This window comes from Schistocerca nitens, chromosome 2 (assembly GCF_023898315.1).
Source record: "Schistocerca nitens isolate TAMUIC-IGC-003100 chromosome 2, iqSchNite1.1, whole genome shotgun sequence".
Classification (NCBI taxonomy): domain Eukaryota; kingdom Metazoa; phylum Arthropoda; class Insecta; order Orthoptera; family Acrididae; genus Schistocerca; species Schistocerca nitens.
This window is the reverse complement of record NC_064615.1, coordinates 1,007,021,570-1,007,093,658: the sequence shown is the minus strand read 5'-3', so window position 1 is coordinate 1,007,093,658 and position 72,089 is coordinate 1,007,021,570.

Here is a 72,089-nt window from a genome sequence, read left to right as displayed (position 1 = left end):
GTCCCCTCTCAACGGTCGCGTGGCAGTACGTGCAAGCACAAAGAACCTGCAGAGTCAACGTTTCGGTAATCCCGACTGGAAGCAGGTTGTACTGGACGCGGTGACCTGCCCAATTTGCAAGATCCACTAGACGGAAAAATCAGTTATGGAACTCAACACAACCACAGTGTCATTCTCTGCCGGCAGTAACTACTTCTTCCCATAATGAGAGTGACAACTTTTTTGGGTTACGGGATTTTCCCTCCTACCACCGCGCCGTCACCCTCAGTCTCCCAGTCTGTGTGTGTGTGTGTGTGTCTCGCTGGTCCTGTCCCCGTGACAAATATCCGCATCGTCGTTTCAGCCGCGATGTACGTTTGTCCAGAGAATGTGGGAGGTGCTGAGTAAAAGCGCGGCCGACGGCTGTGTCAGCTCCCTGTGACAAGCTCTTTGTGCTCGCGCCGTGCCGCCGTGGGCGACGCCTCGCAAGACCGGCTGCCGTTAGGGAGGCGCGCCGCGCACCTTTGTCCCGCCGGCCGGCCACCGCCGGCTGCTCCTTATTGGACAGCTAGCACCGCCGACGCCTCGCGTGGGACTCTCGTTACGTGCCTTGTCAGGCAGCCGGCAGGAGGGACGTATGTGTGTGTGCGTCAGCGCACTGGCCGCGGCTGCGGTAGCGCTGGATCACAGCACCGGCCGCACAACCCTCGCCGCCTACACACACCGTAATTATGGTGGCTACTTCCTCAGTAAAGTGTCACACATAGAGACATCTAGCCAAAGTCGTTAGAGAGAACGCCACCAGCTTCTTACCTTCGATACACTATATCCTTTTTTCCTCACCATCATTCTTAAAAAAATTGTTCATTGCACACTAAAGAAAACAATCATCATCATCATTCTCTTCTTCACTACTTGAGATTTTTCGTTCCTTCTCCCTTTATACTTTCTCTTTTAATTTGTTTTATTTTTGCATTCTCAATATTTTCACTTGATTCCCTAACCAGGCATTTCGTCGACCATTCGTTGCTTGCATTTTCAGCTAATACTTCATGCGTTGAATCTACACTAATGGCCATTAAAATTGCTACACCAAGAAAAAATGCAGACGATAAACGGGTATTCATTGGACAAATATATTATACTAGAACTGACGTGTCATTACATTTTCATGCAATTTGGTTGCATAGATCCTGAGAAATCAGTACCCAGAACAACCACCTCTGGCCGTAATAACGGCCTTGATACGACTGGGCATTGAGTCAAACAGATCTTGGATGGCGTGTACAGGTACAGCTGCCCATGCAGCTTCCACACGATACCACAGTTCATCAAGAGTAGTCACTGGCGTATTGTGACGAGCCAGTTGCTCGGCCACCATTGACCAGACGTTTTCAATTGGTGGTAGATCTGGAAAATGTGCTGGCCAGGGCAGCAGTCGAACATTTTCTTTATCCAGAAAGGCCCGTACAGGACCTGAAACATGCGGTCGTGCATTATCCTGCTGAAGTGTAGTGTTTCGCAGGGATCGAATGGAGGGTAGGGCTACGGGTCGTAACACATCTGAAATGTAACGTCCACTATTCAAAGTGCCGTCAGTGCGAACAAGAAGTGACCGAGACGTGTAACCAATGGCACATCATACCATCACGCCGGGTGATACGCCAGTATTGCGATGACGAATACACGCTTCCAATGTGCGTTCACCGCGATGTCGCCAAACACGGATGCAACCATCATAATGCTGTAAACAGAACCTGGATTCATCCGAAAAAAATGACGTTTTGCCATTCGTGCACCCAGGTTCGTCGTTGAGTACACCATCGCAGGCGCTCCTGTCTGTGATGCAGCGTCAAGGGTAACTGCAGCCATGGTCTCCGAGCTGATAGTCCACGCTGCTGAAAACGTCGTCGAACTGTTAGTGCAGATGGTTGTCTTGCAAACGTCCCCATCTGTTGACTCAGGGGTCGAGACGTGGCTGCACGATCCGTTACAGCCATGCGGATAAGATGCCTGTCATCTCGACTGCTAGTGATATGAGGCCGTTGGGATCCAGCACGGCGTTCCGTATTACCCTCCTGAACCCACCGATTCCATATTCTGCTAACAGTCATTGATCTCGACCAACGCGAGCAGCAATGTCGCGATACGATAAACCGCAATCGCGATAGGCTACAATCCGACCTTTATCAAAGTCGGAAACGTGATGGTACGCATTTCCCCTCGTTACACGAGGCATCACAACAATGTTTCACCAGGCAACGCCGGTCAACTGCTGTTTGTGTATGAGAAATCGGTTGGAAACTTTCCTCATATGAGCACGTTGTAGGTGTCGCCACCGGCGCCAGCCTTGTGTGAATGCTCTGAAAAGCTAATCATTTGCATCTCACAGCATCTTCTTCCTGTCGGTTAAATTTCGCCTCTGTAGCACGTCATCTTCGTGGTGTAGCAATTTTAATGGCCACTAGTGTATTACCATCGCAAGTAAATCTGTTGAATAGTGAGAGCAGATGACATGCCGCATAGTCCTCTCACAGACATGAAAAGGAGAAATAAACGGTTGTGTATGAGAAATCGGTTGGAAACTTTCCTCATATAAGCACGTTGTAGGTGTCGCCACCGGCGCCAGCCTTGTGTGAATGCTCTGAAAAGCTAATCATTTGCATCTCACAGCATCTTCTTCCTGTCGGTTAAATTTCGCCTCTGTAGCACGTCATCTTCGTGGTGTAGCAATTTTAATGGCCACTAGTGTATTACCATCGCAAGTAAATCTGTTGAATAGTGAGAGCAGATGACATGCCGCATAGTCCTCTCACAGACATGAAAAGGAGAAATAAACGGTTGTGTATGAGAAATCGGTTGGAAACTTTCCTCATATGAGCACGTTGTAGGTGTCGCCACCGGCGCCAGCCTTGTGTGAATGCTCTGAAAAGCTAATCATTTGCATCTCACAGCATCTTCTTCCTGTCGGTTAAATTTCGCCTCTGTAGCACGTCATCTTCGTGGTGTAGCAATTTTAATGGCCACTAGTGTATTACCATCGCAAGTAAATCTGTTGAATAGTGAGAGCAGATGACATGCCGCATAGTCCTCTCACAGACATGAAAAGGAGAAATAAACGGTTGTCAACTGTGTTGCAACAAAGGAATTCAAGAGTCACAACTTCCAGAATAGTACGCAAGATTCATAACGTGTGGTAATTGTGTAGAACATATAGTATCTGTGTACACATGGAGGCCCCATCCTTACACCTCGCTGTTACAAACGGATGTTACAACACGCCGGCCGAAGTGGCCGTGCGGTTAAAGGCGCTGCAGTCTGGAACCGCAAGACCGCTACGGTCGCAGGTTCGAATCCTGCCTCGGGCATGGATGTTTGTGATGTCCTTAGGTTAGTTAGGTTTAACTAGTTCTAAGTTCTAGGGGACTAATAACCTCAGCAGTTGAGTCCCATAGTGCTCAGAGCCATTTTTTGTTACAACACGACGCAGCCACCAATTTGTATACAGTAAATAGACAAGTAGCGACAGACGGATAGTTCATAATTTTATGAAAAAAAAATGGGGCACGAAGGAAATTTGAACACCTCTCTCTTCTTTCGCACTCCAACACCGTGACCACAAAACCACGACGCTAGGGCTGTTCATCTTTCCTCGATATTGCGCATCTTGAGCTTGCACAGTTCACTGTTTATATTATATATATATATATATATATATATATATATATATATATATATATATATATATGTCACTGTGGAGAGGGAGGGCGTGCGTAGACGGGCAGCAGAGCAGAAAGTGGAACTTTTCAAATGGTTCAAATGGCTCTCAGCACTATGGGACTTAACTGCTGAGGTCATCAGTTCCCTAGAACTTAGAACTACTTAAACCTAACTAACCTAAGGACATCACACACATCCAGGCCCGAGGCAGGATTCGAACCTGCGACCGTAGCAGTCACGCGGTTCCGGACTGAAGCGCCTAGAACCGCACGGCCACCGCGGCCGGCTGGAACTTTTCATGTGGACGTATGTGACGAGGAACGTGTGTGAAATGCGTTTAGTTTCTTGTATTTCTGTGAACAATGCAACAATACGTATCCATTAACATCATTGTCATCTGTCAACTCTTATTCTTTGTCTGAGCTCGCTCCACAAAACTGAGTCTTAATGAAGCCACGTAGTATTTGCACTGCCAGACTCCAGCTACTTGGTACTAAAACGTACAGGTACGTGCTTGTGGTACCAGTTGGGCATTTATTTATTTTATTCCTTGCTGTACACCTGTTCTGTTTATGTAATAGGCCATATTTCTAATATTTTTGTAGTTGTTAGATGTTTCTGTTGATTACGTTGTTCTGTCCCAGAATATCTATAAAATGATAATAATTAAGTAACGGTAAAAAGAAGTTTACTCTCTCTCTCTCTCTCTCTCAAGCGCCAGAAACATATCTTAACAGTTAACAGCAGAATACGCCGCTGCGGTCAGCAACGCCTATACGGGATTTTCAAAAAGTCTCTCCGCAGTGCCGTATGATTGATCGTTCGCCTGCCTGGGTTGTTCAGCGAAACAATAAACGCACAACGATACTGCAGTTACATTCTGTACTCATTCATAGGAGAACTTGTGTTAAATGAAATACTGAACTGTTATTTTCAACAATATGGTGCAACCGCGCATGCAGCTCGCGCTTCAATGTCACTGCTTGCTGTTGTTTTTGATGATCGCATAATTTCACAGGGACTTTGGCCTCCACGATCGCCTGACCTTATTAACGAAATCAGTAAAAAAATGACCTTATTAACACCACATGACTTTTTGTTCTGGAGTGCAGCGAAGGCAGCTGTCTATAGAAACCGTCCAAAGTCCATCGATGAATTGAAAACTGCAATGTCCACATTCACTGCTTCTGTTACAGAAGAAATGTTACAGCTTGTGTTTACAGCTCGTTACAGCTTGTGTTTGGAAATATGATTAGACGAAATGAATTATGTATTCAACAACAGGGGGGACACTTTCAACATTTAATGTGAAAATTTGTAAGTAAAAATGAATATTCAATACATTCATAACTTGTATTTCACTGACTTTGCCGAGCGGTTATAGGCGCTACAGTCTGGAACCGCGCGACTGCTGCGGTCGCAGGCTCGAATCCTGCCTCGGGCATGGATGTGTGTGATGTCCTTAGGTTAGTTAGGTTTAAGTAGTTCGAAGTTCTAGGGGACTGATGACCTCAGAAGTTAAGTCCCATAGTGCTCAGAGCCATTTGAACCATTTGAACTGACTTTCATTTCGGTATATTCACTACGGCATACGGCACGCGCGGCTAACAATCAAACGGCACTGTGGAGAGACTTTTTGAACACCGCGTATAAGACAACAAGTGTCTCGCGCAGTTGTTAGAGCGGTTACCGCTGGTGCAATGGCAGGTTATCAAGATGTAGGTAAGTTTGAACATGATGTTATAGTCGGCGCACGAGCGATGAGACACAGCATGGCCGAGGTAGCGATGATGTGGGGATTTTCCCGTACGATCATTTCACAATTGAATTGTGAATATCTGAATATCAGGAATCTGATAAAACATTAAATCTCCGACATCGCTACGGCCAGAAAAAGATCGTGCAGGAAAGGGACCACGACTGAACAGAATCGTTCAACGTGATAGTAACTGCAACCCTTCAGCAAATTGCTACAGATTTCAATGCTGAACTGTCAACAAGTGTCAACGAAACATCATCTATGTGGGCTTTCGGAGCTGAAGGCGCACTCTTGCAACCTTGATCACTGCACTACCCAAAGCGTTACGCCTCGCCTGGACTGTGAGCGCCGACATTGGGCTGTTGATGACTCGAAAGATGTTGCCTGGTCGGACGAGACTCGTTTCAAATTATTGGCGACTCCGTAGAGTGCTGTGTGTGCAACGACCATATGATAAGTACAATTAGAAGGAAGGTCAGCGTTGGCCGTAATTTTGATGATTTATTAACAACAAAATCGATTTTCGATCACTTAATGATCATCTTCAGTGCTTTAGGGTACAAATTAAAGCTCGTAGCCACTGGGGTCTAATTATTAACAGTAATACGACTATGCATCGACTATGACAGGTGACATGTACGTAAGCATCCTGTCTGATGACTTGCATCCATTCATGTCCATCGTGTGTTCCGACGGAGTTGGGGAATTCCAGGAGGAGAATGCGACACCCCGCACCTCCAGAATTGCTGCAGAGTGGCTCCAGGAACACTCTTCTGAGTTTAAAGACTTCCGCTGGCCACCAAACTCCCCAGACATGAACGTTATAAAGCACATCTGGGATGCCTTGCAATGTGCTGATCTCGGCCTCCTCGTACTCTTACGGATTTATGGACAGCGCTGCAGCATTCATGGGGTGTCAGTTCTTTCCAGCACTACTTCAGACATTAATAGGGTCCATGCCACGTCGTGTTGCGGCACTTCTGCGTGCTCGCGGGGGCCCTACACGATATCAGGCAGGTGTACCAGTTTCTTTGGCTCTTCTGTGTGTTAGTAACTGTATTATGTATCGGTTGCAATATTTGAGAATTGTGCAGGTTGAGAGCCAATGAGGTTCTGGAAGGTACCGACTGGGATGTTGAGTCGCCCCAACCGCTGTGTCCTGGTCAGCTGCGCCTTGTTTCGCGGCTCAAGTTCCATTGCGCGAACAACCCGACCGAAGTGGTTCCACGGAGTTTCGAGTGGGCTTAAATCCGGGAAGTGTGGTGGCCATGGAATTGCAGTAAACTCAGCCTGATGCGCTTCGAACTACGCATGTACACTGCGAACTGTGTGACACTTTAGATTGTCCTCCTGGTAGATGTCATATTGCCGAGGAAATACATACTGCATATAGAAATAGAAATGATCCCAAGGGTAGATGCAGACACTTTCCAGAATAACGAGACCGTCCAGGGAATGCCACAATGCCGTGTCTCAACGCAGCCTGCCCCACACTGTAACGCTCCCTCCTCTGGCCTGGACCCTGCCGACGACTGGTGCAGGGTGTTTGCTTTCAGACGCCGTGCACGCATGCGGCCATTTGTCATCTGAAAAAGCTACCTGTCGTCTCTCAGTGGAAGTACAGTTGCGGTATTGGCGTGCAAACTCCAGTCTTCCTCGTCGAAGAACATCAGTTAGCAGGGATGCATGAACTAGGCACCAGCTGCGATGCCAATAAACAGCAATATTTGCTGAACGGTCATGGAGGAGTCAACGTCGGCAGCCCCTTCATTCATCTGTGGGGTCAGATGCTCAACAGTTGTACGTCTCTTCGCTCGTACACGTCTCCGCAGCCCTCGTCCACTCTTGCCATCTACGACCTGTGGTGTACCACTATTGCCTCGGCGCCGGTTTTGAATAGCATGAGTTTGGCATGCACGGTATACTTTACCCACGGCGACACCGAATAGTTTGCAAAATAGTTTCAAAAATGCTTCCACTCTTGGCCCGGAAACCAATGATGATGGGTTTTTGGAGTCAGATAAATAACTGCCCCCCCCCCCTCCCCCAGGCTTAAGATACCCACCACTGCTAGTGCTGCCACTTGCCATCTCTGAGTGGTTATTCCACGTCGACGTCGAACATAGGCGGTGGTCAGATTAACGTGACTGGTCCTGTGAGATGTGGGGAGGCGACGAACAGAGAGTTCTATAAATTTGTATATGTTCTGCAACGGCGTTAGAGCACTTTACCGTCCTATGTCTGCTGTAACATTCTTTTACACTACTGGCCATTATAATTGCTACACCAACAAGAAATGCAGATGATAACATTTTCACGCAATTTGGGTACATAGATCCTGAGAAATCAGTACCCAGACCAACCACCTCTGTCCGTAATAACGGCCTCGATACGTCTGGGCGTTGCGTCAAACAGAGCTTGGATGGCGTGTACATGAACAGCTGCCCATGCAGCTTCAACACGATACCACAGTTCATCAAGAGTAGTGACTGGCGTATTGTGACGAGCCAGTTGCTCGGGCACCATTGACCAGACGTTTTCAATTGGTGAGAGATCTCGAGAATGTGCTGCCAGGGCAGCGGTCGAACATTTTCTGTATCCAGAAAGACCCGTACAGGAGCTGCAACGTGCGATGGTGCATTATCCTGCTGAAATGCAGCGATTCGCAGGGATCCAATAGAGGGTAGAGCCACGGGTCGTAACACATCTGAAATGTAACGTCCACTGTTCAAAGTGCCGTCAACGCGAACAAGAGGTGACCGAGACGTGTAACCAATGGATCCCATACCATCATGCCGGGTGATACGCCATTATGGCGATGACGAATACACGCTTCCAATGTGTGTTCGCCGCGATGTCGCCAAACACGAATGCGACCATCATGATGCTGTAAACAGAACCTGGGTTCATGCGAAAAAAAGGCGTTTTACCATTCGTGTACCGAGGTTCGTCTTGAGTACACCGTCGCAGGCGCTCCTGTCTGTGATGCAGCTTCAAGGGTAACTGCAGCCATGGTCTCCGAGCTGATAGTCAATGCTGCCGCAAACGTCGTCGAACTGTTCGTGCAGATGGTTGTTGTCTTGCAAACGTCCCCATCTGTTGACTCAGGGGTCGAGACGTGGCTGCACGATCCGTTACAGCCATGCGGATAAGATGCCTGTCATCTCGACTGCTAGTGATATGAGGCCGTTGGGATCCAAGCCATGCGGATAAGATGCCTGTCATCTCGACTGCTAGTGATAAGAGGCCGTTGGGATCCAGCACGGCGTTCCGTATTACCCTCCTGAGCCCACCGATTCCATATTATGCTAACAGTCATTGGATCTCGAGCAACGCGAGCAGCAATGTCGCGATACGATAAACCGCAATCGTGATAGGCTACAATCCAACCTTTATCAAAGTCTGAAACGTAATGGTACGCATTTCTCCTCCTTACTCGAGGCATCACAACAACGTTTCACCAGGCAACGCCGGTCAACTGCTGTTTGTGTATGAGAAATCGTTGGGAAACTTTCCTCATGTCAGTACGTTGTAGGTGTCGCCACGGGCGTCAACCTTGTGTGAATGCTCTGAAAAGCTAATCATTTGCATACTACAGCATATTCTTCCTGTCGGTTATATTTCGCGTCTGTAGCATGTCATCTTCGTGGTGTAGCAATTTTAATGGCCAATACTGTAGTTTTAATTTTATTCTCATGTGTTTGGTAGCAGCTTCGGAAACGTATCGAGAGTGTTTACGGCACCGTATTACGCTACAATCATGTGTCATCCGTCTGCATCCGAAGCGCATCTCCTGGTCACCGTCGCGGAGGCGTAACTGGACATTGTGCCAACATGGGCTGACGTGGAACTGTGGGTTCTCCCTCGTGTGTGTTGTGATCTTGGTCGCACACGCGCATTCTGCGACTGTAAACTCGCATTCACATCTTGCACAGCAGTAGACCCACTCGGCTACACTGTTTACCTGTGAATTCGCAGCGTACTGTTCTGAAATACAACGAGGTGGGAAAGAGCGGGCACGGTACGGGCTTCCTCGTGCTGGGCCCACCTGCAGGGAGCCTCGCACACACTGTACACTGCTCAGTCTGTGCAAGGGGCGGATCGGATCGTTACGGCCGCCGGCGAGGCGGGCACGATGACACGGCTGCCGGCTGTCTGCCGCTCCGCCCCCGCCTCCTGTCGGGGGTGGGGAGGGCAGGCCGTAAATCACGGCAGCGCGCGCGATACAGCGGCCGCACACAATGGAGATTGTCTGCTGTCTGCTGGGGTGGCACTTTGCGGGCCATACCGCCGCCCCCGCCGCCCCCGCTTCGGCGGCATTCCGACAGCTACTGACGCAGTCTGCGGCAAACGGAGCGGACACCCACCTACCGGCCGTCTGCTCGCGCGCCAGCCGCCGCAGATAAGCCATGGCGCCGCTACCTGCTGGAGACGGCCGCGGGACGCGATTTCCAGGTCACAGGCCTGCTTTAAGCCTTCGGCACACGGACCGTGCATCCGAACGTTGAGGTGCCGTGTTCCTCACGTCATAGCATGGAATAGCACGTTGGGGAGTCGTTCCGAACATGCTGAATAATATCTAGCATGTAAGATATTCTGAACGTGTGTTTGAACGTTGTCCAATGAGATGGCACAACACCATCTAAGTCACATTCACGCCATCTCCCTTCACTGCAAAGTTGTGTGGCCCCATATTAGCATTCAGTTGCAGCCCACATGTCTATACGGCGTTTGTGAGCACTGGCAAACTGAGGATCTCTCGTAAACCTGTCGTTAATGATATAACTCATTGTAATAAAATGAAAAGAAACGTCATATTCGTGGTAAAAGAATTAATGTAACTTGCGTATTATGAGAGTACGTCATTTCAAGGCAGCCGCACGTTGACGACCTATTAAAAATGCATTATTCATGGTACAATTCGTTACATTTCAGTTAGTAACGTAGTTACGATTAAAGCTTTAGTGAGGTGGTAAAAAGATAGGTATGGCCAGAAGCATCGTGATCAATTTAGCGCAATGAGAAGCGTCGCAGTTCCGTTAAATGAAGTGTTACGTGTTGGTGCTTTGCTTCTAACCTCCCCGTTTTTAATAGATTCTGATAGTTTCTTATTAGCTTAACGTAAGTTCAAAAATGGTTCAAATGGCTCTGAGCACTATGGGGCTTAACAGCTATGGTCATGAGTCCCCTCGAACTTAGAACTACTTAAACCTAACTAACCTAAGGACAACACACAACACCCAGTCATCACGAGGCAGAGAAAATCCCTGACCCCGCCGGGAATCGAACCCGGGACCCCGTGCTCGGGAAGCGAGAACGCTATCGCGAGACCAGCTTAACGTAAGTATATACTATAATATTCGATGTTATATAGATATAAATGTGCTCTTTTCGAGGAGTGAGTTTCTTCAATTGCCTTAATCTACAGGACAGCTTGCACCTCTTGCAGTAAAATATTTTACCTTTTTCTTTTCTTTTACGTTAGTAATACATATGTTGTAATGATCCTGCTACTGAATGGGAGCAGTGATCAAATAAGTATGACATTAGAGTTTTACTGTTGTTGTTGTGGACTTCAGTCCTGAGACTGGTTTGACGCAGCTCTCCATGCTACTCTATCCTGTGCAAGCTGCTTCATCCCCCAGTACCTACTGCAACCTACATCCTTCTGAATCTGTTTAGTGTATTCATCTCTTTGTCTCCCTCGACGATTTATACCCTCCACGCTGCCCTCCAATACTAAATTGGTGATCCCTTGATGCCTCAGAATATGTCCTATCAACCGATCCCTTCTTCTACTCAAGTTGTGCCACAATTTTCTCTTCTCTCTATTCTATTCAATACCTCCTCATTAGTTACGTGATCTACCCATCTAATCTTCAGCATTGTTCTGTAGCACCATATTTCGAAAGCTTCTATTCTCTTCTTGTCCAAACTATTTATCATCCACGTTTCACTTCCATACATGGCTACATTCCATACAAATACTTTCAGAAACGACTTCCTGACACTTAAATCTATATTCGATGTTAACAACTTTCTCTTCTTCAGAAACGCTTTCCTTGCCACTGCCAGTCTACATTTTATATCTTCTCTACTTCGACCATCATCAGTTGTTTTGCTCCCCAAGTAGCAAAACTCCTTTACTACTTTAAGTGTCTCATTTCCTAATCTAATTCCCTCAGCATCACCCGACTTAATCCGATTACATTCCATTATCCTCGTTTATCCTCGTTTTGCTTTTGTTGATGTTCATCTTATATCCTCCCTTGAAGACACCATCCATTCCGTTCAACTGCTCTTCCAAGTCCTTTGCTGTCTCTGACAGAATTACAATGTCATCGGCGAACCTCAAAGTTTTTATTTCTTCTCCATGGATTTTAATACCTACTCCGAATTTTTCTTTTGTCTCTTTTACTGCTTGCTCAATATACAGATTGAGTAACATCAGGGATAGGCTACAACCCTGTCTCACTCCTTTCCCAACCACTGCTTCCCTTTCATGCCCCTCGACTCTTATAACTGCCATCTGGTTTCTGTACAAATTGTAAATAGCCTTTCGCTCCCTGTATTTTACCCCTGCCACCTTCAGAATTTGAAAGAGAGTATTCCAGTCAACATGCTCAAAAGCTTTCTGTAAGTCTACAAGTGCTAGAAACGTAGGTTTGCCTTTTCTTAATCTAGCTTCTAAGATAAGTCGTAGGGTCAGTGTTGCCTCACGTGTTCCAGTATTTCTACGGAATCCGAACTGATCTTCCCCAAGGAGAGTTTTACAAAAAACTGAGAATGATGAAATAATTTTGATCTTACGTGGAGAACTACTGTAAATTTGTATCGCCCCATTTGTAAGAACTTTCATAAGTCCATGTTCTTATTGACTGGAAATGGTACTTTTCGTTTTGTATTAAAACATGTCCATGGTAATTGAAATTTTTGTTTACGTATACTACAAACAAAACAACATGAATAGCATATGTACAATGGAGGAAATTTGCGTTTTAATAGAGCTAACATAGGAATTTTACGTGCGCCCATTTGGCAAACGCCACGGGGTATTAACCGAGTGGTCTAGGTGGTTGCAGTCATGGAGTGCGTGGCTGGTCCCGGCGGAGGTTCGAGTCCTCCCTCTGGCATGGGTGTGTGTGTTTGTCCTTAGGATAATTTAGATTAAGTAACCTGTAAACTTAGGGACTGATGACCTTAGCAGTTAAGTCCCGTAAGATTTCACACACACACACACACACAATTTGGCGAACAGGGTGATTTACAAACCAGAAACAGCCGACAACCGCCGCGGGAGGGCGTTGCGATCTCGTATTACCGCGTCGGGGCACACGTACCGTACGAACAAATTGCATCGTTTGTGACAGTTCAGCAGCAAGTTGAATTCGGTACGCTCAACGTTAGCGTTCAAAAGTACGGTCAGTTTGCCGACGACTTTACGCGGCCACTGTTAAAGTCTCATACACTAACGAGCCAAAACTTGATGACCAAATGCGTTATACTGTGTTCGTCAATCTCTGGAAATCGACGGAGCATCGATGCAGCGTAGCATAAATACGATTGGCCTTTGTAGATATACGGAAGTATGTGGCTTGAAATGCCTACGCACAGATCCCGCTATTCCCGTTAAGTAGGGGCCAGTGGCCTGCAGGAGCGGAGGGGGCGCCCGATAACATTCCCGATGCGTTCCTTCGGGTTCAGATCAGGTGAATTCGGTGGTCAACAAATCAGTTTGAGTTCACTGTCATGCTCCTCACTGTCAGTGTAGTATGATTGTGGTACAAACATCTATCCCGCTGGATGATGCCATCGTCATCGGAAAAAGACATCTACATCAACATCTGCACTCCTCTGTAGTACACACTTAAGTGCCTGGCAAATGGTATTTCTCCACCGTTCTACTCTCGTATAACGCGCGGGAAAAGCGAACGCCGGACGGAGTGGCCGAGCGGTTCTAGGCGCTACAGTCTGGAACCGCGCGACCGCTACGCAGTTTCGAACCCTGCCTCGGGCATGGATTTGTGTGATGTCCTTAAGTTAGTTAGGTTTAAGTAGTTCTAAGTTCTAGGGGACTGATGACCTCAGATGTAAAGTCCCATTGAGCTCAGAGCCATTTTGAAAAGCGAACGCTTAACAGTCTTGCCGCAGTGGTAACACCTGTTCCCGTCGGATCACCGAAGTTATGAGCTGTCCGATTGGGCTAGCTCTCGGATGGGTGACCATCCGGTCTGCCGAGCGCTGTTGGCAAGTGGGGAGCACTCGCGCTCTGTGAGGCAAACTGAAGAGCTGCTTGATTGAGAAGTAGATTCTCCGGTCTCGTTAGCTGACGTATGGCCGGGAGAGCGGTATGCTGACCACATACCTCTCCATATCCGCATCCAGTGACGCCTGTGGGCTAAGGATGACACGGCGACCGGTCGGTAGCGTTGGGCCTTCATGGCCTGTTCTGGTGGAGTTATGGAGAGTTAAATTTTTTTCCGTGCAACCTCTGATTTCTCTTATTTTATTTCAATGTTGACTTCTCCTTGTTTAGGTGGGCGTCAGAAATCACCTTCGCGTTAGGAGGAGAAACTGATAATTTATATTTCGTTTAAAGATGTTGCAGCAACGAAAAACGCCCTTGCTACAATGATTGCTACCCAAATTGGTGTACCATGTACGTGACACTCTCACCCGTATTTCGCGATGATACAAAGCGAGTTGCCCTACTTGGACTTCTTCGATGTCCTGCGTCAATCCTATCTGACGCGCATCCCACACTGTACAGCAGTACTTCAGAAGAGGGCGGACAAGCGTATTGTAAGCAGTCTCTTTAAGTAGACCTTTTGAATATTCTGATTTTTCTGCCAATAAAAAACAGTCTTCACTTTGCTTTCCCGACAACATTGTCTTTGTGATGGCTCCATTTTAAGAGATTCGTAATTGTAATTCCTAAGCACTTAGTTGAATTGACAGCCTTCAGATTTGTGTCATTAGTCGTGTAACCGAAATTTAGCTGATTCCATTTACTACTCATGTGGATGACTTCACATTTTTCATTAAATAATCAACTGCCATAAAATTCAGCTGCCAGCTTTCGCACCATACAATTGCATTGTCTGGACTATTTTGCAACTGGTTTTGATAATCTGATGACTTGACGAGACGGTAAATGAGAGCATCACTTGAAAATGAGCTAAGAGAGCTCTTGAGAGTGTGTACTAAATCATTTACCTAGATAAAGAAAATAAGAGGGTCTATAACACTTCCTTGAGGAACGCCAGATACCACTTCTGTTATACTTGATGACCTGTACATTTCTGCTTCGCAAGCCACCCAATGGTGTGTGGCGGAGGGCACTTTACGTGCCACTGTCATTACCTCCCTTTCCTGTTCCAGTCACGTATGGTTCGCGGGAAGAACGACTGCCGGAAAGCCTCCGTGCACGCTCGAATATCTCTTATTTTACATTCGTGATCTCCTTGGCAGGTATAAGTAGGGGGAAGCAATATATTCGATACCTCATCCAGAAACGCACCCTCTCGAAGCCTGGACAGCAAGCTACACCGCGATGCAGAGCGCCTCTCTTTCAGAGTTTGCTAAACATCTCCGTAACGCTATCACGCTTACCAAATAACCCTGTGACGAAACGCGCCGCTCTTCTTTGGATCTTCTCTATCAACTCTGTCAACCCGATCTGGTACGGATTCCACACTGATGAGCAGTACTCAAGTATAGGTCGAACGAGTGTTTTGTAAGCCGCCTCCTTTGTTGATGGACTACATTTTCTAAGGACTCCTCCCTGGGGCATGGGTGTGTGTGTTTGTCCTTAGGATAATTTAGGTTAAGTAGTGTGTAAGTTCAGGGACTGATGACCTTAGCAGTTAAGTCCCATAAGATTTCACACACATTTGAACATTTTTCTAAGGACTCTCCCAATGAATCTCAACCTGGCACCCGCCTTACCAACAATTAATTTTATATGATCATTCCACTTTCATTGCCCCACACAACTGAGACGCTCTTTGATTAGTCGCTAATGAAGAACGGTCTCAAAAGCCTTCTGGATAACTAGAAGCATCGAAGTATGCAGGTGGTCGCAAGTAAAGTTCACTTAGGCCATAGACCACAGCTGTCACGGTGAGTTCAAGCTCTACCACAGGTGCTATGAAAGCCAAGGTGAATGTCTCCCATAGCTTAACACTACCCCATTGGCTGCGACCGTCGTATGGTCCAGGTTTCGAGTACCCGTGCGTCTGGATGACGGCAAATCCAGACACAGCTTATGGAACGGGGAATGTGATTCTTCCGACGAGGCGACACGCTTCCATTGGTCGACGGTGCAGACTCGACCCCATTCCGACTGCAGTCGTATCAGTGCGGAAACAAATAGGGATCGTCGGTTGGAACCCTGTGTTTACCAGTGTGGGCTGAATGGTGAGCTCCGAAACATTTGTGCCTACATCAGCGTTGTAGTCTTGTCACGTTTTTCAGAGGGAACGAGCGTCCGACCTCCAAATTCTGTGAAGGGTCAAGGATGTCCACCACTTTTTCACCTGTCTGAGGTACCACTGGCCTTCAACCACTTCCCATAGATGCTCACAACCGTAACACTCAGTTTCGGAGATGCTCATTCCCAAACTCGGGGCCGTAACAACCTGCCCTTTCAAAGCCACTTATGTCGGTGGATTTGTCCAATTGCGTCCTGCACTGCCGGTAGAATGATTCCCCATTCCTCCCTATTCCGCACACATACTTTCCTTAACCTGTCACGTACCCGCAGAGCCATCAGGCGAAATTTCCCATCAGGTCCTGATACTTAGCGGGAGACGCTATTTTCAAGACATCTTTACTTGCTCGCTGTGCGCTCAGAACAGAAAAGAGCGACGTGGCTGATCGGTGCATACTGGAGACACTGCCCAACACATTTGTGCGTAACTTATCGGATTTTCGCTGTAGATGCCATCTCGCGGACGGTCGGACATTACTTTCCTAACAGTGCGCCCCCGGTAGCTGAGTGGTCAGCGCGACAGAATGTCAATTCTAAGGTCCCGGGTCCGATTCCCGGCTGGATCGGAGATTTTCTCCGCTCAGGGACTGGGAGCTGTGTTGTCCTAATCATCATCATCATCATTTCATCCTCATCGACGCGCAAGTCGCCGAAGTGGCGTCAAACCAAAAGACTTGCACCTGGCGAACGGTCTACCCGATGGGAGACCCTGGTCACAAGAATTTCTGAAGAGTTGTCGTATGTATGGTCCAAGTTCCGTCAAATTATGCTACTTGGTATTGTCGCATGATGCGAAAGTTACTTTCGTCCTTAATTTTTTCACATCAGTGTAGTAGAGTGATTGTTGTGTACATAGTTCCGCGTAGTCAGCGCGTACACAACTTTCCCACTAGAGCGCGCCCTGCTGAGCACAACAGCGCAGGCGCAGCGCTCGTCCGTCTCCGCACCACGAGATGGCGCTGTCTTAGATACGGACCAAATTCTGCTTCCACCGATCCGCGTATTAATATGTAATGCGGCCAATGAGATTGCTGCTAACGTAGAACCTTTTCTCCTCTCGGATCACACTCGCGCAGTGATACCTGAACGCGCGAGGTATTATAAAGAGTTTACAGACCTCCGATTGGTCGGTCTGCATTAGTCTGTACCAGTCTATAGTAAAGTTTCTGTCTGCTCCGAATAAGATTATCATATTGGTGTACATATCCATGAAGAGAAATGTATAGACACTTTGTCAAGTATCAGAGATATGTGAGAATAAGATTAACGTACCACGACCAAAGGAACTTCAGATTGTCAATTGTAAACAGCATCCAGAATGAAGTTACGTAATATCTATGTTTTTTTATTATTGTAATAAATGTGTGTGAAAATTAATCAAGTTCTGTTTAAAGTTGGTCACCGTCAATCTGCTACTCTAAGCGTGCAAGTGGCATTTCTATCGTCTGACCTAACGGCAGAAGATAAACACGCCACGATACGACCACGAGACATATTGCTGACACTCGCCTACTTCGTTAGAGAGACAAGTCAAATAATCTGATGGTGTGTGTACTGAAGGTCTTACACTACTCACACAACAGTGATGAAAGTTTGATGAATATTCATTGCCACACATGCAAGCAGCTTAGCCAACTTTCAGTTGTCATAATGACGAGACCTGACACGCACCACGATTTTATTATAAAAGCTACAGAGTCTGTCAGCAACGAAAAACAATTCTAAACCAGTGACCGCAATAATCGGCAAGTTGAAGCCACTGCGCGGCTACGGACGCAGCACTTGTTTGGCGGTCGCCATCTCCCAGCAACCGCTGGCGTTGTTTTGTGCGGCCGCAGCCACCGGTCCAGTCGCTGACGCTGCTGCCGCCGCGACATCCATTTAAATTACGCCGCCGCTGCGCTGGCGACATTAATTTGAAATGAGAGTATCGGCGCGCAGCAGAACAAAACAAAAAAGGACAGAAACGCGGCCAGTGCAGTGGCTGCGGGCCGGTGTTTTATAGCGCGCCTGTCCACGGCGAGGTCTTTACTACTGGCGCGGACGCGCGCCCCATCGTTTTTTCTCGTTATCGGCAGCGTCCAACGCCACCGCTGCTGCGCTTATCCCTAAATCTCCGACGCTTGCGTGCTCCAAAGTGACACCGGTAAACCTGTGAACTATAGAAGCAGCTGCCAAATAAGTAGGCGGACACACCTCAGGATGCACCAGTCAGTATAATCACAATACTTTATCAGTCAGAAACCTTTATAATCGTCGTGAAACATACACAGGCCAAAATATTACGAGCAATGCTCACTGCGACAGTCTAGGCCGCGTGGTCGCGCTGCAGGCACGTGACTCGGTAATGGGAGTCCATACGGTGTTAGCCTGAAGTGTTTCCGATCTTACAAGGAAATAAGAAGTTTATTCTTCAAAGTAAATTTTATTTTTCCACGAGATCTCCTTGTAACTCTACACACATCTCCCAGCGGTGCTCCCACCTTTTTAGCCCGTCCGAATAGCTGTAACAGTGTCTTTGTCTGCAAAATACTCGTAGTTTCCAGAATGAGATTTTCACTCTGCAGCGGAGTGTGCGCTGATATGAAACTTCCTGGGAGATTAAAACTGTGTGCCAGACCGAGACTCAAACTCGTGACCTTTGCCTTTCGCGGACAAGTGCTCTACCTTGCACTTGCCCGCGAATGGCAAAGGTCCCGAGTTCGAGTCTCGGTCCGGCACACAGTTTTAATCTCCCAGGAAGTTTCATATCAGCGCACACTCCACTGCAGAGTGAAAATCTCGTTCTGGAAACATTCCCCACGCTGTGGCTAAGCCATGTCTCCGCAATATCCTTTCTTTCAGGAGTGCTAGTTCTGCAAGGTTCGCAGGAGAGCTTCTGTAAAGTTTGGAAGGTAGGAGACGAGGTACTGGCAGAAGTGAAGCTGTGAGGACGGGGCGTGAGTCGTGCTTGGGTAGCTCAGATGATAGAGCACTTACCCGCGAAAGGCAAAGGTCCCGAGTTCGAGTCTCGCTCCGGCACACAGTTTTAATCTGCCAGTAAGTTTCATACTCGTAGTTGTTTACGAATATGATGGCCCCTTCATTCGACGTCGCTTTCCGTCATCGGAGCTCAATTTTAAGCCGACGGAACACGGAACAAAAAAAAAAAAAGGTCACCTGGTGCTAGATGAGTAGGGAGGCTGTTCAAGCACTTGAAACCCCAATATATATACTTCTCAAATTTTCCGACCAAAGTGTCTCAAACGCCATGTTTCTCTGAATTCCATTTACCTTAAAACATTTTATTGTTTTCATCATCATCATCGACATCATCCGCCTCTATGGAACGTTGAAAGTGGCGTCACGACAGATACATTTCGATTGGTTGACTTTGTAAAAAACTGAAGCCTGGGTCAGCACCTGAATGGGCCAGTGTGTTCACATCTCAGCTGACCCAGTGCCCCACGTAAGCAAGAGAGTACACACACTTTCGTGTACCTGCAGATATTTACTATAAGGTAGCTTTTCTCCCTCCAGCTTCGAATTCATAAAATTTTGCTTGACGTTAAAGGAATACTGGCACTAGTTCTGTTTTGACTGGTTGTTTTGAAAGGGGAGCTTCTTCTTGAAGAGGTAGTTTTAACTGATTTCCACGTATTTTTCGACGGAATTGAAGAGGTCATTCGATCCAGACTTCGAAAGTAATACTTGCTTTCGGCTAATCAGCGAATGGAAATTATGACGATTAGTTCCGTGGTGCTAAACTGTACGTCCGATAAGCAGAAACATACGTTATTTTCCAGCGTTGGCCATCAGAAAAGAGCTGTGGACGGGGTTGTGTAGCTGACTGCAGACTCTTCCGAGACAGTTCGGAGTAATTTATTAGTTATAGTAATGATACTGTTGTGGTGAGAGTGAATTCATTCATACATATATTCAGTACAGCAGAGCAGAATACTGCACCTAGAGGACACTGTACCTAGGAACACATGACATTTCTTGGCCGAGTTTCAACCTTTAGAACCACAAGAAGGAAAGGGCATTAGAAACCGCCATAAACAGCTCCCATCGTTTTCTACTGTGTTTGATTTCGCGAGACATGAGGTTGCGGTTTGCGCAACGTTTGTAAATATTACGAATTCTGTATATTTAAGGGCTGTATAATACATTAAAACTATTTGGAGACTGTTACTGATTCTTTGCTTACAGATGTTTATGGTGATCAACATACTGTAAATTTTTACATAATAGTTACATAATAGTTACATAACATGTGCACGGTTAAATTCTTACTTCGTCGCACGTGGACCATCTGTTGTTTTGAAAAGCAGAGTCTTCTACCATGGGGCACGTGATATTAGCAAATGAGCTGAGATTATTTAATGTCTTAAAACAATTTGTAATGTCTTGAAAGTGGAGATTTGTGTTACTTCTCAGTAGCATCTATTTCAAAAATTTTCTTATTTCTAACTGGCTTTTGATAATACTTCTTCCTAATTTCATTTTACGTACTGATTATTGTGGTGTAATAGAGTCATAAAGCAACACATGGAGTGGATTTGTGTGATGTCCTTAGGTTAGTTAGGTTTAATTAGTTCTAAGTTCTAGGCGACTGATGACCTCAGAAGTTAAGTCGCATAGTGCTCAGAGCCATTTTGCAACATATGTACTAAATACAGTACTGACAAGATCTTCTCGATTGCAACATTTTTAAATTTGGGTAGAATATTTGTTCCAGTGTACATGACCGTGTATCGTGGGTCACTTTTTAACATTTACAAACATCCTACTTGTCCGGGTCAGTTTTTGTAATTGCAAAAAAGACTGCATCACACGTAAAGTGAATACTGAAATTTGAAAATGGAGTAAGAAAATATATTTTCACTTTTTAACATTTACAAACATCCTACTTGTCCGGGTCAGTTTTTGTAATTGCAAAAAAGACTGCATCACACGTAAAGTGAATACTGAAATTTGAAAATGGAGTAAGAAAATATATTAAACTTCTTTTATAGGGCTGGCGAAAGTCTGGAAAGTTTTGGAAGTACGACACACGCCCCTGTAGATTTTTAGTTTTTTTATATTCTGCTACTTTGTGAGAGAACCCATAGAGTGTAATACAGTGCTGGCTGTTCAGAAGTAAGTGAATACTATAGGAGCTCTGTCGTCGACGGGGACACGAAGTGGAATGTTACAAATTTCCTTCCCTGTGTTCACTGTTTTGATTGGTTTCGCGTACTTTAAGTCCTAAGCCACTTTTTAATTACTAATCTAAACAACGCCATTAAAGACAGAGGGTTAAGTTGCTATACTCGTGGTTGGGTAGAAACTATGGTAAGCATCTAATTTTATGGACATGAAAGCATGTCGTATGAAGTGGCACAATAATTCACAATGTGTTAAATCACGTGCTCTGTGTACGAGTACGCTGCTGAACCGTAGTCAGAATGTCATCTCTGCTCACGATCATTGACCAAAACGTAACTCTAAAGAAAGGATAAGCAGACTGTTAATATAGTCATCCAAGAAACTCTTCCAATCATCGACTCTCTTCTTTTTCTCCTTGTTCTTCAATTAATTATCTAAGGTAATTTATTATCTCTTACCGTCCTCTATTTCCCTCCACGGTAAAATTTCTAACTGTATCTGGCATGACCTTCCTCAGTTCTGGAAAACTTCATCCCTGCTCTTTCAATATTCCCTTCTTTCACAAGCATAATCCGTTACTTACTTCCGTCCAGTAATTTCGCGAAGGTAACTTTTCATAGTTTTTAAATGTTTTTTTCTTTTTAATTTTTTATGTTTGCTGATGCGAGTGCATTTTACGTTCATTCCGTCAACTTTGTTTTGAACATTGTGATCGTAATAAAACGACGAAATGTCACAAAACAAATTAGTTAAAATGTATGACTTGTTGCAGTGTCTCGTGGTTAACAACTGTTTCAATATGAGCAAGGTACTTGTCTCTGAAAACCGTAGTTTTCTTGTGGTCTGATATTTTCACGCGCTAATCGCTACAGATATTGCTCAGCTTGTATATTACCATTAGTGCCTCGTCCTTTTTCCTAGAAGTTGATGTGAAGCCACTAACAGAAAGAAGTGCTTTAAAAGTTGGGAACTCATTCAGTTGCGTCTCTCTGTACTGAATTAAAACTAATTAACATGTGAAATAATATCTAATATAAATTTTCCTTTTATTTTGACTGACATTAATCAATTTACTTATTTACTGGTCAAGATTACGGCCTTCCGTACTTCCCTTACATATAACCAGACGTTTTTGTAGAGAGAACAGGCAACATTCTGCATTTTATGTGTTAGTAGCGGGTATGTCAGTTTTCCTTTCACAACAAGTACAATTCTCACAAATACATTAAATCGATAAAATTTGATCCTGTTTGCTTCATTGTGGATAGTAATAGCAACGAAGATCAAACTACCAATATTAGTACATTCCTTCTACAAAATGACCAACATTTTCATAGCCTTCTACACTAAGAATACTCTTGGACAACAGGTAGTACATAATGAAACAAAGCAAACACAGTTCGACTTACGCTGTTTCATTTGAAAACTGCATCAAAACACTCCCCGTGTTATCTTCCGAGACTGGATGGAGGGCTTGTGGAGAAAGAGGGCCGCATTTTTGTTTAGATACCTTCTCGTATTTAACCTGATGTAAATCTTATGACAGCCGGCCGCGTTGGCCGTGCGGTTCTAGCGCTGCAGTCCGGAACCGCGGGGCTGTTACGGTCGCAGGTTCGAATCCTGCCTCGGGCATGGATGTATGTGATGTCCTTAGGTTAGTTAGGTTTAACAAGGGAACCTCCCCATCGCACCCCCCTCAGATTTAGTTATAAGTTGGCACAGTGGATAGGCATTGAAAAACTGAACACAGATCAATTGAGAAAACAGGAAGAAGTTGTGTGGAACTGTGAAAAAATAAGCAAAATATAGAAACTGAGTAGGTCATGGGAAGATAGGCAACATCAAGGACACTGGGCATGCAGGAGAGACGTGGTCTCGTGGTACCGTGAGCAGCTGCGGAACGAGAGGTCCTTGGTTCAAATCTTCCATCGAGTGACAAGTTTAATTTTTATTTTCAGTTTATGTGACAAACTCTTGTTTTCATCACTTTTTTGGGAGTGATTATCACATCCACAAGAAAACCTAAATCGGGCAAGGTAGAAGAATCTTTTTACCCATTCGCCAAGTGTACAAGTTAGGTGGGTCGACAACATATTCCTGTCATGTGACGCACATGCCGTCACCAGTGTCGTATAGAATATATCAGATGTGTTTTCCTGTGGAGAAATCGGTTGACCTATGACCTTGCGATCAAATGTTTTCGGTTCCCATTGGAGAGGCACGTCCTTTCGTCTACTAATTGCACGGTTTTGCGACGCGGTCGCAAAACACAGACACTAAACTTATTACAGTGAACAGAGACGTCAATGAACGAACGGAGAGATAATAACTATGCAAGAATAAAGAAAGTAAAATTTTCACTCGAGGGAAGACTTGAACCAAGGACCTATCGTTCAACAGCTGTTCACGCCACCACGGGACCACGGCGCTCCTGAGCTCACGTTATCCATGTTGTTGCCTATGTGGCCCGTGGACTACTCAGTTTGTATATTTTGCTTATTTTTTCACAGTTCCACACAAGTTCTTCCTGTTTTATCAATTGATCTGTGTTCAGTTTATCAAGGCCTATCCACTGTGCCAACTTATAACTAAATTTGAGGGGGGTGCGATGGGGAGGTTCCCTTGTAAGTGCCGGCCGCGGTGGTCTAGCGGTTCTAGGCGCTCAGTCCGGAACCGCGCGGCTGCTACGGTCGCAGGTTCGAATCCTGCCTCGGGCATGGATGTGTGTGACGTCCTTAGGTTAGTTATGTTTAAGTAGTTCTAAGTTCTAGGGGACTGATGACCTAAGATGTTAAGTCCCATAGTGCTCAGAGCCAACCCTTGTAAGTAGTTCTAAGTTCTAGGGGACTGATGACCTAAGATGTTAAGTCCCATAGTGCTCAGAGCCATTTGAACCATTTTTTTTAATCTTATGACAACTCCTGTTTTTAAGAGGAAAAGTATAATATGACCTTCAAAAGGTATGGTTCGATATAGTTCACTTAGATTTACTTATTCGTGTACTAACTTCTGCGACACTTCGTTTTTATGAACTACGTGAGACGGTTCTTGTTTCAACTAATTTCCGGAAAAGGATTTTAAGAATTCATTCAGCATAACTGTGACATTATGTTTTTCTGTGTTGGCTATACTGTCTGCTATACTACACTCTATTTCAGTTCTGTTGCTGAAATTTCTGATGGTAATCACCATTTGTAATGATAGACAACCGTATACCCTTTACGTGTATTATCACCGCTTTTCTTTCTTACAGGTAAGACGTCCCAGCTGTAACGCTGCTCCCTATATACTGTGCACAACCGCATTCCCCAAGGCCCGTTGTCGGACTTGGTAAGTATTTGTTAAACGTGTACTCCAATTTTCAGAGGACAACTGGAAGTGAAAACGACAAATCGTTACTGTTGTAGCGTTTATGAGCATCCAAGTAGCGAAAGGGATAACATTGGAGTATCTCTTCTACGTGTGCAGTTGCTGAAGTTACAGATTTGCCATAACCCTTTTAAGCTGGTTGTTGATAAACTGTACCAGAGATTACTAGAGGTATAAACGTGTTCTAAATAGAAATCCAATGTACCAAGCGGTGTTTCGTGACATTCGTTCTCGAGTAAACTTTCGCGATACCAACTGCAGCTACTGCCGGTTTTTACAAGAAAGAGTACATTTGGAGGCTACTGGATTTTTAATTACCCGCGCTTGAGATTGGTGTTGGCAGTATAGGAGAGGTCTGACCTTGAATCACGTAACAGGGGTCATTCGCCTGGCGGTAAGAAGTTGAAGGGAAGCGTGTTTACTGTAGCCGGCCGCGGTGGTCTCGCGGTTCTAGGCGCTCAGTCCGGCACCGCGCGACTGCTACGGTCGCAGGTTCGAATCCTGCCTCGGGCATGGACGTGTGTGATGTCCTTAGGTTAGTTAGTTTTAAGTAGTTCTAAGTGCTCAGAGCCATTTGAACCATTTTTTGTTTACTGTACCCCGCATGGATCTCAAGTTGCAGTAACACGCGTCAACTAGATTTCGCGTTATTCTCGACACAACTCCATCACAAACATTGGAAATGTCCTACAAAAAGCAAGCCATGGGAAAAGCACAAGTTTCTGAGTGGTATAAACGATTTCGGGAGGGTGAAAATGAACTTGCGGATGTTCCACGCCCCAGAAGGCCCTCATCTTCGAAGACTGAAACCAATGTCAACACAATTGATGTCATATTGCGGGAAGACCGTCGTTTGTCGTTAACAAAGATCATAGAGACTATGAATATATCCTGTGGACCAGCTGGAGACATGATAGGAAATGTTCTAGGGTATAGAAAAGTTGCAGCAAAGAGGGCGCCTTGTGTGATCAGTGACATCTACATCTAAGTGATTACTCGGATATTCACAATAAAGTGCCTGGCAGAGGGTTCAATGAACACGTTCATGCTCTCTCTCTACCGTTCCACTCTCGAACGGCACGCGGGAAAAACGAGCACTTAAATTTTTCCGTGCGAGCCCTGATTTCTCTTATTCTGTCGTGATGATCATTTCTCCCTATGTAGGTGGGTGCCAACAGAATGTTTTCACAATCGGAGGAGAAAACTGGTGATTGAAATTTCATGAGAAGATCCCGTCGCAATGAAAAACGCCTTTGTTTTAATGATTGCCACTCCAATTCACGTATCATGTCTGTGACACTAGCTCCTCTATTTCGCGATAATACAAAACGAGCTGCCCTTCTTTGTACTTTCTCGATGTCATCCGTCAGTCTCACCTAATGCGGATGCCACACCGCATAGCAGTACTCCAGAATAGGGCGGACCAGCGCAGTGTATGCAATCTCTTTGGTAGACCTGTTGCACCTTCTAAGTGTTCTACCAATGAATCGCCGTCTTTGGTTTGCTCTACCCACAATATTATCTACGTGATTGTTCAAATTTAGGTTATTTGTATTTGTAATCCCTAAGTATTTAGTTCAATTTACACCCCTCAGATTTGTGTGACTTATCGCGTAATCGAAATTTAGTAGATTTCTTTTAGTACTCATGTGAATTACTTCGCACTTTTCTTTATTCAGGGTCAATTGTCACTTTTATCACTATACAGATATCTTATCTAAATCATTTTGCAAGTCGTTTTGATCATCTGATGACTTTAAAAGACGGTAAATGATAGCATCATCTGCAAACAATCTAAGACGGCTACTCAGATTGTCTCCTATGTCGTTAATATAGATCAGGAACAATAGAGGGCCTACAACACTTCCTTGGGGAACGAACAGAGGGCTACTGCGCGTGGACGTGTCAACAATGGAAGGGAAGGCTTAAGCGAGACCAGATTTTTTTGGACCAAGTTATCATATGCGACGAATCCCGGTTTCATCTTTATGACCCAGAGACAAAACAGAACAGTGCCCAATGGAAACATCCTTAAAGTCCAAGACCCGAAAAGTCCAAAGTTTAGCCATGTGCAGGAAAAATCATGCATCTTGTCTTCTTCGGTAAGCAAGGCACTGTGTACGACCAACGTAGTGGATGAGCAACGTACTGTTACTGCGAATTAACCTACGTAGCGGGCGATACTATTGAGAGATTTTTGTGGTTTTTATGTAACGTTAGCTGACTGGATTTGTGTGTAATTTTTTTCTTTTGGTACGTATTTTAAAATGGTTCAAATGGCTCTGAGCTCTATGGGACTCAACTGCTGTGGTCATCAGTCCCCTAGAACTTAGAACTACTTAAACGTAACTAACCTAAGGACATCACACACATCCATGCCCGAGGCAGGATTCGAACCTGCGACGTAGCAGTCGCGCGGTTCCGGACTGCGCGCCTAGAACCGCGAGACCACCGCGGCCGGCTACGTATTTTAGGGTAGGAGTGTTTCTCCTTGCCCAAAACACTTTCATTTCTGCGGGTATCCGGTATTTGATAATATTTTGTATTGTGGAGTTGTTTTCGTCTGCTTGTATCTTGAATGTGTGACGTCATGGTCGCAGTACTGACTAAGGGAGAAATCGCACTTTCGTCATCTTGATGACATCACGGGTCAACGCTGACGGCTGGTATCGGACGTTTCGGTATTTCCTGCTGTCTCTACGACTTGTATTGAACAGGCTTTCTTATAATAGCAGTGGTCACACAAATTTGTGCTAAACCACAGGAGTGACATCTGAAAGTAACAATGGTACAAGAACTACAAAGAATCTCTCTTGGGCATAAGAAAACTATGCAGATATCCAATGTTCTTTTTGACAGTACTTTTCACAGCGTGGCTAGGAATGATAAAGGTATTTGGTATGTATGTAGCCCATCAACTGACAGCCTAACCGCATGCCGCCGTTCCAAGCACTTCGGACGTCTTCCATGTGAATGTTACATGTGTCGGGGAACTAATGCACGCCCCGTTGCGTCCGTGATTAATGGTTTCCGCAACGACCATGGGAGCTCAGCAGGTATTTCTCACCGGTGAGCCCTAAGGCTGTACAACGCGATGTGTAAATTACTTAGTAATCCGCACAGTCTAGTTACGAACGCTCTTGAAGGGCGCGTAAGTTACTAGGTAAGGCGCACGGTTTAATATCGAACTCTGCAAAAAGGTTCGCAAGCGACTACGAACGACGAAGATTTATAACTGTTCGATGACATTGATGAAACTGTCTCTTGGGCTGCTGTTGGGACTGTTGAATTAATTAACATGGAAATGATAAACAAGCATTAATTGTATATCGATAACAAAGTGACAGATGTGATTTGGCAATAACAAAAAACCCTCAGTTATCTGTTCCTTGCCGACAACTTGGCTCCTGGGACAATTTCACCAGCACACGCCAGTGTGGTGACATTTGCCCGGAATTTGATCGACAAGAGGAGGAAAAGAGTAGCGTGAAGATGTCCGCAGTTGTCCACTGAGGAATCGGTTTCCTGGGACATTGTAATGGAGTTTTTATTAAAGCTGTTTAGCGAGACTTACCCGGTAATAGCATTTGTCGCCTACTCCACCTACTAACAATAGTCCAATCCACAAACGAAGGCGGTTCGCGCATGTCGAGGCAGGGACGGGGATTGCATTGTTGGCGGTTCCAGGCAATAGTTCCTGTACGCGCATGCGCGTGTTTTCCGCTCGAAGAAACCGTATATCCCGCAAACTGTATCTCTCGCTTGCTAATGCAGAACTGATCACTTACCACCATCAGCGATGACAACTTGCAACAAGTGGAATATAAATTCAGTAATCAATCCGCTACGATCACGTTTAATGCTCGCATTAGCTGCGGCATTCACAGCAGAGTGCCCAGAACATTTCTGAATACTCATTGGCTGTCCAAGAATGCGTGACGTAGATGCGCAGAACAAGCCTGTACCCAATGCTATTTTGTCTAAAACTGACATGGTGAAACCGTGGCTGTGAACGATTAATGTAGGTTAATTCTTACAGAGAAGAAAACAGCAACCAGCCACTATTAATACTGCTATTTATTTAGATAAATAGCGCCGTTACCGGTTTCTAACTGGTAAGTTCATCATCAGACGGCTGTTCACATGATTTTCAAGATACACTTTACATTATCGTCCGTTTTCGATTTTTATTGTTCCACTGTGGTGAAGTATTTTTGGTGTGTTGTTGCCCTACGGTAGAAAACCAGTGTTAGAAGCGCCCTATGTGAAAATAAATACAGCGTAAATAAATATGTAAGGTTAAGTGGTTATGGTACTTACGTCGAAAATTCCGCGCGATTTTGTTGCGAAGTTGGAGGATTGTATTTTTCGCATATTCCTAAATATATCCAGCACTTACGTAATTTGTACATCACCATATTGTGCAAAGAACCACACACACACACACACACAACAAAAATTAATATGCCACATGTGAAGTTATCACAGAGACTACAGATTTACAAACTCGACGTTCTCTCTCAGAGACATCGCAATATACAGGTTGCTTTGATTTCAAAGAACGACTGTTTTTAAAGAATGACATAACTTAATGAAAATTAAAACACAAAGATAAACCTTACATTATGAGCGTATAATATTACAAATGAAGTTGACAGATGTAGTAACCAGTTTGTGTGAATGCTACTTATATGGTATTATGTAAATACTGTGCTATATACAAGGAGCAACATACAGGTGAGATAAAATGAATAATATGACAGTAACAATTGTATTAACATCTATCTATGGTGCACTGAAATTTTGAATCAAGTATAATAGCAGTAATTTTTTTTTCAAGAATCAAGGTAGCATTACGAGTACATTACAAGTATTTATATTACAAAGAATACCATATTCAGTGAGCAGTGTCTTGCGGACACTCTCATTCGAGGTGATCGTCAGATTACAACCAAACACCTCACTGCTCAACTGGACCTCTCTGTTGATAGTGCTGACACATTCGTCCATCAGTTGGGATACTCAAAGGTGTATGCCCGCTGAGGTCTTCAGCGTCAGCGAAAGACCATAAAGAGCAATGAAGGACCATTTCTTGTGCATTACGAGTCTGATCGACAATTTTTTGTCGAACACCGACACAGGCCATGGAATATGGGTTCATCACTTCGAAACGGAAATGATACAATCCATGGAGCGGCGCCACATCACCTCTCCTTCGAAGAAAACGTTCAAAGTCAAGGCCGCGGTCTTCTGGTGCTCAGAAGGGGGATATTCTCTTTCATGTGCTTCATCACGGTGCAACGATCAACTCTGAAGTGTATTGCGCTACCCACAAGGAATTAAAGAAACCGGTTTAGCGTGTTCGTCGCAACAAAAATGTAAACGAACTTCTCCATCACAACAGAAGGCTTCACCAGAGTCCCCGTACCCGAGAGGAGCTCACAAAGCTTTATTGAACCGTTCTTCCTCATCCTCCCTACAGACCGGATCTCCACCTTCCGACTTCACTGCGGAAAATCGTAACACGGTCCCTGACTTCAGCCGTCGCACGGACGCCAAAATGGAAAATATTGAAATAAACGATATCGGAATTGAAAAACAACTGCTATCACTTAGTAGCGGAAAAGCATCCGGACCAGACGAGATACCCGTAAGATTCTACAGTGATTATGCTAAAGAACTTGCCCCCTTTCTATCAGCAATTTATCGTAGATCTCTGGAAGAACGTAAAGTACCTAGCGACTGGAAGAAAGCGCAGGTCGTTCCCATTTTCAAGAAGGGTCATAAATCAGATGCGAATAATTATAGGCCTATTTCGCTTACGTCAATCTGTTGTAGAATAATGGAACATGTTTTATGTTCTCGTATTATGACGTTCTTAGATAATACAAATCTCCTTCATCATAACCAACATGGATTCCGCAAACAGAGATCATGCGAAACTCAGCTCGCCCTATTTGTCCAAGAAATTCACAGTGCCGTAGACACTGTCGAGCAGATTGATGCCGTATTCCTGGACTTCAGGAAGGCATTTGATACGGTTCCGCACTTACGTTTAGTGAAAAAAATACGAGCTTACGGAATATCGGACCAGGTTTGTGATTGGATTCAGGATTTCCTAGAAGAAAGAACACAACATGTCATTCTTAACGGTTCAAAATCTGCAGATGTAGAGGTAATTTCGGGAGTACCGCAAGGAAGCGTGATAGGACCTTTATTGTTTACAATATACATAAATGACTTAGTTGACAACATCGGTAGCTCCGTGAGGCTATTTGCAGATGACACGGTTGTCTACAAGAAAGTAGCAACATCAGAAGACTCGTACGTACTCCAGGAAGACCTGCAGAGGATTAATGAATGGTGCGACAGCTGGCAGCTTTCCCTAAACGTAGATAAATGTAATATAATGCGCATACATAGGGGCAGAAATCCATTCCAGTACGATTATGCCATAGGTGGTAAATCATTGGAAGCGGTAACGACCGTAAAATACTTAGGAGTTACTATCCGGAGTGATTTGAAGTGGAATGATCACATAAAACAAATAGTGGGAAAAGCAGGCGCCAGGTTGAGATTCATAGGAAGAATTCTAAGAAAATGTGACTCATCGACGAAAGAAGTAGCTTACAAAACGCTTGTTCGTCCGATTCTTGAGTATTGCTCATCAGTATGGGACCCTTACCAGGTTGGATTAATAGAAGAGATAGACATGATCCAGCGAAAAGCAGCGCGATTCGTCATGGGGACATTTAGTCAGCGCGAGAGCGTTACGGAGATGCTGAACAAGCTCCAGTGGCGGACACTTCAAGAAAGGCGTTACGCAATACGGAGAGGTTTATTATCGAAATTACGAGAGAGCACATTCCGGGAAGAGATGGGCAACATATTACTACCGCCCACATATATCTCGCGTAATGATCACAACGAAAAGATCCGAGAAATTAGAGCAAATACGGAGACTTACAAGCAGTCGTTCTTCCCACGCACAATACGTGAATGGAACAGGGAAGGGGGGATCAGATAGTGGTACAATAAGTACCCTCCGCCACACACCGTAAGGTGGCTCGCGGAGTATAGATGTAGATGTAGATGTAGATGTAGATGCTTGGCCCAATGAAGGATGCGCTCCGCGGGAAGCAAAGTGTGGGTGGTGAAGAGGGTATTGATGCTGCAAGACGCTGACTCGGATGTCGACCAGTGGAGTAATACCACGTGTGGACATACAGGCCCTCTCAGTTAGGTGACGACCGAACGAGGTGGCGCAGTGGTTAGACACTGGACTCGCATTCGGGAGGACGACGGTTCAATCCCGCGTCCGGCCATCCTGATTTAGGTTTTCCGTGATTTCCCTAAATCACTCCAGGCAAATGCCGGGATGGTTCCTCTGAAAGGGCACGGCCGACTTCCTTCCCCATCCTTCCCTAATCCGATGAGACCGATGACCACGCTGTCTGGTCTCGTTCCCCAAAACCAACCAACCAACCAATCAGTAAGGTGACGTAAGGCCGTCGCACTGAACGGAGGTTAAGATGAAAAACAGAGTTTTGTAGCCAAAAGATGGGGGAATAATGTACTTACAAATTTTGACAGGAAGTCACAGTATGAATGAAACAACTTTACAGCGGATGCAATGGTTTATGAACTCAATTCAAGTGTCGGTTAGCGGCGCAAAGTGAAGCACACGTATCTTTTACGAGCGTCTTGTCGCCGACTACATCCATAAAAATGGCAGGTCTTGGCCACTCGTCTCGTATAGGGTGCCTTAAAGGATGCTGCGTTCTCTGAAGGCTATACAACAATTCAATGAAGTACCGTTAGTAGTTTTATTCCTATAAATCAGATTGACAATACTTAAGATGAATGTAGTACATGTTGTCGCAAGCGATGGGCGACAGGCAATATAATTCAGAGTCCTTGGCTACAGGCAATGTTCCTGCAAGTTTGACACACGGTTTGTGGATCACAACTAACTGTTCTCTTATCACTCTCTGCTAGGCCCTACTAATACTCTGCGACTTCTTTCCATTAATGTCCGGCCGAGGCTGGCAGGAGCGGCGCGTATGTTCTCCTCTTGTAGAGACCGCCCCTGTCGTGGCGCGGTCCTAGTCGGCGCACCATTGGCCGACGTCGTTTCACCTCCTTCTCTGGTCTTGCGTTCTTCGTCTTCGTTCCAGCGCTTGTGCTTACGCCAGAACAAAAAATACACAGGAAAAGGGACGGAAGATGCGCGCGAAAGAAACCAGAAAGCTTAGTTACTAGGTATATTTATTTGGATTTCATTAGAGACGTTGATGACGGCCTCTGAGCTGAATGCGTCTACAACATCTTAAGCAGTATGAAATTTTGTTCTGTAGTGGATAAGCTGGTGGATCAGTTGTCCCAAAAAGAAGTCGACTTGTACTTACAAATTAGACTTGTAGGTCAATGTTTGATTTGGCGTCAGCTCGAAGTTGGTGAACTCTCGAGTGGCAGTCTGAGCTAGTAAAAGACTTTAATTTATTTTGGAGCAGTTCGCAACTGTGCTGTTCGACAGTGTGGGAACATCTTCCGATTTACAATTATATCAAATAAGTGGTCAAGTTTACCGAATTTATCAAAAGCTGTGTTTGCGCAAGTGCCGTAATTAAAGCTCTGTTCAGTTGTGTTAGAACTTTAATAGACTTACATAATTAATTGTGCTGTAACATTATTTCGGAAAGTTAAGCGTGTTAGTGTAGTGATCTGTCCAACTTTCGTAAGTTCATCATTAGCTATGAGAATTATTTAGTGCTAAAATAAAAAACAGTTCAGTAAACAGTTCTGCGTCGCCTATCACAAAGGAAAGTTAATGTAATATTTTTATCTGCAGAGCACACTGGGTCAGGTCACTCTTAGTTTGCACAGGGACGAGAAACAGGTGTGCACGATCTTCCCTCAGACGTTTGCATCATCAATTTTCACAGAATCGCGTATCAGTCCCAAACTCCAGAGTCAGCTCACAACTTGAGACCACCAAACAGAAAAAAAACTTTAGTTTAATGAAGAGCTAATCATTAGGTTGTATCTGCACTTATCCAATTTCCCAATAATTGCTTTAACAGTCCTAGGTATAGTTGTTTCAAATTCTAATAATGGTTCGCTTCGCTTCGTGCCCGTTAGAGAATCACGTACGAAATCGAAAATTTGAATTCATTCAGAAATGAACTATCAGTACTTCCAAAGGAATATGTCCGAATGGTTAGCCACGCAAAATGTGTAACGAGCAAACAACGCTCCCTACTGTTGCAGGTGAGGACCCTTGGATCCACTCCGGAAATGATCTGATGTCTCTGAGAGACGGTCGCTCGAGGTACTCGTAGGCAAGCCCACTGTACCAATAGCTCCGGAAATGAAAGAAAGTCTCATTGCTAGACCATCTCTGGCTGTATCTTTATATCCAGTTTCTGCAACACGTAATTTCAGCCAGCACTGCGTCGACGTGTCCTCGCACCATAGCATCCAAAAACTCCCCCCCCCCCCCCCGACATACATACAATTGATGTACTTAAAAATTTGATTTATTAGAAAAGACAGCTTGATATTCTTTTCTTCTTTGTGTAATTAATCATATGGGGCTGCAACTTGGGCCAATTCGAAATAAAGCACACAACGTTTGGCCAAAAGACGTTGTGTACTACCCACCTAAGCTGTAAGGAAACTAAGTGGAATAAATTTAAAGTAAAACAACTGAATACTAAAATATTTCTATCTATTTAGTGATCTAGGTAGAGACGAGTAACAATCTCAATTCGGTGTAATTAATTAGACATACATTAGTTTCGAGCCCAACGAAGACAGCGAGCGTTAGTCGATAGTTCTTCCGAACACACTTTTTTTTCCAAAGGGTGAAAAGGAACAACACAAAGGCTCTGCGGTACCAACAAAAGAGCAAATAGGTATCTAAGAGTGACAGAACCCATCCAGTGAACCTGCTGTACAGAATGGAAGAGGAGTTCAAACACCATCAGCCTTCACGTCGGTCAGGGGGCCTGAAGACAACGTAATATATGGCCGAAACTGGTAGCCCAATTAAATAACAGTTTGAAAATTAGACGGCTGCAAGGTGTCTGATTTGACATTTGTATTGTAGTGTATGTTAACCGGGGACCTAGAAACGACGGAGAGGATCCGTCCCCACCGCAGCCGCAGTGGTCCACAACCCCACGACGCCTAACGCAGTCCACTTCACCCCTCCGCGCCCCGCGCCGAACCCAGGGTTATTGTGCGGTTCGGCCCCCGTTGCACCCCCCCCCCTCCCCCCAGGGAACGTCTCACACCAGACAAGTGTAACCACTATGTTTGCGTGGTAGAGTAATGGTGTACATGGAGAACTTGTTTGTGCAGCAATCGCCGACATAGTGTAACTGAGGCGGAATAAGGGGAACCAGCCCGCATTCGCGCCGAGGCAGATGGAAAACCGCCCAAAAACCGTCCACAGACTGGCGGGTTCACCAGACCTCGACACAAATCCGCCGGGCGGATTCGTGCCGGGGACGAGGCTCTCCTTCCCGTCCGGAAAGCCGTGATCTTCTGGTTACTAACTGGCTTTTAATTATAACAAATTCTACCGAGAGCGATGCGTTTTTGATGAATCTTCAGTATGACTTCGCATTAAAATGGCGTACCTTCCGTTACACGGTAGCTATAACCCGAAAATAACTGAATACGAAAATTCTTTATCCAGTAATATGAAGTTTCCTTCATTTTATTTCAAGTCGTGCCAGTAAAGTCCCGTTTCCGAGAGATTCTCACGAAAAATGCACTATGGCGTCTCGCGAGTGCTGCTTGTGACTTAGAGACCGTACTTACTTCTTATTGGTTCTGTTTTACGCGGCACTTGGGCAAAATATCGCTCAACTTATTTTGTGCGTCACGTGAGAAAACGGCTCCTCAACGTGAAATAGCGAGCTAACTCGCTCCGCGTGACGGACGCACGCTTTGAGCAGCGCCCCCCAGACCCTGGAGCCTGGCAGAGTGGTGGTGGCACCTGCAGGTACGGCGCTACCTATTCGCGGAGCGGAGCAGCCCGCCCGGCCGCCCCGTTCTATTTCTGCCCGCCTGCGCCGCTGACTAACGCCGCGCGACCGCCAGCCAGGGTCACGCGCTGCCGCTGCAGGCCCGTCACCGCTGCACTCCCGGCTACGGTCTGCCGACACACGAACCACAGCCGCACACACAAAGGGGGGCAAAGTGTCGAGGAAATACTCATCAGGGTTCCACGTCTACACTGTACAGCCTAAGGCCTCGAGACACCTGTCCTGATCTTCACTAAGCGAGATCTTCACTGAGCGAGAGAAAAAATAGTACCAGACAATAGTAACTTAAAACCCGCCAGGGTAGCCGAGAGCGCTAACCCGCTGCTTCCTGGACTCGGGTGGGCGTGCCGACCCCGGATCGAATCCGCCCGGCGGATTAACGACGACGGCCGGTGTGCCGGCCAGCCTGGATGTGGTTTTTAGGTGGTTTTCCACATCCTACTAGGTGAATACCGAGCTGGTCCCCACGTCCCCCCTGAGTTACACGACTCGCAGATATTTGAAACACATTCACACTATTTCACGAGTTACACTAGATGCAGACAGCTGAGGTACACTACTTCCATCCCGGGGAGTATGGGGTAGCAGCAGGAAGGGCATCTGGCCACCCCTTAAAATTAACCATACCAATTCCACACTTACACCTGCTGACCCTGCGCACAATGCGGGATAAGGCTGTAGCAAAGGAAAGAATAGTAACTAAATGTCAAATCAGCCCACCCGGTTAGCTGTGCGGTCTAACGCACGGCTTTCCGGGTAGGAAGGAGCGTCTGGTCTCCGGCACGAATCCGCCTTGCGGATTTGTGTCGAGATCCAGTGAACCGGCCAGTCTGTGCATGGTTTTTAGGCGGTTTTCCATCTGCCTCGGCGCGAATGCCGGCTGGTTCCCTTTATTCCGCCTCAGTTACACTATGTCGGCGATTGCTGCGCAAACAAGTTCTCCACGTACGCGTACACCACCGTTACTCTACCACGCAAACATAGGGGTTACACTCGTCTGCTGTGAGACGTTCCCTGGGGGGTCCACCGAGGGCCGAACCGCGCAATAACCCTGGGTTCGGTGTGGGGCGGCGGAGGGGTAAGGGGGACGGCAGTAGTCGTCGTGGGGTTGTGGACCACTCGGCTGCGGCGGGGACGGAACCTCTCCGTCGTTTGTGGACCAGTTAACATACAATACAATAGAAACCAGAAGATGGCGTAGTTGATTTGGGCGCCACGTTATGAAATAGTGTGTAACAGGTTCTTGTCCTCTTTGACCATTTTTTATTTTATTTTCTTTTTTCTTCTTTTTTTTCCCTTCACATTTGCCAGACTGCTGTTGGACTTTCTAATCAAATTAGCAGAAATAAAACTACAATATTTGATGTTATGTAAAGATAAGTGCACAATCTGTCAGAATAATTACTGCACTCACAGGGGCATTCAGACAATTATTCTCCCCATGCTCCATAAGTGAATGGAACAGGGAGAAACCCTAATAACGGGTACAATTGGACGTACCCCCTGCCGTGCACCTCACGGTGTTTGCAGAGTACAGAGGTAAATGTAGATGTAAATTCAGGTTGGTCACTTTTGTGAACTATTATAAGCCGATGTCCTTACTGGCTGAGTATGTCTTTCCTTCCTGGTTTATCACATGACTATGGATATTGAAGTTTTTGTTTACGTACACTACAGGCAGAACAACATGACAGGCACATCGAAAAGGGTCGAAATTTGCGTTTTGATAGAGTTAACGTACGAATTTTACGCGCAACCATTTTCGTAAACAAATTGTATGGTTTGCGAGACAGAAAAAGCCGAAACCTGTGCACGTGACAATGGCTGCACGGTGAGAGTTAACAGACATGGAACACGGAATGGTAGTTGGGCTAGACCCATGGGACATTCCATTTCGCAGATCGATAGGAATTTCAGTATTCCGAGATCCACAGCGTCAAGAGTGTCGAGCGTAGCACATTTAAGGCATTAACTCGCACCACTGACAACGCAACAGCCGACGACCTACACTTAATGACGTTTGCGTAGAGCTAACAGGGCTAGCAGAGAAGCAATACTGCGTGAAATAATCGCAGAAATCAATGTGCGCCGGCCCGGGTGGTCGAGCGGTTCTAGGCGCTACAGTCTGGAACCACGCGACTGCTACGGTCGCAGGTTCGAATCCCGCCACGGGCATGGATGTGTGTGATGTCCTTAGGTTCATCATCACCAGTTATCTGCTATATTAGCAGGTCCTTTGCCTCTCCATTTTCTGCGATCCATTGCTTCCTTCTTAAGGCTGCTGTATGTTGTACCGTCCATCATGTCATCCAGTATCTGGAATCTCTTCCTTCCTCGCTTCCTTTTCCCTTCTACATAACCTTCTAAAACTGTTTTTTTCAGTCCCTCATTCTTTCTTAATATATGCCCAATCCAATTTCTTTTTCTTTTCTTTATTACATCTAGTAACTGTCTTTTCTCTCCCACTCTTCTCAGTACGTCTTCATTTTTTACTCTGTCCACCCAACTTATTCTTTCCATCTTCCGCCATGTCCAGATCTCAAAAGCCTCCAGCCTTTCTCTGTCTTTTTTCCTCATAGTCCATGTTTCAGCGCCATATAGAAGAACAGTCCATACAAGACATTTTATGAGTCTCTTTCTGAGTTCTCTGTCCAGACCGCTGCAGAAGATTCTCCTTTTCTTATAAAACGCCTCTTTTGCTATTGCTATCCTTGTTTTAATTTCTGTGGTGCACTTCCAGTCGGTGTCTATCCTGCTTCCAAGATACTTAAAATTTTGCACTTGTTCTAGTGTTTCTCCATTCAGCACAATTTTTATTTCCTTATTTCCTCCTATTGCCAATACTTTTGTTTTATTTGTGTTAATTTTCATTCCATAGCCGGCCGGTGTGGCCGTGCGGTTCTAAGGGCGTCAGTTTGGAACCGCGTGACCGCTACGGTCGCAGGTTCGAATCCTGCCTCGGGCATGGATGTGTGTGATGTCCTTAGGTTAGTTAGGTTTAAGTAGTTCTAAGTTCTAGGGGACTGATGACCTCAGTAGTTAAGTCCCATAGTGCTCAGAGCCATTTGAACCTGAAACGTCCCCTTTGAACAATTATACAAGACTGTGCTTAAACTGTCACACAATATTTTTAGCGCAACGCAATCTGACTTTCAGAATTCCCTACAAAAGAATGGGCCTGACTAACATTAACCTATACCTTTCACAAATCACTTACCTCACAAAAATCTTCGTTACTGGAACTACTGCAATACAGCGAGCGCCACTACTGCCAGCTAAATAAAAGATTCAAACTACGGAAGGCACTAACTACTGATAGGCATAGTTAGCAAATGAAAGATTTTGATAGAGAACAAACAATGTATTTACCTTAATAGTCATCAAAAGTCATAATATATATAGGAGTTCATAACATCCATTCTTACAAATATCAAAACTCCGCCATTTCTCTCCCCACATCCGCCACTGCTGGCGGCTCACCTCCAACTGCGCAACGCTACGCGCTGTTCACATCCAGCTGCCGCTGCCCAACACTACAATGGCAGACAACAATGCAAACTAGCCACAGACTGCACACAGCACAGCCAGTGATTTTCATACAGAGCGCTACGTAACGTTGCCAATAAGAAAACATAAACAGCCTACTTTGCAGTGGTGTCCACCAAATCCTGTAATTCTTTTTCCCCTGTGGCTAGAAGGACCATGTCATCAGCAAATCTCAAGCGCCCTACTTAAGTTAGGTTTAAATAGTTCTAAGTTCTAGGGGACTGATGACCTCATAAGTTAAGTCCCATAGTGCTCCGAGCCATTTGAACCATTTTTTTTTTTTTTAAATCAATGTGCAGTGTACGACGAACGTATCCGTTAGGACAGCGATTCGCAATCTGGTGTTAATGGGCTACAGCAGTAGACGACCGACAAGAGGACCTTGGCAAACAGCACGACGTCGTCTGCAGCGTCTCTCTTGGGTTCGTGATCATCTCGGTTGGACCCTATACAAGTGGAAAATCCTCTCCTGGTCAGTTGAGTCCTGCTTTCAGTTGGTAAGAGCTGACGGCAGGGTTCGAGTGTGGGGCAGGTGTCATCAAGGCTCTGTAACATGGTGGTGGCTGCATAAAGGTGTAGCCTGTGGTCACGTAGAATAGACTGGATCCTGTGGTCCAACTGAACCGATCGCTGACTGCCAATGTATATTTTCGGCTACTTGGAGACCATTTGCAGCAACTCATGGACTTGATGCTCCCAATCAACGATTGAATTTTTGTGGATGACAGTGAGCCACGACACGGAGCCACAGTTAATCGCGATTGATTTGAAAAACATTCCGAGTAGTTCGAGCGAATGATTTGGTCAGTCAGATTGCGCGACATGAATCCCATCGAACAAGTACGGGACGTAATCGAGAGGTCTGTTCGAGCACAAAATCCTGCGCAGGCAACACTTTCGACGTTACGGACGACTATAGAGGCAGCATAGCTCAATATTTCTGCAGGGGTCTTTCAGTGACTTACTGAGTTCGTGCCGCGTCGAGTTGCTGCACTACGCCGTGCAAAAGGAGTTCAATGGTTCAAATGGCTCTGAGCACTATGGGACTTGACATCTGAGGTCGTCACTCCCCTAGGCTTAGAACTACTTGGGGACTAACCTAAGGACATCACACACATCCTGCCCGAGCAGTGTGCGATTTGCAGGGGGGGATGGGGGGGGGATTTCCCCCCCCCCCCTCTGCATCAGACCATCCCCTCCTCTGGTTTTAGTTTATGCATCCCAACCTGGGATGTTTATTTCCCAAACACTGGAGTAAAACTTTGCATATAATTTAAATTTGTGGAGCCGAACACTGTAAGTTTACTATTAATACTATTAATATGTATGCTTATTAATTTTGAAAAAGTGTTATGTAGTAGTTACGCATTTCAAAACGTTTAGAACTAAATGACTAGACGACGAACGCCACATTTCCGTAGCATGCCACAGTGTTGCAAGACGTCGCCCCAGCGTAAACGAGGCTTTAGAGGCAGGTCTGTATTGTATGGAGGATGTGATGTGTTGCTTACGAAACTTAAACCTGCAATCAGATCCAAACGTCGTGGAAAACTGTGAAGAGGTGTCATCGTGCAACAAGATAACGCTCGCCCACATTCTGCCAAACGGACAGCCGACGCAATAAAGGAGTTGAGATTCAAGGTGCTGGAACATCCACCATACACTCCACACCTGGCTCCAAGCGATTTTCACATGTTTGGACCCTTAACGGAAGCACTACAGGGAAGAAGATTTGAAAGTGATGAAGACGTCATTGCTGCGGTGCAAAATTGGTGACAGATGCAACCGATAAACGTATTTTCTGATGAAATGAAAAAAACTCGTAAAACGTCGGGAAAACTGCATTGAAGTCTAGGGAGGTTACGTAGAAAAATAAAGCATGTTTGAGTTTTCTATCATCAGAATAAGTACAGCTTTTCGCAAATATGCCTTTACTTTTTGAATTCCCCTCTTATGCCTGGTTCAAAATGGTTCAAATGGCTCTGAGCACTATGGGACTTAACGTCTATGGTCATCAGTCCCCTATAACTTAGAACTACTTAAACCTAACTAACCTAAGAACAGCACACAACACGCAGTCATCACGAGGCAGAGAAAATCTCTGACCCCGCCGGGAATCGAACCCGGGAACCCGGGCGCGGGAAGCGAGAACGCTACCGCACGACCACGAGCTGCGGACTCGTATACCTGTATGTAGATGATTTTGTAAATAAGCTTTACCTATAATGTACTTTTAAAGATATAACAAGGGATGGCTTTTCTGATAGTGCATACGCGTGAATACCGAGTTTCGCCACTAACATCTATTTATAGAAAACTGATTAACCATGGGTAACGCCACGCTCCAAGCTAGTAACATATATAATGATACTAACCCCCTAAGACATCCCCCCCCCCCACTGGTAAAAGCACAAATCGCACACTGTGCCCGAGGCAGGAGTCGAACCTGCGACCGTAGCAGCAGCGCAGTTCCGCACTGAAGCACCTCGAACCGCTCGGCCACAGCGGCCGGCGGGAAAAGGAGGTCCGATACGATATTGAGGGCTATCCTATGACTTCAGTGACCTCAGTGTATGTCTTCGATACGGTGACTGTTGTGAAGCCAATCACTTCGGACACCTTAGCTGCGGAAGCACCCACCATTCGAGTGCCATCAATTTCCCCACTCTCGACTCCAACCTTTAGCAATCGCCAAATCTCCGGGACGTAAATCAGAAAAGCAAAAACAATAAAACACTTTGTAGTTTGGATTAATCGTAAATATTATTAAAATTAAGGTTAACAGATTAATTTTGTCCAATGCTACACATTCTGTTGGTGACAGTTGTTTCTGTGATAATGCGCGACTCCTGAACCACTAAAAGTTTTGTGTCTACAACTGTAATGAAGTGTTGCAAGGTTTCTGGACCGAGCATTGCTATTCACGCGAGAAATTTACACACACCTTTTGTGTGCTGACCACCAAACTCCGCGAACTGCTAACAAGGTAACCTCCTCATCGCACCCCCCTCAGATTTAGTTATAAGTTGGCACATTGGATAGGCCTCGATAAACTGTACACAGATCAATTGAGAAAACAGGAAGAAGTTGTGTGGAACTGTGAAAAAATAAGCAAAATATACAAACTGAGTAGTCCGTGGGCCACATATGCAACATCATGGACAATTTGACCTCAGGAGCGCCGTGGTCCCGTGGTAGCGTGTGCAGCTGCAAAACGAGAGGTCCTTGGTTCAAGTCTTCCCTAGAGTGAAAATATACTTTCTTTATTTTTGCATAGTTATTATCTGTCCGTTCGTTCATTGACGTCTCTGTTCACTGTAATAAGTTTAGTGTCTGTGTTTTGCGACCGCATCGCAAAACCGTGCGATTAGTAGACGAAAGGACGTGCCTCTCCAACGGGAACCGAAAACATTTGATCGCAAGGTCATAGGTCAACCGATTCCTCCACAGGAAAACACATCTGATATATTCTATACGACACTGGTAACGGCATGTGCGTCACATGACAGGAATATGTTGTCGACCGACCTAACTTGTACACTTGGCGAATGGGTAAAAAGATTCTTCTACCTTGCCCGATTTAGGTTTTCTTGTGGATGTGATAATCACTCCCAAAAAAGTGATGAAAACATAAGAGTTTGTCACATAAACTGAAAATAAGAAATTAAACTTTTCACTCGATGGAAGATTTGAACCAAGGACCTTGCGTTCCGCAGCTGCTCACGTTACCACGAGACCACGGCGCTCCTGCATTCCCAGTGTCCTTGACGTTGCATATCTTCCCATGAACTACTCAGTTTGTATATTTTGCTTATTGTTTCACAGTTCCACACAACTTCTTCCTGTTTTCTCAATTGATCTGTTTTCAGTTTTTCAAGGCCTATCCACTGTGCCAACTTATAACTAAATCTGAGGGAGGTGCGATGGGGAGGTTCCCTTGTAAGTAGTCATCAAAGGAACTCTCCACAATACGGTTGTTGTGTCTACAGCTGAGGCCTGACACACGAGAACTGCAACACTCTGCACTAATTATGATTGGTGGTATCTTACCTGATTAGCACGAGGGCCAAACACTGCTTAGAAATAACGAGAATAAGAGTGGCCCTGACATTGATCCCCGTGCATTGCTAGAAGTGACTTCTCCCCATTTAGAAAATGTTCTCCAAACGTGTTACGTAACCTGGAAATGCGATCTCGTCTAAAAACTCGTCACACCGCGCAGAGCATATTTGTGGCAGTACTGACGTGAAGCTCGTCTTTCTGCAGCTGGAATGATACAGCTGCGGAGAGACTGTTGAAAAGAACTCGGAGTGCGCGAGTAAACATTGTTTGGAAGTTATTTCTGCTCTCTGTGAATGTCAAGAGCTGTTGGCGGTAGACTGCGGTACGCGTAGCAGCGGGCGGGGTGGAGGGGGCTAGCTTTGACGAAGATACAGAGAAGTGTGCGAGAGTCAACAAGGCAGTGAAGTAGGGGTCGGGGGGGGGGGGGGAGAGGCTAGGTGCCAGCAGCGACCGTTGACCCGCGCCAGAATAGCGGCCGGCCGTCTGTTCGCCGGCGACGACAGCGACGACGGCGGCTGCGTTTGACTGTCCGGCCTATCCGCGTGGGCCTCGGCCTCCGCGGGTTCATTCGTATTTGCGACAAGTAGCCTTCGCGCCGCGAACAATGGCCACCCGGCTATTTTGGAACCCGCAGCCGCAGCCGCACCTCGGGACACCAGTCCCCGCACACTGTGACAACACCAGACGTGCTCAGCCGATGCGCTCGCGGATTCAGTAAACAGAGGCGTTCCACAATTTACTGAACCGTCGCCGTGTCAGCGACCGAAGCGCTTCTGCTCGTCACGAATACGTATGAAGCAGCTGCTATCCCGTTCGATCGTTTTGGCGCATGTGTGAACTGCATTCCTGCAGGTTTCTACGGTAGTTTAGGCGCGGTCACTTAGCACTTCCAGTACCAGCACTCTTGTGGAACCTTCCAATAAACTGCATTTGCATTTCGTCCTCTGATCAGTTACTATCGGCAGGAGGTTATTTCACATAACTGTTATGACTGCGTTTTATTGTGTTACAGAAATTACAATTTTATGGTATAAACGGAACAGCATATGAGTGCTTTGTCATACCTACATAACAGGAAGCATAAAGTTTCTTTATATACACTCCTGGAAATGGAAAAAAGAACACATTGACACCGGTGTGTCAGACCCACCATACTTGCTCCGGACACTGCGAGAGGGCTGTACAAGCAATGATCACACGCACGGCACAGCGGACACACCAGGAACCGCGGTGTTGGCCGTCGAATGGCGCTAGCTGCGCAGCATTTGTGCACCGCCGCCGTCAGTGTCAGCCAGTTTGCCGTGGCATACGGAGCTCCATCGCAGTCTTTAACACTGGTAGCATGCCGCGACAGCGTGGACGTGAACCGTATGTGCAGTTGATGGACTTTGAGCGAGGGCGTATAGTGGGCATGCGGGAGGCCGGGTGGACGTACCGCCGAATTGCTCAACACGTGGGGCGTGAGGTCTCCACAGTACATCGATGTTGTCGCCAGTAGTCGGCGGAAGGTGCACGTGCCCGTCGACCTGGGACCGGACCGCAGCGACGCACGGATGCACGCCAAGACCGTAGGATCCTACGCAGTGCCGTAGGGGACCGCACCGCCACTTCCCAGCAAATTAGGGACACTGTTGCTCCTGGGGTATCGGCGAGGACCATTCGCAACCGTCTCCATGAAGCTGGGCTACGGTCCCGCACACCGTTAGGCCGTCTTCCGCTCACGCCCCAACATCGTGCAGCCCGCCTCCTGTGGTGTCGCGACAGGCGTGAATGGAGGGACGAATGGAGACGTGTCGTCTTCAGCGATGAGAGTCGCTTCTGCCTTGGTGCCAATGATGGTCGTATGCGTGTTTGGCACCGTGCAGGTGAGCACCACAATCAGGACTGCATACGACCGAGGCACACAGGGCCAACACCCGGCATCATGGTGTGGGGAGCGATCTCCTACACTGGCCGTACACCACTGGTGATCGTCGAGGGGACACTGAATAGTGCACGGTACATCCAAACCGTCATCGAACCCATCGTTCTACCATTCCTAGACCGGCAAGGGAACTTGCTGTTCCAACAGGACAATGCACGTCCGCATGTATCCCGTGCCACCCAACGTGCTCTAGAAGGTGTAAGTCAACTACCCTGGCCAGCAAGATCTCCGGATCTGTCCCCCATTGAGCATGTTTGGGACTGGATGAAGCGTCGTCTCACGCAGTCTGCACGTCCAGCACGAACGCTGGTCCAACTGAGGCGCCAGGTGGAAATGGCATGGCAAGCCGTTCTACAGGACTACATCCAGCATCTCTACGATCGTCTCCATGGGAGAATAGCAGCCTGCATTGCTGCGAAAGGTGGATATACACTGTACTAGTGCCGACATTGTGCATGCTCTGTTGCCTGTGTCTATGTGCCTGTGGTTCTGTCAGTGTGATCATGTGATGTATCTGACCCCAGGAATGTGTCAATAAAGTTACCCCTTCCTGGGACAATGAATTCACGGTGTTCTTATTTCAATTTCCAGGAGTGTAGTTTAAGTGATTTAAGGAAGTTTCCTACTTGATGTATAAAATATTCAAATGTGTGTGAAATCTTATGGGACTTAACTGCTAAGGCCATCAGTCCCTAAGCTTACACACTACTTAAATTATCCCGAGGACAAACACACACACCCACGCCCGAGGGAGGACTCGAACCTCCGCCGGGACCAGCCGCACAGTCCATGACTGCAGCGCCTTAGACCGCCTAATCCCGCGCGGCTACTTGATGTAACTGGAGTGAAAGGACATTAGATGTTCCACAGGGCATCCAACCTGCATTTCTCCATACTTTTTCTTGCAGTGTAAATGCCTCAGGTTCAGGTCGTTTTTCTGCGAAGCGAAAACATAGTTTCCACTTTGACCGAGTGATTTAGAAAATGGATTCACATTCGGGAATATAGTAGTTCAACTTTCCGTCTAGCAATTATAATTTTGTTTTCATATGGTTCGACACATGACTTCTGGAAGGGTTCCTACAAATAGGCTGTAGCCGATTGGTTCTCCTTCCACACAAAATTACGGCTGTTGTCCAGTGACTTCGAATTTTACGAGGCGTTAAACCATGGTCTTTCTTCATTTTCATGATACGAAGGGGATGCAAACTATTTTTTCACTCACCTTACAGATCAATCAAGATAAGCCACAAGTATAACTTACCTCACTACTCAACCAGAATCGGTTGAATCCACATGTCATGTAGGCATTGCTGTACGACAATCAGTCTTCGTAGAAGAATGAATTGTGTTTTTGTCTCGTAAAATCTGAGAATTAAAGAAAATGAAAATTAAACAGTTCGGTAGTATTAGTATACAGAACAATGGCAGGACGCTGATTACATCTACACTCCGCGGGCTACCGTACGGTGTGTGGCGGAGGGTACTTCATACCACTGTTACTTCCTCCATTCCTATTCCAGCCGCGAATGGTGCGCAGGAAGAACTGTTTTTGGAAAGCTTCTCTGTGACTTCCAATATCTCTAGTTGCACCGTTATGGTCTTTTCGGGAGATAGACAGAGGAGGCAGCAATAGTCGCTTGAACAGGGTGTGGCGGTGGAGCTTCTTGTGCAGCTGCATTTCTTTGCTTTATATTGGCACATTTTCTACCATTGGCATTTATCACCACTTAGCAAATGTCTCCATGTCTCTTTCCCTGTGTAATAGCCCGGTAGAAGGGATTAAGTTTTCTCCTTACTTTTATATTGACCCCTATGGAAAATTCAAAAGCCTTCACACTGAATCGGAGTTCGGTTACCATTAAGACAAAACCTATTTCGGTTCGATTGTGTTCCAGCATTCTCGTCAATGTCTTAAGGATAAGGCCAAGAGGCTAACTTGAAAAAAAAAAATTCATAACAACGTGTTCCTAACCCAGTCAGTAGGCTGGGAGTGATGGGGTTAACCCTTGTTTGGACAGATCAGTGCTGCAGTAAAGCTCTTTTTTCATTTCATACTGTGGGTTATTAAATTTCCATTCCTACACAGAACACAGATAGTGATCACTTCTCGCATCCACTGTCCGCCAATTCTGTTACGCACTGCATCTCACGGCGTCTCAAACCATCAGCAGTCGTTAGAAAACCTGCCACCCACATCGCCGCCCCTAACTTCTGGGTTCACCTATTTCGCTAAAGTATAAAGAGAACTGAAGTTTTGTTTTTCTTAAAGACTTCATCCAAGATCGCACCTCATACGTTTTAACAACATTGTCCACGGAGAGCAGCAACCTGATTCTATATTTAAAAATAAACAGTTGAGATCGCAATAATATTTCTTTGTTAACCGGTTTCGGCTTATCTAAAAGCCATCGTCAGAATTTTTTGCCCTCTACTGCTGGTGCTGGCGACGCCTCGGACTTTTCGTGATACCCCGATCGATGAGTGTACGATCGTGATATCACGAACAATCCTTGAACTCCACATCCTTTCGCATATGCATCATCTTGGTCGCTAGTACCCACAGACACCCACGCCAATTTCTATACCCATTCTTCCTGTAGTAACTGACATTTTCGCCTTGTTCATCATCCGTCACGTTACGATGGTCTACTAGATCTTTTTGAAAGAGTGTCTCGCCTTACTAGGACACTCAAGCTACCACATGATCGACACTACGGAACATTCTGGGAGCAAAACCTCCTGACAGTGTATCTGAAAATTTGCCAGCACGTCTTTTCTACTTTCCTGTCCATAACACAGCTGAAATGTGCAAGGAAGTTTCAAAGCAGAGCACATTCCACTGCACTCTGGAGGACTGTTTTTACTAAGTCGGGCTTTGCTGGAGCTCGCCGGCCGGTGTGGCCGAGCGGTTCTAGGCGCTTCAGTCCGGAACCGCGCTGCTGCTACGGTTGCAGGTTCGAATCCTGCCTCGGGTATGGATGTGTGTGATGTCCTTAGGTTAGTTAGGTTTAAGTAGTTCTAAGCTCTAGGGGACTGATGACCTTAGCTGTTAAGTCCCATAGTGCTCAGAGCCATTTGAACCATTTGAACCATAAGAGTCGAATGATATGAAAGGGAAGGAGAAGCTGAGAATGGAATGACACAGGGCTGTACCATATCCGCAGTGTTATTCAACCTGTACATTGAGCGATAAAAAAGAAAACCAAGGGGTATCGTGCTTTTAGCTGTCTTCTCTTCCGTCGATTGGGACTGACGTGTAATCGTTTTTTGACTCCCCTCTGTCTTCGTGTTCTATAGTTTTGATCCCAATTGTTTTTTGCGCCCTAAAACAAAACTAACAAGGGGTAACGTGGAAATAAAATTAAAGTTTAGGGAGAAGATTTGTGGTTATGTCAGAGACGGTAAAGGACTTGGAAGGGCAGTTGGAAGGAATAGGCAGTGTCTTGGAGAGACATTATCAGATGAACATCCACGAAAGTAAGACAAGGGCTATGGACTGTAGTCCAATTAAATGAGGAGATGCTGAGAAAGACTAGGAAATTGGGCACTAGAAGCAGTAGACGAGTATTGCTATTTGGTCAGGAAACTAAGTGATGATGGTCGAAGTAAAGAGGATTGAAAATGTACACTGGCTATCTGCATATCTGAGAAATAAGGATTTGTGAACATCTAATTCAAATTTAGGTGTTAGGAAATCTTTTCTGCAGATATTTTTTGGAGTGTAAAGCTTGTGTAGAAGTAAAGCGTCGACTATAAGCATTTAGTGAAAAGAAAACAGAACTCTTGAAAAGTGGTGCTACAGAAAAATGCTGAAGATCGTAAAGGGGGATCGAGTAGCTAATAAGCAGATAGTCAATGGAACTGGGGAGGAAAGGAATTTGTGGCACAACTTGACTGAAGGAAGGGATCGGCTGATTAGACGCATTCTGATGAATCAAGGAATCCTAAGGGATCGGCTGATTAGACGCATTCTGATGAATCAAGGAATCCTCAGTGGAGAAATATGTGATTGGTGAGAGGAGAGGAGGGGGAGCGGAAATGTTGAAGGTGATCTGCATATGAGTAAAGTAATCAGGTTCAAACTGGTGTACAGCAATGGAAATAAGTATTCATACACTAGAGCGTGGAAAAGTAAACTGCCTTTATTGACAATACGAAACCAAAAACACTTACTGGATATGCACTATACACATTGGCCAGTCGCCAAAGCAGCTGTGCTGGTATATAGAACGAGAATGAACAAGCCTTTACGAAACAAAAGCCGGCCGCGGTGGTCTAGCGATTCTAGGCGCGGAGTCCGGAACCGCGCGACTGCTACGGTCGCAGGTTCGAATCCTGCCTCGGGCATGGATGTGTGTGATGTCCTTAGGTTAGTTAGGTTTAAGTAGTTCTAAGTTCTAGGGGACTGATGACCACAGATGTTAAGTCCCATAGTGCTCAGAGCCATTTGAACCATTTTTGAACGAAACAAAATACAGAAACGTCTGCCACATTCTCTACGCGCTGGGAATTGAGTATTCATACACCAACAGAAAATGACACTTCTAACAAAGCCAGAACATGTTTCGTACTTCGTATGCATACCCTCCCGATGTATTACTTCTCGCAACCTCCGTGGCATGGAACGGACCAATTTTCTTGAAGTTATCGACGTGATACCTTCCCATTCTCGAAGGAGAGCCTCTTTCAAAGAGGCCTTACTACGGATGTCGTGTTTTCTCACTCGTGTTTCCAGCTCACTCCACAAGTGTTCGTGGGATTCAGGTCCGGACTCTGAACTGGAGTTTGAAGGGTGTTTGGAGTGTTGTAGAGCAACCACATCCGGACAATTTGCGCCGTAAATTTGGGATCATTGTCCTGTTGGAACTAATAATCTGTTGTAAGTTCGGTTTGAGAATGTTCATATACACAAATCTGTCCATGGTACCTTCCACAAACTCTAGTTTTCCGACACCGGAGGCTGACATACAGCCCCATACCATCACTCCACCACCTCCGTGCTTCACCGTGGGTTGAATGTTGTTTTGGTCGAGGTCTGTATTCGGTCTTCTCCGGACCAAGATCCTACCATCATTGTGCACGATATTAAATTTGCTTTCATCACTAAACAATACAGTATCCCAGAAGTCTGCTGTCTTGGATACATGCTGTTTCCCGAATTCCATCCGACACTTCCTGTTCTTTTTGCTGATGTAGAGCTTTCGTCTCGGAACCCTGGCTCTGTAGCCCGAGCGATTGAGAATGGTACGCACTGCCCTGGGAGCGATGTCCTTTCGGAAGTGGTCATGTACATATGCAGATAGTGCCGACGCTGTCGTTTTCGGGTTTTTCTTGATGATTCGTAGTAGCATTCTGGTCTCTCTTGTTGTAAGCTTCTGTGTACGACCGTGTCGTTCACTGTTTATTACTACATGTCTATCCTTATATCGCTTAATTATAGATTCCACTGTCGCTCGGCTTCGTCCTGTGATGTTCGCAATTTCGGCATACGACTTGTGTTGAAGATATTGGCCGACAACGATGTTTCGTTCCTCAGTGGTCGTTTCTTTCCCCTTGCGGCCCATTCTGCTGTTCCACGGTACCCACGTCCGACGTGCTGTTGCTTCACGGCCGCCACACGACTACACACGTGTGGCATGCACTCCGGGGCTGCGTCAGCCGTTTGTTTGGTCGAAAGTAGTCCGCTGTATGAATACTTTTTGCCCTGTCGTAGAACGTGCGGAGTGTAACGTATTTTATTTTCCCAGAATAGATTCACGGCATAAGGGAAGCTTCATTACCAAGAACATGGTTATCTGACGCTTCATCATCGTACTTATTCGTATCGGCGCTGTGGGTGATTTACTATCCCAACACACCATCGTAGTTTGTCACCACCTACTGCATGAATACTTATTTCCATGACTGTATGTTGCAGTGGTTACGGAGAGATGGAGGGGCTTGCAAGGTACAGACTAGCGTGAAGATGTACTTCAAACCAGCTCTCAGGCCGAACAGCACACACTTCTTTTGTGATAGGAGACAGGTTGCCAAGTGCAGGTCACGTGCGTGACCGATGAGCCTGAAAGCTTCACCGGACTGTGCGATGAGGGAAACACGCAAGCATGCGCGGAGTAGGTCGCGGCGCGCCGGCGGTGCAGAATGCAGGCGGCCGTGGCTGCGATTGACAGTCTGCGCATGCGCGCACTTCCGCGGCTGGTTTGGGAGGGCGCTGAGTCACCGCGGCTCGTCTGGCGGCGAGGCGAGAAGCAACCCGACAAGCGGCCGCCGCTTAGACCAGACCAGCCTAGCCTAGCACAGCTCAGGGACTGGTCGGCTCACCAGCCTGCGCTGTCCACTCACTACAAAACACCACGTCTGCAAACAACTTAATCATGAAAATATAATAATTAAAGAACGAGTGATGAGGTATTTCCAAAAGCGGCGTAGCAGCATTAAGGCTCTGTATTCACGTTGGTCAAATGCGGTTTGACTACTAACGCTCTCCATGCTACTCTATTCTGTGCAAGCTTCTTCAACTCCCAATACCTAATGCAACCTACATCCTGAATCTGTTCAGTGTATTCATCTCTTGGTCTCCCTCTACGATTTTTACCCCCCGCGTTGCCCTCCAATACTAAATTGGTGATCCCGTGATGCCTCAGAATATGTCCTACCAACCGATCCCTTCTTCTAGTCAAGTTGTCCCACAAATTTCTCTTCTCTCCAATTCTATTCAATACCTTCTCATTAATTGCGTGATCTACCCATCTAATCTTCAGCATCCGTCTGTAGCACCACATTTCGAAAGCTTCTATTCTCTTTTTGTCTAAACTATTTATCGTCCACGTTTCACTTCCATACATGGCTACACTCCATACAAATACTTTCAGAAATGACTTCCTGACACTTTAATCTATGCTCGATGTTAACAAATTTCTCTTCTTCAGAAACGCTTTCCTTGCCATTGCCAGTCTACATTTTATATCCTCTCTACTTCGACCATCATTACTTATTTTGCTCCCCAAATAGCAAAACTCCTTTACTACTTTAAGTGTCTCATTTCCTAATCTAATTCCCTCAGCATCACCCGATTTAATTCGACTACATTCCATTATCCTCGTTTTGCTTTTGTTGATGTTCATCTTATATCCTCCTTTCAAGACACTGTCCATTCCGTTCAGCTGCTCCTCCAGGTCCTGTGGTGTCTCTGACATAATTACAATGTCATCGGCGAACCTCAAAGTTTTAATTTCTTCTCCATGAATTTTAATTCCTACCCCGAATTTTTCTTTTGTTTCCTTTACTGCATGCTCATCTACATCATGAAAATACAGGGTGAGCACAAAGTCTTGCCCTGATTATAACAATTTATTACAGCATAACCGTTTGACAGAATGATTTACATTTGATGCCGTTACATAGGTTAGTGTTACTAGTTTATTTTAAGACCTCTTATGTTAGTAAACCGCAATGTGTGCTCCCTTGGTAGCTCTGACAATGTCGATGCGGTATTCCAGTTCCCACCAGGTGTTTCGTAACATGTAAAGCTGAAGATGCATGTATACTAGCGTGAAACCAGTAGTTGCGAATGAAGCACCTTCACAAAGCAATGCACCACTTTGAAGCACGTCATCATGCTTTAACTTTTTAATTATTATAATTTTTATGATAATTTGAATGGTTATTGAGTGTTTTTCGTTGTTATTCACTGCCTCTGCAGCGTCCTGCTCCCTACGTAATGTCGCTGACTCCTAATGCGATGCTAGTCGCCTCAAATCGCGCTTGGGGCAGGGCTATGGGTTTTACACTGGCAGTAACAGAATCCTATACAGCATGATTCAGCTGTCCCTACCCGTGGGTTTCATGCAACCCGCAACACCTTCAAATACCACGTGCAAGATTTTCATATTCTCTCACTCACTGGAGGCAAACTATTGGTCTTGCAGAGAAAATGAACGAGATCCTTTTGTGCGAAATTTAATACAGTTAAATTTTGTCTTGGGATACTTTCTGCTGGAGGCCATTATTTTCGAGTTATTCAAGAAAAACGTACAGAACTGACCTTCAAACAGCACCTAACCTGCACACTAATCCCTCATTAACCAGGATTTCAAGTATGTTGTTCGTGGCACTCCCTCCTACCGCTCTACAAAAATTTCCGTCTACACGAACTATTCCTAACATTCGAAGTTTCCTGGTCTCTATCGATTCGGCTATTACACCACCAGCCTAGCTGGCTATTTTGTTAACATTATTCATTTAAACGTATCCGTGAAGGTCATGAAAGATTCTATCCAAACTTAACCATTACAAGCCCAGATGTTCCTTAGTCGAAAGATCTGATAAATGCAACGGTATTGATGTTTCTTTTATGCTGTTAAAATTCACATAATATTAACGAGAAATTTACAGGGACATGTACTTTTCAATTTGTAAGTGCTGGACTACGACAGGGGCGTAATACTGACAATGAGTGAGGACCAAAAAAGGTCAAATATGGGAAATGATTCGTGCAGTCGCAAATTTTTGTACAGTGATAGGAGGGACTGTCATGAACAACTTACTAGAAAACCTGACCAGTGGTGCATTTGAAGGTCATTTTTTTGAAACATTCGAAAACTTCAACCTCTAGTGGAAATGTGTCCGAGAACAAAATTTAACTACATTAAATTTCCTACAAGATAAAACCCATTGGTAGGGGCAGCTCAGTCTTTATAGAATACGAACCTAATGACGTAATGGTCCAGATTCATTTCCAGGAATACAGTGAATAAATTTGAATGTATTGTTGCTTCAGTCTCTCTCTCACTCACACACACACACATTTTATGCATTTCACGTTATATTCTTTCAGGCTCGTGGACTTCTATATGCCGGCCGCGGTGGCCGTGCGGTTCTAGGCACTTCGGTCCGGAACCGCGTGACTGCTACGGTCGCAGGTTCGAATCCTGCCTCGGGCATGGATGTGTGTGATGTCCTTAGGTTAGTTAGGTTTAAGTAGTTCTAAGTTCTAGGGGAGCCGGCCGCGGTGGTCTCGCGGTTCTAGGCGCGCAGTCCGGAACCGCGCGACTGCTGCGGTCGCAGGTTCGAATCCTGCCTCGGGCATGGATGTGTGTGATGTCCTTAGGTTAGTTAGGTTTAACTAGTTCTAAGTTCTAGGGGACTGATGACCTAAGATGTTAAGTCCCATAGTGCTCAGAGCCATTTGAACCATTTTTCTAGGGGACTGATGACCTGAGAAGTTAAGTCCCATAGTGCTCAGAGCCATTTGAACTATGCATGGTTTTTTACATCTTTGGGCGGGTTTTGGTGACTTCTCTGAACAGTCAAAGGGACTGTGTCTGTGATACAACGTCCACAGTCAACGTCTATCCTCGTATATGTAACTTTCAGTAATAAAATTTTGTTAGTGTGTGGATCCGTAGCCCAAAAATAAAATTTTAAAAATGGCCGATAGTAGGTTGTAATGTAAACGATTTTCATTTAAACCATCCAATGAGCTAATTTCGACAGCTTGTTTTAAAGGACCTGTAAAACCAACATTACAGCCTTTTACGGACCGTGTTTTCTTTTACTAATTGTTTACTGTCTTTGTCTTATTTACGGCCTATCGGAGTTTGGAAGAAAGGAAATAGCTGTCTTACCGGACGATACTCCAGTTTATCAATGGATTGCGGCGTTTCGTTTCGGCGCACGGTGGTTCTGTGGGAATTTATTTGTGTGCCAGGGTTGCGACATGTACCTGCAGACAGATTTGTTACGTAACTTTATTGACTTCATAGCCCCTCGCACGGTTCCTCCGGAGATGTTAGGAGCAGGAAGGACGGGCGTAAGGTTCCACTAGATCTGAATGAAACCAGTACATCCGGCGCCGGGTATGAACAGTGGATTGTGATCAGTGCTACTTCTCCGCGCTGTGGCGGATTCGTGGGGGCCAGGCGACACATCTGCTCGAGCTGGCTCGCTGCCACGGCGGGGCCAGCGCCGTACCGTATGCCGGCGCACGCTCGCCGTGCTATGCCTCGCCTCGCCTCGCCTCGCCATGTACTTGTATGTATGCGGCACCGCTCGTACCTAATGCTTTCCTGTCTGTGGCCTTGGCGTCGCCTTCCGTCGCGAGCATCTACAACATCTGCCAGACGGTCACTTGCCTGCATTACGAACGAACCTCTTCTTGTACAGCAATACACGGGTCATATTCCAGAAAATCCCACGTAAAGTATATCTGTGTGTTCTTGATAGCAATGATGAACGCACTCGTAGTATATACTGTCGTTGTAGGTAGCTCGATGGCTAAGTGGGTTAAGTTATTAGTCCACATTTGCAAAGGTGCACCGCCACCATCCTCTCTCCACGTCGCCCACCCATGTGGCGTCCCTCACCACAGGAGCGAATCCGAGGTGGGGGTGGGCGAATCACGGATATGATACGTCAAGGTGCCCCCTCCTCGCGTTCCATATGTAAAGAGAATGAGAGAAGTCCTAATAAGTGCTAGAGTGAAGCCCTCTACCATGCACTTCGAAGTACTTTGCAGAGTATTGATGTAGATGTGTGTGTATGTCTCGGCGGACGAAGTATGTGGTAGGATTTTATTGAATACATGGGAAAAATAAAACAAAGTTTGTTACTTTAAAACAAAGTTCGAACTCTATGTCAGTGGCTATTGATAACCGTCACTTACGTTACTGTCGCCGGCCGGAGTGGCCGAGCGGTTCAAGGCGCTTCAGTCTGGAACCGCACGACCGGTACGGTCGCAGATTGGAATCCTGCCTCGGGCATGGATGTGTGTGATGTCCTTAGGTTAGTTAGGTTTAAGTAGTTCTAAGTTCTAGGGGACTGATGACCTCAGCTGTTAAGTCCCATAGTGCTCAGAGCCATTTGAACCATTTTTTGAACGTTAGTGTCTTGTATTTACCTTTACTTATACAGGGTGAAGCGAAATTCCCGCACTCGGACTTCGCAGCGCGACTCCTCACATGCCAGCGATAAAAAAATGTCCCTCACAAAATTTCGTCCGGCGAGTACATCCGACAGGAAAAGGACGTTAAAGAATGGAACTCTGGCAACATTGTAACCACATGTACAGTAACTACCTCTGTCAACAGTAGTCACTTGTGCTGTGCAGTTGGTACAGTGGACAGTGTTTTGGGTTAGCATGCAGGAGGTCGAGGGTTCGATCCTGGGTTCAAGCATATGTTTTTTATTTGGTAACTGTAGTCCACGTGGTACGTATCTGGCATCTGATCGTCAACAGCGATTGCAGAGGGTCCTCTGGAAAACATTTTCGCTTACATACTACAATCGTAGAAATGAAAGATTAGTCAGCTTTGAAAGAAGCCCTTTCCACTTCGTGGGCGTGAATTGATTCCCACCACTTCATTTACTAGATGCATAATCTGTTTTCTTTGTACCTTCCTCTAATGGTCACATAGATTAGTACCAACTATTATTCTTGCCTCGTTCAGGTGCATTACATTTTGTTAGGGGCTTACGTTATCAGTAGGACTAGCAACACGCTTTGCAAATAATGTCCAAACTCGGTTACTATTTCTATGTGTTATCACCATGGTCCCACTAATTGTTTCAACTGTCTATTTAACTGTCTATTTCTTATTTGTCTAACCACGTATCTATTGTGTTCAGCATTACAAGATGTTGTAAATTTAGAATACATGTGACATAAGAAACGGTATATATTACAGTATGAAACGGCAGAATGAAGTTAGCAAATAAAAAATAATAATGCGCCCCCACCCAAGGTTGAACTCTCGACCTCCTGCATGCTAACCCAACACTCGATCTACTGCACCAACTGCACCGCACAAGTAAATCGTGCTGGCAGAGGTAGTTACCATTCATGTAGTTACAGTGTGGCCAGATTGCCACTCTTTAACAAAGTTTTGTGAGAGACATTTTTTTATCGCTGGCATTTGAGTAGTCGCTCTGCGAAGCCCGATTGCGCGAATTCCGCTTCACCCTGTATATACGGGAAACGTAACTTTGCGCGATATAATGATGGGCTTTCGTTCCATCATTCTTTACAAAATCTCTATCGGTTGTATGGATTAACTTCTCTCACATTCATTCAACCTTACTGACAAAATTCTGCTCGGCTGCTGCTGCATTACTAGGCGTTATCCACAACTATGAGACTCGTCCACTCTCGAGAGAGAGTTACACGTTTTACACAGCCTGAAGAAGAAAGCAGAACACACATTCAGATGTCAGTGTAACTTCTTACACTACACACCATCAGCCTCTATGCAAATAATCAGAGATGCTATTCTCTGTGACATATAGGACGGCCACCAGATTGCATCAGCACTGCTGGCGTCACGTGTAGGGTGTAAAAAGGCCGCGAACAGCTTCAGATGTTGAGTGAAAAATGGTTCAAATGGCTCTGAGCACTATGGAACTTAACATCTATGGTCGTCAGTCCCCTAGAACTTAGAACTACTTAAACCTAACTAACCTAAGGACAGCACACAACACCCAGTCATCACGAGGCAGAGAAAATCCCTGACCCCGCCGGGAATCGAACCCGGGAACCCAGGCGTGGGAAGCGAGAACGCTACCGCACGACCACGAGCTGCGGACTTGTTGAGTGATCACTGATCACACGAAGATGCCGTGATGTAAATGTATTTGAAGCTACCACATTAGTCGGAAAGCTAGTTCCCTTCTTGTACAGTCCTAATTATGCCCAGAACATATTGGGCATTTTTATCAACACTGGACAGAGTTTTAAAGCAGCCCCATTGTGGATCTCCATTTGACCGACTGGTTGAGTAGCGTAGTATCCAGATTTGTGGTGCACGTGGATGTGACAGTGGCCCTAGATCGCATTCCATCAAAGTTCCCATCGTTCATGTCTGACCAGTACAAAAGAGGATTCCCGTATTTGTGCAGCAGGCACATCGTACCGCTCACATCTGCACGTGCCATTCGAGATCGAATAATGGACTCCTTCACATATTCTGTGTCATTCAGCACCAATGGTCAAAGTCCAACAGTAGCCTAACTAGGAGCTAGGGTATTACAGTTCCACGTGTAGGCTGCCATTAACAGCAAAACACAAACAGCTGCGTTTGGAGTGGTGCCGCAGCCGGGAAGCATGGACTGCTGGTGAACGGCATCGCATTGTATCCATCAATAAATCGCCTTGCTGCACTGTAAAGGATGACCATAGTCGACGAGTATGGCGGACACCTGGGGAGAGGTCTCGTTCCTCCAATCCCTTGGAGAGGCACTGTGGTGTTACTCGTGACGGCACGGTATGGGGAGCGGCAATCGGGCTACCAGGGAAAAAAAAGGCTGAACACTGTAATTATACTGCCAGTTTTAGAGCTGTATTTTTAAGTGTTGATTTATTATTAGATATTACAGGGTGTTTCAAAAATGACCGGTATATTTGAAACGGCAATAAAACCTAAACGAGCAGCGATAGAAATACACCGTTTGTTGCAATATGTTTGGGACAACAGTACATTTTCAGGCGGACAAACTTTCGAAATTACAGTAGTTACAATTTTCAACAACAGATGGCGCTGCAAGTGATGTGAAAGATATAGAAGACAATGCAGTCTGTGGGTGCGCCATTCTGTACGTCGTCTTTCTGCTGTAAGCGTGTGCTGTTCACAACGTGCAAGTGTGCTGTAGACAACATGGTTTATTCCTTAGAACAGAGGATGTTTCTGGTGTTGGAATTCCACCGCCTACAACACAGTGTTGTTCCACCGCCTAGAACACAGTGTTGTTGCAACAAGACGAAGTTTTCAACGGAGGTTTAATGTAACCAAAGGACCGAAAAGCGATACAATAAAGGATCTGTTTGAAAAATTTCAACGGACTGGGAACGTGACGGATGAACGTGCTGTAAAGGTAGGGCGACCGCGTACGGCAACCACAGAGGGCAACGCGCAGCTAGTGCAGCAGGTGATCCAACAGCGGCCTCGGATTTCCGTTCGCCGTGTTGCAGCTGCGGTCCAAATGACGCCAACGTCCACGTATCGCCTCATGCGCCAGAGTTTACACCTCTATCCATACAAAATTCAAACGTGGCAACCCCTCAGCGCCGCTACCATTGCTGCACGAGAGACATTCGCTAACGATATAGTGCACAGGATTGATGACGGCGATATGCATGTGGGCAGCATTTGGTTTACTGACGAAGCTTATTTTTACCTGGACGGCTTCGTCAATAAACAGAACTGGCGCATATGGGGAACCGAAAAGCCCTATGTTGCAGTCCCATCGTCCCTGCATCCTCAAAAAGTACTGGTCTGGGCCGCCATTTCTTCCAAAGGAATCATTGGCCCATTTTTCAGATCCGAAACGATTACTGCATCACGCTATCTGGACATTCTTCGTGAATTTGTGGCGGTACAAACTGCCTTAGACGACACTGCGAACACCTCGTGGTTTATGCAAGATGGTGCCCGGCCACATCGCACGGCCGACGTCTTTAATTTCCTGAATGAATATTTCGATGATCGTGTGATTGCTTTGGGCTATCCGAAACATACAGGAGGCGGCGTGGATTGGCTTCCCTATTCGCCAGCCATGAACCCCTGTGACTTCTTTCTGTGGGGACACTTGAAAGACCAGGTGTACCGCCAGAATCCAGAAACAATTGAACAGCTGAAGCAGTACATCTCATCTGCATGTGAAGCCATTCCGCCAGACACGTTGTCAAAGGTTTCGGGTAATTTCATTCAGAGACTACGCCATATTATTGCTACGCATGGTGGATATGTGGAAAATATCGTACTATAGAGTTTCCCAGACCGCAGCGCCATCTGTTGTTGAAAATTGTAACTACTGTAATTTCGAAAGTTTGTCTGCCTGAAAATGTACTGTTGTCCCAAGCATATTGCAACAAACGGTGTATTTCTATCGCTGCTCGTTTAGTTTTTATTGCCGTTTCAAATATACCGGTCATTTTTGAAACACCCTGTATGTATATCAACAAGCGAGCAGCGTGCTTATCCCTCTTAGAGCAAGAATTGAAAGGAAGATGATGCACATTCACGCTTGGCGGTAATCATTTTGCTAACGATGGTAACTGTGGGTAAGTGGCACAATAAAAGGTGTCCGATGGGTCCGTCGTTCGGTTTCATTACATATCCGATTTGTCTGGAACACTTCAAGTCGACTTCCCTTTTCTTTTTCATTTCTGCAAAAACCAATGACCTGGCAGTCATAGTGTAAAAATTGCGTGATGAAGTTAAGCGTTGCCGATTACGTCGTCGTTTTCCCCTCACACGTCTCCGCCCATTGCGAAGACCAATCTTGTCATTCAGATTTTTCCTCACCTGTTTCAGCAACTGTTTCTGAAGAATGCCGATCTGAAGAGACATCACACTAGTTGAGTTAAAAATTGTTTTTTAACGCAACTAATATGCTGCTTGTTCACAGCCTGGTATCTTGTTACTCCAGTCATACCGCTACCTCCCAGTGCAATCTGACTTCTCTCTACCATCTGTACTTGCTTCACAAAGTCACAGAGAGAGACTGGAGATGTTGAAAGCTCAAAAAGTAGTGAGCCTCGGTCACACAGTGAGGGTAAAATTATGTTCGACTAAAATTTCAAAAGAACAACTTCAAATATTTATCGAAAATTGCGAAAACAATATAATATAAAACAAAAATATCGGCACTCGACATTTCGAATTCTATGCTGATATATTGGTCAAGAAAGATCGTTTGCACGCGTACACACACACACACACACACACACACACATATATATATATATATATATATATATATATATATATATATATATATGTGTGTGTGTGTGTGTGTGTGTGTGTGTGTGTGTAATTTTTTGGAACAGTATCGATACAACAATAAATCGATATTTAAACAGCAGCCCTACTTGCTGTGTATCGCTATGAACTGTATGCGTAGTGTTGAGCAGATCCCCACATGTGTCCCCGATAGAACATGTGTTGGGCCAGCTCGGAAGTCAAATCCGTCCCAGTGCCTGTATGTGCGATGTGAAGGAGTAGTTACAACAGTTGTTGGCAAGCTTGCCGCAGAAGAGGATGCAATGGCTTGGTGACACCCTTCTACATCTATCTTCATCTACATGGATACTCTGCAAATCACATTTAAGTGCCAGGCAGAGGGTTCATCGCACCACCTTCACAATTCTCTATTATTCCAATCTCGTATAGCGCGCGGAAAGAATGAACACCTATATTATTCCGTACGAGCTCTGATTTCCCTTATTTTATCGCGGTGATCGTTCCGCCCCATGTATGTCTGTGTCAACAAAATTTTTTCGCATTCCGAGGAGAAAGTTGGTGATTGGAATTTCGTGAGAAGATTCCGTCGCAACGAAAAACGCCTTTCTTTCAATGATTTCCAGCCCAAATCCTGTATCATATCTGTGACACTCTCTCCCATACATCGCGATAATACAAAACGTACTGCCTTTCTTTGAACTTTTTCGATGTAATCCGTCAGTCCTATCTGGTAAGTATCCCACACCGCGCGGCAGTATTCTAAAAGAGGACGGACAAGCGTAGTGTAGGCAGTCTCTTTAGTAGGTCTGTTACATTTTCTAAATATCCTGCCAGTAAAACGCAGTCTTTGATTAGCCTTCCCCACAACATTTTCTATGTGTTCCTTCCAATTTAAGTTGTTCGTAATTGTAATTCCTAGGTATTTAGTTGAATTTACGGCTTTTAGATTAGATTGACTTATCGTGTAACCGAAGTCTAACGCGTTCCTTTTAGCACTCCTGTGGATGACCTCACACTTTTCATTATTTTGGGTCAACTGCCACTTTTCGGACCATTCATATATCTATTCTAAATCGTTTTGCAGTTCGTTTTGATCTTCTGATAACTTTATTAGTCAATAAACGACAGCGGCATCTGCAAACAACCGAAGACGGCTGCGCAGATTATCTCCCAAATCGTTTATATAGATAAGGAACAGCAAACGGCCCATAACACTACCTTGGGGAACGTCATAAATCACTTCTGTTTTACTTGATGACTTTCCGTCAGTTACTACGAACTGTGACCTCTCTGACAGGGAATCACAAATCCAGTCCCATAACTGAGACGATATTCCATAAGCACGCAATTTCACTACGAGCCGCTTGTGTTGTACACAAGAGAATCCAGAAATACGGAGTCGATCTGAAATTCCTTGTCAATAGCAGTCAGCACTTCATGTGAATAAAGAGCTAGTTGTGTTTCACAGGAACGATGTTTTCTAAACCCATGTTGACTGTGTGTCAATAGACCGTTTCCTTCGAGGTAATTCATAATGTTCGAAGACTATGTGTGTTCTAAAATCCTGCTGCATATCGACGTTAACAATATGGGCTTGTAATTTAGTGGATTACTCCTACTACCTTTCTTAAATATTGGTGTGGCCTGTGCAACTTTCCAGTCCTTGGGTACGGATTTTTCGTCGAACGAACGGTTGTATGTGATTGTTAAGTATGGAGCTAATGCATCAGCATACTCTGAGGGGAACCTAATTGGTATACAGTCTGGAGCAGAAAATGTTCAAATGTGTGTGAAATCTTATGGGACTTAACTGCTAAGGTCATCAGTCCCTAAGCTTACACACTACTTAACCTAAAGTATCCTAAGGACAAAGACACACACCCATGCCCGAGGGAGGATTCGAACCTCCGCCAGGACCAGCCATACAGTCCATGACTGCAGCGTCTAGACCGTTCGGCTAATCCCGCGCAGCTGTGGAGCACAAGACTTGCTTTTATTAAGTGATTTAAGTTGCTTCACTACTCCGAGGGTATTTACTTCTACGGTACCCATGTTGGCAGCTGTTCTGTATTTGAATTCTGGAATATTTACTTCGACTTCTTTTGTGAAGGCATTTTGGTTCAAATGGCTCTGAGCACTACGGGACTTAACATCTGAGGTCATCAGTCGCGTAGAACTTAGAACTACTTAAACCTAACTAACCTAAGGACATCACACACATCCATGCCCGAGGCAGGATTCGAACCTGCGACCGTAGCGGTCGCGCGGTTCAAGCGCCTAGAACCGCTCGGCCACATCGGCCGGCGAAGGCATTTTGGAAGGCTGTGTTTAGTAACTCTGCTTTGGCAGCACTGTATTCGACAGTATCCCCATTGATATCGCGCACAGAACTGAATCAGTGCACGTACCAAGACCAAAGGTTGTGCAACGTTACACTGCCAGTGGGTTTATTCTGACAAGTTCCTTGTAAATTTAACTCGATTTTTTTTATTACTGCACTAACATCACACACTTTCTAAAAGTACTAAGTTTCGTCTCCTCCTCCCCTTCTTTGGCTGGACTGCGGCTCCCGCTTACTTGTGAACGCTCGGCGCCCACTGTGCGCCGTCCGTGGCCCAATAGTGCTATCGCGTGCTGCATGCCGCGTGGCCGCAGATGTTTGCCGCCTTAAGCCGTGCCAGGCGCGATAATGTTGCAGCGCAGTTTACGACCCAGGGAAGGCGGCCGACGGCCGCTTCCCATGTCACGCGCTGCCCGGCCGGCCGGCCGGCGGGCGATGCAGCCCTCTCCTCCCCTCTCCTACATCGGCCTTTTTACTATCCCCGCTGGAGATGACCTTTCGCTGCGCCAGCTGGGTCGCATTCCACTACAGCCGCCCCTCTGTCTCATCTTCATGCACTAATAACGTGCAGCATGCTTCTGTTGGTTCCGACGACTGTCTTAATGTAAAGAGTATACACTATGTTGTTGTTGTGGTCTTCAGTCCTGAGACTGGTTTGATGCAGCTCTCCATGCTACTCTATCCATACAGTAAAGCTGCATGCCCTAGGGAAAAATTACGGCCGTAGTTTCCCCTTGCTTTCAGCCGTTCGCAGTACCAGCACAGCAAGGCCGTTTTGGTTATTGTTACAAGGCCAGATCAGTCAATCATCCAGACTGTTGCCCTTGCAACTACTGAAAAGGCTGCTGCCCCTCTTCAGGAACCACACGTTTGTCTGGCCTCTCAACAGATACCCCTCCGTTGTGGTTGTACCCACGGTACGGCTAGGCCATTAAAATTGCTACACCAAGAAGAAATGCAGATGACAAACGGGTATTCATTGGACAAATATATTATACTAGAACGGACATGTGATTACATTTTCAAGCAATTTGGGTGCATAGATCCTGAGAAATCAGTACCCAGACCAACCACCTCTGGCCGTAATAACGGCCTTGATACGACTGGGCATTGAGTCAAACAGAGCTTGGATGGCGTGTACAGGTACAGGTGCCCATGCAGCTTCAACACGATACCACAGTTCATCAACAGTAGTGACTGGCGTATTGTGACGAGCCAGTTGCTCGGCCACCATTGACCAGAAGTTTTCAATTGGTGAGAGATCTGGAGAATGTGCTGGCCGGGGCAGCAGTCGAACAATTCTGTATCCAGAAAGGCCCGTACAGGACCTGCAACATGCGGTCGTGAATTATCGTGCTAAAATGTAGGGTTTCGCAGAGTTCGAATGAAGGGTAGAGCCACGGTTCGTAACATATCTGAAATGTAACGTCCACTGTTCAAAGTGCCGTCAGTGTGAACAAGAGGTGACCGAGACGTGTAACCAACGGCACCCCATACAATAACGCCGAATGATACGCCAGTATGGCGATGACGAATACACGCTTCCAATGTGCGTTCACCGCGATTTTGTCAAACACGGATGCGACCTTCGTGATACTGTAAACTGAACCAGGATTCATTCGAAAAAATGACGTTTTGCCATTCGACAGCCAGGTTCGTCGTTGAGTACACCATCGCAGGACCTCCTGTCTGTGATGCAGCGTCGAGGGTAACCGCAGCCATCGTCTCCGAGGTGGTAGTCCATGCTGCTGCAAACGTCGTCGAACTGTTCGTGCAGATGGTTGTTGTCTTGCAAACGTCCCCTCTGTTGACTCAGGGATCGAGACGTGGCTGTACGATCCGTTACAGCCATGCGGATAAGATGCCTGTCATCTCGACTGCTAGTGATACAAGGCCGTTGGGATCCAGCACGGCGTTCCGTATTATCCTCCTGAACCCACCGATCCCATATTCTGCTAACAGTCATTGGATCTCGACCAACGCGAGTAGCAATGTCGCGATACGATAAACCGCAATCGCGATAGGCTACAATCCGACCTTTATCGTCGGAAACGTGATGGTACGCATTTCTCCTCCTTACACGAGGCATCACAACAACGTTTCACCAGGCAACGCCGATTAACTGCTGTTTGTGTATGAGAACTTGGTTGGAAACTTCCCTCATGTCGGCACGTTGTAGGTGTCGCCACCGACGCCAGCCTTGTGTGAATGCTCAGAAAAGCTAATCACTTGCATATCACAGCATTTTCTTCCTGTCGGTTGAATTTCGCGTCTATAGCACGGCATCTTCACAGTGTAGCAATTTTATTGGCCAGTAGTGTAGAAAAACACCGGGGCCACTGACACAAAGTGGGAGAGCCACAGAGAGGATTTGACTAAATTGACAACACTGAAACTGTCCTGCTTGCTTGATGAAACACTTTTCATTCATATGCAGTTTCCACTTTTGTTCTGTCTGTTTGCAACTAATACTGTATAGTAAAACGTAAATTAAGGAAAAGTAAAGTACAGATGTACTTACCGTTAACGGTTGGTTTGAACACTGCAGCTCCTTAAAAGCATTGCCTAACTTCGAGCTCCTTGTCCAGGTTCTGAAGGCGCAAAGGATGTCTGTGGCCTCCGTGTCATCCTATGTGCCTTGCGGAGTCACGCGCATACGGTATGGAGGAGCATGTGGACGTGGTATAACATCGTCCTCGTCCGACTAAGTAGTAGCTGCACATACAGTTTAACGTCAATGTGGAAAAAACATGACACACTGCTGTTTTACAAAATTATTTATTTACGACCGGTTTTGGGCATAAACCACCAGTATTTTGCTTTGGTACTATATAACCTTTGTTACATGTTTTTAAATTTTGACTATGACCATGTCATCGTTCATATTTGAAAACAAGCATGTTGCCATTGTAACATTTGTTCCACCGTGGTGATGGTCAGTTACACAACTGGTCGTAAATAAACAATTTTATAAGACAGCAATGCGCCATGCATTTTCCCATATTTGTATATATGGATGGAGGTCTACAGCCCCTAACGCAAGAGCTCCTTGCGAAACTTGTGGCCGGTACGAGACCACGACACACAGTATGCGTTATTGCCCGTGGTGATCACAAACCTTATTACCAGCCATATCCCACCTTTTGTAATGTCCAAGGCACCATCACCAATCTAAGTGACTTCAGTATAATTACTGTTTTTCAATAAACGTGTCGCTTCTGTTCGTCTCATTCTCTATTTCTTTCAATCACTGATTGTACTATACTGTAACAGCTCTTTCTATGAACTGCCGAAGTTTCATCGAGCTATGTTTCTTGGCAGTGACACATAATGCGAAAATGTCCTTACTTTTGCACACCGGTGTATATCTATCATCTTTTTGTGGTTAACTTTTCGAAAACACAGGGCTTTTGGCGTTGATATTCAACGGAAAAAGAAAAACACCCAGTGTGGGACTGGAACCCTAGATTTCTAAATTAAGAGTTTACTGATTTCTCGACATTTATTTCCTACAGAGATATAATTCACGGACTCTGGTAAGACTCACTTACACAGAAGTCATGCACGCAACGCAATTAATGAGGATGTGCTGTTTATCTGCTTTCAGTAGTCCTGGTCGCAGATCGTTGTCCTGCTTCAGTTTCATTAAAAAATTATCCTATTCATTGCTTATTAAATGAAGGGTGGAAACGGAAAGAATGTGCGTTTTCAGAGCTATTTTGTTCTTGGTTCTCTGTTGATCGAAATCTTCCAAATGACAAATCGTGGAACAAGTGTTTAAAGATTCACTAAGGGAAGATGGTATGGCCATTGAGCCAAGCAGCGCTTCCCTCACGAGTTCCGTCGGCTAAAGCTATGAACCTTCTGTACGTAATTCCATTGCATCCAAAGAAATTCTTTGATTCTAAAGATACCGCTGAAACGTTTTGTCGATGGGCCGTGTTAATTCTCCGAATGCAACACGATGATGTGCTTCTCACTAATCAATCTCAAATAGCTGTACTATACTGTATAGTACTTACTCTGAAGCAGATGAATGAAAGAATGTCAGTGCGTTCAAAAGACGAAAAACCATGGCTGATGTAAGCCACGTTGTACTTCATCTTAAAGAGCTGTCATGTCTGTCGGTTGCAAAACAGGAAGACTTGTTCACGATGTTACCATTTCTTCAAGAGCACGGATAGTTTACTGTAAAACAGTGAAACATGCTCCCAGGACTGCAGTGTCTAAGAAACAGAAATCAATTCTGAAGGAGTTTTTTAAGAGTTTTATGTTTTTATACTCTTCTAAAAAATGTAAAAGAAACGCGAAATGTTTGTTCTTCACTACAGCTCTACTACTTAAACTATTACTGCTGTGGTTCTGTGCTTGTATTATCACAAATAATACGTAGTGCCGCGGTATTGATGGAACTGCGAACCAGAACTTTCATATTGTGACTGACAACCAGTCAGTTCCCTAGTGTGGCACTTAGAACGCTCTTAATAAATTATCTGTTTTCTAAGTTGTCTCATTTTCTACAGTTATGAGCAGTCCATTTATTTAAGCTATTTTGATACTCTCAAACTCTCTCAAAAAGCTGTACAGTAACTATCTGTATATATTACCAGAATGGAAAATACTCCTATCGTAGCACAAAAAATGGCGAATATGTCCTGGGAGGAATTGTGGATGAATTGTGGATGTAAAAGAAGGGAACCAGCTTTTCAATTTATCTGGAAGCTTCAGGGACATTTAAATCAAAACAGTTGGACAAATTCGCTCTTTTTTACAATTTAACTCTATTTCCACAGTCCACGGAGCTCTGCTACCTGCAATGTGTTGGCACACCTGCATCTTGCAATTTTTAAGGTAAAGTTCCTGTCCTGTGTCCAAAATCAAGATGATTCGCTGGCCATGTAAAACATGACGTAATGTATCATATTACTTTGCTTAACGTTCTGCATTATACACTCCTGGAAATGGAAAAAAGAACACATTGACACCGGTGTGTCAGACCCACCATACTTGCTCCGGACACTGCGAGAGGGCTGTACAAGCAATGATCACACGCACGGCACAGCGGACACACCAGGAACCGCGGTGTTGGCCGTCGAATGGCGCTAGCTGCGCAGCATTTGTGCACCGCCGCCGTCAGTGTCAGCCAGTTTGCCGTGGCATACGGAGCTCCATCGCAGTCTTTAACACTGGTAGCATGCCGCGACAGCGTGGACGTGAACCGTATGTGCAGTTGACGGACTTTGAGCGAGGGCGTATAGTGGGCATGCGGGAGGCCGGGTGGACGTACCGCCGAATTGCTCAACACGTGGGGCGTGAGGTCTCCACAGTACATCGATGTTGTCGCCAGTGGTCGGCGGAAGGTGCACGTGCCCGTCGACCTGGGACCGGACCGCAGCGACGCACGGATGCACGCCAAGACCGTAGGATCCTACGCAGTGCCGTAGGGGACCGCACCGCCACTTCCCAGCAAATTAGGGACACTGTTGCTCCTGGGGTATCGGCGAGGACCATTCGCAACCGTCTCCATGAAGCTGGGCTACGGTCCCGCACACCGTTAGGCCGTCTTCCGCTCACGCCCCAACATCGTGCAGCCCGCCTCCAGTGGTGTCGCGACAGGCGTGAATGGAGGGACGAATGGAGACGTGTCGTCTTCAGCGATGAGAGTCGCTTCTGCCTTGGTGCCAATGATGGTCGTATGCGTGTTTGGCGCCGTGCAGGTGAGCGCCACAATCAGGACTGCATACGACCGAGGCACACAGGGCCAACACCCGGCATCATGGTGTGGGGAGCGATCTCCTACACTGGCCGTACACCACTGGTGATCGTCGAGGGGACACTGAATAGTGCACGGTACATCCAAACCGTCATCGAACCCATCGTTCTACCATTCCTAGACCGGCAAGGGAACTTGCTGTTCCAACAGGACAATGCACGTCCGCATGTATCCCGTGCCACCCAACGTGCTCTAGAAGGTGTAAGTCAACTACCCTGGCCAGCAAGATCTCCGGATCTGTCCCCCATTGAGCATGTTTGGGACTGGATGAAGCGTCGTCTCACGCGGTCTGCACGTCCAGCACGAACGCTGGTCCAACTGAGGCGCCAGGTGGAAATGGCATGGCAAGCCGTTCCACAGGACTACATCCAGCATCTCTACGATCGTCTCCATGGGAGAATAGCAGCCTGCATTGCTGCGAAAGGTGGATATACACTGTACTAGTGCCGACATTGTGCATGCTCTGTTGCCAGTGTCTATGTGCCTGTGGTTCTGTCAGTGTGATCATGTGATGTATCTGACCCCAGGAATGTGTCAATAAAGTTTCCCCTTCCTGGGACAATGAATTCACGGTGTTCTTATTTCAATTTCCAGGAGTGTATTACATGACATGAGTACTAACAAGTAAAACAGCACGTAAATGTCAAGAATGTCGAGATGTTTTGATGTTAATGTTTTTGAAGCTTCCAGATAAGTGGAAAAGGTAGTTCCCTCCTTTCACATCTCAAACTAAGCCCAGGATATATTCGCTTCTTTTGTGCTACGATAGGAGCATTTTCCATTCCGGTTCCCAGTTTCACTCTACGATAATCTTGATATTAGACCGCCATAGCTTGGCAACCGATGTAGATCTTTGTTGACTCGGGCAACGGCCGATCCGGTATAAGTTTATTGCCCTTCGAACCGTGTTTCTTATATCGTGGCAAGGAATAAAGGGTTCACAAAACAACAGAACGACCATTAGTTACACGTATTTGTCCACATTCTTAAAAACTTTGAACCGATTCTCACAAGTTTGAAACATAGATGTGGAGCGCATAAGAAGAGTCACGAGAAGCGTGTTTGTTGCCCGTAAAATCTGAATGTAGCTAAATTTTTGAAAGCTACTTTTCAATTTTAAGAATGCATTTATTTTATTCACTTTAACCCGTTTACGCGCATGCTATTCATGTAGGAACTAATTTTACGCGCTACATTTAACTCGAATTTATAGCATCGTATCTCGACAACGGATAAAGGTTAGTGGATAAAAAAAATTCTGTTTGACCTTATCCATTTATCTACGTTCGTACAAAGTTTGAGGCTATTCGTACAAGATTAAGGTATAGAAGTAGCGCGCATCAAAAACCTTCGAGAAAAAAGTTTTTCGCAGTTTTTTGCACGTAAAACCCGAACGGTGCACATACAACTGTTGCCACAAGCTGAACATTAATGTCAGCCCAATTAAAATCTTTTACAGGAGGAATTAATCGGTTCGCACAATTTTCCTGGATGTCGTCTCCGGATCGTCGTTCAGAGCCTTGCTTAATATGTTGCAGCATAGCAACAACAATGACTGCACAAATGGCCGCTGGTCCAGGTCACACCAAAACCTTTTTACCTCATGTTCCCAGCTCAAAACGGAACCGAGCACCAGGACTCCTCGAAACTACGATTTTGCGAGCAGCGTTTTCATACGAACTTGTTGCAGCGCTTCCTTCTACATTCATAGATATGACGGTCAACTGTGGTCCTGAAAAGGAGCCGGCCGGTGTGGCCGTGCGGTTAAAGGCGCTTCAGTCTGGTACCGCGTGACCGCTACGGTCGCAGGTTCGAATCCTGCCTCGGGCATGGATGTGTGTGATGTCCTTAGGTTAGTTAGGTTTAATTAGTTCTAAGTTCTAGGCGACTGATGACCTCAGAAGTTAAGTCGCATAGTGCTCCGAGCCATTTGAACCATTTGAACCTGAAAAGGACCATGATGATGTTTCTGGTGTGAAAGGAAACAACCAAATTCGTAAACTAGCGGGGACACAGTGGGGATCACATCCACAAACTATTCGCTGTTCTGCAATGGCACTGTGCTTTTCTACTGCTGAATATGCTTCTCCAGTCTGATACAGGTCATCCCCTGGCAGACAAGCAGACATTGCTATCAACGAAACCTGCAGGTTGATCACAGGTTGCTTAAGACCTACCCCAACTGATAAGCTCTACTGCTGGCTGAAATAGCACCACCATGGGTACGCAGAAGAGTGGCTGCCAACAAGGAGAGACTGAAAGTGAATCAGGACAGTGCCCATACATTGCACGGACATAATCCACCACAGAAACGGCTGAGATCGCAAAAGAGCTTCCTGATAACATCCGAGAAACTCACCATTTCACCAGAGAAGGCAAGGCTGGAGTTATGGAAGAAGTCGACGTCTCACCTGCAGACGCCAGAAGTTGAAGAACTACCACCTGGACACAACGAGAGCTGGCTGGTGTGTAAATCTTTAAACAGATTACTATCAGGAGTTGGACGATCCAGAGAACAACCTGAAGAGATGGGGCTTCATAACAGAAGATACGTCCTGTGATTGTGGACAAGAACAAACCACAAGCCACATGCTCCAGTGACTTTTGTGTCCTACATCCTGCACGAAGATTGATCTACTGCAAGCCACTCCAAGCGCCTTGCAGGCTGCAAAGTACTGGGCACATGTAATATAAATACAATATATATATATATATATATATATATATATATATATATATATATATATATTGATGTGTATGGTACTGTAAATTTGTATGTTTCTGACCCGAGAATGATAATAACAGCGCTTCCGCGGTCGGAAAAGGTGATAATAGACTATTGTTATTATACAGAGCAATACAGTTCCTACGTATTGAATCTCGCCCTTACTGGAGCCTGCAGGTGTAGAAGTGCCTTGGCTGCTGCGAATTTGACGCGCGGCAGCTGGTCCAGTATGGTATAGAGCCCGCAGAGTGGGTCACAGGCGAACGCGATGTGCACGAAAGTAGTCAAATTGTCTATTCAAGTTAGCATTATATGCGTAGAAGAAAACAGATAATATTCTACGGCGACCAAATTCAATCTGCAAAGCAATAGCTAATTCGAGTGAAATTCTAAAATCTTGCGTATAAAATATGTTGTAGTTGACCCCAAGACATCGTAGGGACAGATTCTAGGAACATAAAGTACAATAAATTCA